Source organism: Schistocerca cancellata, chromosome 2 (genome assembly GCF_023864275.1).
Source record: "Schistocerca cancellata isolate TAMUIC-IGC-003103 chromosome 2, iqSchCanc2.1, whole genome shotgun sequence".
NCBI classification, from domain to species: Eukaryota; Metazoa; Arthropoda; class Insecta; order Orthoptera; family Acrididae; genus Schistocerca; species Schistocerca cancellata.
In genome coordinates, this window is record NC_064627.1 from 1,114,048,348 (window position 1) to 1,114,120,436 (window position 72,089).

Below are 72,089 nucleotides of genomic sequence, written 5' to 3' on the forward strand. Positions count from 1 at the left end.
TTTATTAGGTTGTGAAAGTTGCCGGATAGATCACGTTGATAGGTAAGTGCCTAACGAGCCTTCTTGAGAGGCATTATCTGAATAGCCATCGGCAGACTAGATGTACTGGGCGTGCCTCAGGATATAGACATTCCTATTCATTGAAATACATCAGTCCATTATAAGATGTTAAGTTTTATGTATTGCAATCGTTACACATACAATGCAGTTATCTGATAAAAACTGTACTTTTTATCCATGTAGTGATAAAAATGCCAAGTGTTAATATTTGCGATTAGTTAACGCTATAGAAAATTTATGGTGTGTACGTTACGAAACGTAAAAACCAAGCAGTCTTTGGTAACACAATTTAAATACCTGTCATGTTATTTAAACGTTTGAGAGTAAACATTTATAATGACGAAAAACACTACAACGGAAGGCAGGAGTTCATCGTCAAAATTTTTACGTAAAATACTTGCACCTTTAGTACTTAATTATATGGGACTTAGTCCTAAAATTGAGGTTATTTATTTGACAAACCTCTGCATTTAGTCCTAAATGTGACTTCATAACTAACCATACAGTTCCTCAGACTACCACCAAAAGCATTATACTAATGCTTGTTTCTAGAAAATTAAGGCTAGTCTAAAAAACATCGATGTTACAGAGGCCACTTTCAATGCTTCCATGCATTATGGGAGATTAATATCTTAATCTCACAGATGGTACTCACTAAGAAATGCACCTCGTGAAAAGAAGTGTACAAAATTCCAGGAACCGGTTCCGAGGACGAAACAATATTTTTTTTTACCCCTTCCGATTACCGTTCCCGTGGGGACTGAAGAGAAAATTACTCAAATGATGGCACATAAAGAGGCATAACTATTACCTTTTTGTTCTCCCCGACATGCCATCCGTGAATCGTTTGGGAAGGAATCCTAAAACCACTCTCGGCCAAGCACTTTATAGCTACTCGTAAAATATTGATATCTTTGAAAATAACTGTAAAAAAAAAACGTTTTTTGTTGGTGCTCTAAACTTGGCAAAACGCGCAATGAATCCGAACATATCCTAAAGAAACTGAAGTATTAGTGGGGCCTTCGACACCTGCCATGCGCACGTATTTTAACAGCACAAGACCAGTCATTCTATATTACAAACGTAAGGGGAAAAAAGCAAGCAGAAATTTTACTCACATTTAGATCTTCAGTTACGGAAAAAACCAGTAACCCACCCATCACTACACGCGGCGTCCCCCTCGGCTGTCTCTTGGCTGGGCTGTTTGGTCCGCTGCGGCCAGCTTCAGGCTCCTAGTTCCTTCGGCGAACGCCCGGCGGCGCCCCTACCTGCGCGGCGAGAGGCAGTGGCGACCTCTTCCCAACCCTGAGTTTAGGGAGGCGGTCTATAAGAAGTGTGGCCAGGCTGCAGTGTGTCACACTCCAGCCTTGCTTCACCAGTGGAAGAAGAGCAAAGAGTAAGTATTGTGTTTGGGTGTTCATTTGTAGTTTCAGAGGTTTTGTAGTGGGAGGTTTATGGATCTCTGCTAGTAGTTTCTATAGTATTGTGCCTGAAATGCGTGGAAAAGTATGTAATTGCACTACTTACGTAATACAAAATTTCAAGTTAATTCACGTTCAACCATAAAGAAACTTAATTTAAACAACCCAGTCAGCGTAATTTTTTTGTTTTTCTTGTTTGACACAAATAGGAAAACTATAGCCACATAATTGGAGTGTATGTGTTCAAAGAGGTGTGCATTTTACCAGTTCGTGCAATCTTCATCTTAGACGTATACGTCCAGTCTGTCGCGTTCACACTGGTCCTCAAAACTTACTTCTAAGCTTCGGGTTATTGATTTAACAAACTTCTGAGTCTTGAATTACACTTGAATTCCTAACTAACCATACAGTTGCTTAGTGTAAATTCCCGAAATAATACTGATGCTAGTTTCTAGACAACTAACTTACCCAATGCGCAACTTCACGAATTTAATTCTAATGCAAGCTAATATTGTTAATTTAACATTGAATTTTTATACCGGATGCTGGTCTTGGATAAGAAAAATATCTTACGCAGGAAGAGCAGCAAATGGGTTCTCTGGTTGTGTTGCTTCTGATCGTATCGGGCGCCTTGGCTGAGGTGACGGAGTGTACCGGCGGTTCCAACAGAGCAATGCCGGCGCCAACAGAGCACACCGCTCGGGAAGGAAAGGTAAATCTCATCACTACGTACTATACCTCCTAAGTGAGGTTACTGAGGAAACTGCCGTGACTCCAATGGACAAGTATCTTAAAACTTAGATACTAGTGCAACTGTCGACAGACCTATTTTGAAATGAATGCTCGCCACTGAACGTGTAAATAGCCCTTGTTAATTAAAACGGACTTTAAAAAAATTTAAACCTTCCTCAACCGTACAGCTTATCTATCCTTCAAGGACATGAATACAATTGTCAAACCAAATTCGGTAGTTATTACATTATTCAACTAATATTAGAAATTAGTTAGAAAATACTACACAACTTCCTTCAACTAAGAAAAATTGTTTAACTGCTGGTGGAAAAGACCACAGAAATACGTGGAAAGAATCGTAAAAAAAGCTACATAGCACACCGCTGTTGAATACGTCTTTTTGCACAGCCTCAGTGAATTGATCCAGGCATACACAAGTTACGAACACTACTGTATCTGTACCAGATCTCAAGTAGCTTCGCTATCGTCAGCGACGAACTTTCAACTGTTTGTAAACTAATGAACCAAAACTTCACGCGTGGTTGTTTACCTTACTTCGTAGACCGTGTGGCATAATTGCCTTCTTGGCGTTGACGTGAGAAACGGACTGAAACATGTAGCCACAGCTTTCTCTAATAACTCAATGTTTAGTTGCAATACTACTGCATTGTTAAGCATAACTTAATATTTTCGCTGAGATAGCGTCAGAAGTTGCTATGGGTTTGAGACAAGATGCCTTCAGCTTCCACGCCACTTCAAATACGACTGTACTATTTTGAACTTAAGCCATTTTTCACGTATAATATCGACTTTTTAATGCCATTTGTCGTTGCTCATGATCCCTCCTTATGCTCCAGCAATAAATGTTGCACACTTAGTGCAGCACGATTCATACGAGCGATTGTTGCAAACCTCCTAAAATAGCATACGCTTCATTTATAGGAACGTAAAATAGTCATCGGAGCAGACATACAAGGCATAAAAACCCATAAAATAATTGAATGACCTAAATTTGAAATACTACAGTTCTTCAAACAAAACGAACGGCATGTGAAGGCATAATTTTTTTCAAGAAAATTAACCCATACGCGATAGCTAGCTCAAATTACTGCGTGATTAATTACAAATAGTTCTCCAGCTGTCGCAACGTTTATCTAAAGATAGCTTTTCCTTTACACATGCTGTCTAGGGATTTAGGTGAACATGTTATTGCGTTTATCGACACATAGCATCTAACAAACACGTGCTAAGAATATATGTAACTGGATACGAGGAGTAGATTTGAGGTACTCCTAAGGCGTCTGCCAAATTCAAGCAACGTAAAAGCTGTTACAGTCGAACGTACATATAGGTTTTCCAACCTTCCAGACCCAAATACAACAGATTGGCTACTGTAATTACCTCACTATGTTCTGTACTCCACAGCGTCCTTGATATTAGTGTACATGCCACTTCAGCACAGTAAGGTGATTACTCTTTACAGGCTTCGTCAGATCACCCTAGAGTGATACTACTCCAGCCGATTACCACGGAAGAGTCCTCCGGAGAATATCCGCGCCCGACTCCTATAAACAGTGTCTGCATGATGAAGGTGAAATGCGCAGACGCCAGCCCTATTTACTATGCCGAGGTAGTACTGCTAAGCTAATAATAGCGTGAAATTATAGTGGTCTTGTCATAATGGCATTTTTTATTTCAGTCTGAATCGCTGTTGTGATTAACAATGGCGACCAGCTCTGTCTAAAACTTAGCGTCGTTATTAATTGAAACAGTAAGATTACGACCAAAATAGTTATGTAACTATCTGTGTACCCGTTTCAGGAGCTTCAGAGGGACGAGGAATATCAGGACGCGCCAAGCACTGCTCAGGAAACGACAGCTGCAACGTCGAGTACCGGCTCGCCAAAGCCGACACCACCTCCTGTGCCGTGCACTGTGGAAATACAAGTGGTGGGTGTCACTTCCAGATGTAATTCCAGCTGTACCGTATGTAGTGACTGTGCTAACCACTCTGAAAGCTGGTTTCGTGCCGCCTTCCACACTATTCCATACTGTGCAAGTGTCTCCATCGCTAATTGCATCTTATGCTTCGAATCTAAGTAGCGTTGCCCACAAGCCTTTTGCTCCCTTCGCTTCAGTTAACGAATTAACACCTTGATATTTCGGGATGTCTTGTCAACTAACCCCCTTCTTTTGATAAACGTAAACCACCAAACTTTCATCCTCAGTATGTTGCGTAGCTGGATACCAACCCAACGTAGCCGTCTGGTATTTGGCACATTGCAAAAACTTGAACTATTTTTGGGCTGTTCCTTGTGCTACTAATAGATGTTCAGTGTTTCCAGAATGGTGGCTCTGAGCCGTCACCCGACACACATCTACCAACACGTGAGCCTAACGCATATGCTGTGTGGTGCTTTTCAGCTGCAGAAGTTCCGCGGGCAGTGCGTGCGGCTGGGCCAGCACTTCGGCGGCTGCCGCGCGGGGCCGTTCGTGTCGCCGCTGCAGCCCCCCTGCCACCCCCCACCGGAACACTAGCGGGCGCTGCAGCGCCGCGTCGCTTCTCGTCACGTCCATCGGCTGGCTGTTGGCTCGCTTTTAAACTTACTGTTCTGAATGTAAAATTTATTGATGGTTCTAAATATATTCAAGCTGCAGGTTACGATTCTGGAATTGATTTAGTCCTGAAACCTGACATGTTTCTGTTGGGGAATTGTCCTCTCCTTGAACCTATCGTTTTGAACCTATCGTCACCTGGGTACCAGAAGTGGGAGCATCACAATTGATCATAAATGACGCTAAGGAGAGGTACCCGCATGTCCTTCCCCCCCCCCCCCCTCCCTTCCGCACGATTCGGGTACGAATTGTTGACATATTAACAATGTCTACCAAATACTGAACAGCTACGACTCTCTTGGATCGGCGGCTTGAAACAGTGCACTAAAAAAAAAAAAAAAAAAAAAAAAAAATTCACTATATCGATATTTCATTGCAATGAATAAGGGCATATTTCAAAGTATTTGAATCACACTGAAAGGTGGCTACACTGAGCCACAGCGCCAAAAATCGCGCCAGGGAGTATTGTTCCGCCGCCTCCACTGGCAGTGATTGAGACGCAGCGACAGGCAGTGTTGCCAATTTAGCGACTTTGTCGCTAGAAATGGCGACTTTTGCCTTCGTCTTAGCGACAAAAAAAACTTTTTAGCGACAAAAATTGTTTAGCGACTTTTCTGGCGACTTTTGGAGTACTGACGACTTTTGAAGTACAAATCAAAACTATTTTGGGCCAGTATTTTCATTAACAAAACTAAGATTTTAACTATAGAATGGGTACTACACTGACTTTGTTCTAGATTTACTAAGTTAAATTAAGTTCTTAGCAGATCATGTAGCATTGTTCAGCATTTAGTAAACCTGAATGTGGGAATTGCCTACAGAGTAAGCATACCTTGACTGTAGAACAATCAATTTTCATTACCCCCTAGCCTGTTATTGTTGATAGCGTATCGATCTATAATTCTTTAACTTTTGAACTACCTTTATTTTTCGAATTGACAAACATACGTAATATTAAGTATAATAAACATTTTTGTCCAGCAACCTCTAATTATTCGAAATGTTAACTAGCAGTCAAATTATTACCACATGCACGGTGGTAACGCAAGAACAATTCGGTAGGGGTATCTCAGACATTACGTTCTAAACAATGAACAATAGGACTGATATCGAGTTACTGAGTAGATTGTTTCATGACCTCTAGTTCGCCTGAGTTTTAATGTATTTTCAGTGATTATAAATTGGTGAAACTTATGTTGTGGTAGCCTACATAATGGATTTACCGCAGAAGAAGCAGTACGCTCAAAAATATCGGGATGCGTGGGAAGCAGAACCTGAATTCAATGGGTGGCTGAAACCAGTCGTTGGAGACTTATCAAAGGCAAGATGTCAAGTATGTGCAACAGTTTTTTATGCTAAATTGTGTGATATTAGAAAGCATTCGAAAACTATTAAGCATAAACAAAAAATTGATTAAAAAAAACACACAAACCATCTTACCTGTGAAAATTGTCCCGAAAACTACAGTTAGAATAGCAAGCAGAGCGGAAGGCGCCCTTTCTTTATTTATTGCTGAACATTGTCCTATTTTAGCTGTGGATGATTTAGGAATACCGTGCAAGAAGGTGTTTTCCGGTGATGAGGGCGCTAAAAACATGCAATTATATCGTACAAAGTGCACAACATTATAACTGAAGCTTTGGCTCCATATTTTACACAATCATTGGTTGAAGATATAGGTAACCAAAAATACAGTGTACTAATAGATGAATCCACAGAGGTATCAATATCTAAATTCAACAAAGACTGCCAAGCAACGTTACGATCCTGAAAAAAATGTCAATGCTGAATGTTGAAGAAACACTAAAAGTGAATAAAAATATTGCTGTAGCGGATGTAGCCAAAGAATTGGGTTTTAGTGGCGATTTGTAGACGGTATGCTGCAAGAATGGCATAATATCAACTTCATTAGGTGGAATAACACTACTAACACTGTTCGATTTTGGAGTGAGGTTTTGCAGTATAAAAATGCCGCAGGGGCGAATCCTTTTTCTTTGATTTCACAGCTAGCAATGACTGTTCTATGCCCACCGCATTCAAATGCAGAAGTGGAAAGAATATTCAATTCTATGAACATTATAAAAACCAAACTATGTAACAGATTATCGTTAAACACAATTAACGCTTTGATCATATTGAGAGACCAACTGAAGAAACAAAATAAAGATTGTGCATCTTTTGACATACCGTCAGACGTATTGGAGCTTATTGGAACGAACAAAAATTACTCTTTTGCGACAAAACCGGTCGAACTTTAGCATCATCTTTAGAGCGACGTTCAGCCCTCTACATCAACTACAGTTCTGTCAGAGCATGAAACAGAAGAGTTATTCGATCTTCTGAGTGACGACGATGAATAGCTCACATACCGGCATGTACATATTTTGTAGCCTAATTTGAGTTCTTGCTTTCTTTTGTTACAAATACAGTTGTATATTTCTAGTATATTTGACTACTGTGATTAAAACAACAATTTATGTGTTGTGTCAATGTTGATAACATGTTTAATTAAACGTTAGCGTATTTTATATGTATGTTGTTGCAAGCGATGCGTCATTTAATTAAGACAATACAGCAATTACATATGAGACAATTTTTATTAATACTTTATTAACCCCCCCCCCCCCCCCACACTGGCTTATTGCACCATTCACAGCACGAAATTTTCGTTACACCCCTAGTAAAATCAGTTTTAGCGACTTTCTAGCGACTTTTGATATTGAATCTAGCGACTCGGGTTTTTTAGAGTTGGCAACACTGGCGACAGGCAGTTCTTGCCGAGAAGTTGTGGTGGACACTGCTTGTAGCTGAAGTTAGTGAGATGTGGTAGTGGAGTGTTGTTCCATGTTTTATGCAGTGGTTTGATGGGAGAGATAGCAGATGTTGTTCTAATGGAGATATTGTAATGGTCAGAGTGCATTTCGTCAATATATATGTAGGTATTTTCTTTTATTCTTTTATTATTTGTGTCCTGAATAATGTGCCATTACAGGTTCAGTCAACAAAGCATCTGGCTTGTGTTCTTGTATTAGAGTGTAATTCTGCTTTCCTTACGCAATTATAGTATTTCTAATTTTCTTTTATCACGTCAGTATAATTGGTATTTAAAAATTCTTGTTTTGTTGAAGAAGAACCGTGCCAGATGTGCGTTGAGTCACACTACCACACACAGAACAGCTACACTTGTGCTTTGTTGGCTTCGTAGATTTTATAGTTGCTGGGGACTTAATTAACTGTGTTAACGAAAATTTTCTTACATTCTTTGTTGTCATTCTAAGCAGTCAGATTGCGTACTAATACTAGTCAGGGCCAGCCGTTTACGAGACTTGCGTAATCGGACATACAGCTACTAAAAATATTTTCATTAATATTTAAACAAGCCCCCATGCAACACTCTACGTCAGTGTCTCCTCTGTTACCACAAAACGTTGAATATGGCTTCGCCACGTCTTTCCTGGCGCCCTGGAACGGTAGGCTGAGCAGACAGAGGGTTGAACAGGTGTTCCAACTGAGCGCATAGTTCGAACAAAGGACTGATGTCAAACAGTTTTTGGACGACAATCAACTGTCGGTCACAGAATAAAATTTCATGCACTAGATTATAGTCGTAGAACATCGCTGGACTTGAGCCTTAAAATATAGAGCAACAAGATATTACCGACAGGAAGTAATGAGACTCAAATGTAGTCTCAGTTCGTGGGCACAGAGGTATGGTAAACCCAGTCAACGTAACAGCTATCTAACTGCATACCACTGAGAAATGTTTTGATTTCTCAAATATAGTGCCGTTTTCAGACTGCTAATTGTTACTTCAGCATGCAATACAAGCGATCAGTAATGTCATCCGCACTGCATGCATATGTTAAAGTTCTAAATAACTAGTACACGATCTCCTACCACAAACTCCTGCTGTAATTACACTCTACTTAACTGATTTTCTGCTGTGGTTAAATGTTTGATGCAGTAGAATGCATCTTGACACAAACAATTCCCAAACAAAACAAAAATTTATTGGCCAAACCTTTAACCGTTGGTAGAAGTCTGTACATACACGCGATTTGTGCACCTAGTTCAAGCCGTGTTCTGCGCCCTTGAATATAAGCGTAACATATGTTAAGCAAACAGTGTGGATCTTTTCCTGTTCCCTAACGCAGCGTGCTATCACATTGCTTTTGAAAACATTAATAGATTACTAAAAATCTTATGCTAGCGAAAACAATGTGTTACGTGTTAACAAGCATAACCACCACAAGGAAGATTACGTAATACAGTAGAAAGGGGCAGAAGCGGGATCGAACCTCATGAACTATAACCTATATAACGTTTAAATGACATAACACTCTCAACTTTAAATTTATTTCAAAGCAAAGACAAAGCAGTATCGCTTTTTACTAATGATCGTCTTATTTAATATTACTGACACTTTCAATATGTCAAATTGGTGGCATTTGTCGTTGTTACCGTACACGTAATACGAAATCTAATTTAGGAGGCATTCTAAGTGCTTAAGAAATAAGTTTGTCTTTTACAAACATTTCAAATTTATATACGAGGGCTATCCACAAAGTACATTACGTTTTGGAATCAAAAATAAATAAATTATTGGAATTTTTTTTTATTATATACAGATGAAAGCCACACTTCAATACTACTTTTCTACGTAGTTGCCATTTAAATTAAGGCACTTATCGTAGCGATGGAAGAGCTTGGAAATTCCTTCGTCGTAAAATTCGGCCGCCTCCGCCTTCAACCACGTGGTTACTTCTTCTCGAAGCTGTGCGTCGTCATCAAAACGCTGCATAGCCAACCACTTCTCCATTGCTGGGAATAAGTGGAAGTCGCTCGGTGTCAGGTCGAGACTGTACGGAGGATGAGGAAACAACTCCAACTTAAAAGATTCGAGAACTTCACGAGTGGCATTTGCCGTGTGGGCCCGGGCGTTGTCGTGAATCAGCAAGATCTTTGAGCCCAACTTTCCCCTGCGCTTGTTTTGTATTGCTCTTCTGAGGTTGTGCAGAGTTTGGCAATACCTTTGAGAGTTTATTGTAGTGCCTCTTTCCAGGAAATCCACAAAAATAACACCTTTTCTGTCCCAAAAGACAGTCATTACGTGGTTGAAGGCGCAGGCGGCCGAATTTTACGACGAAGGAATTTCCAAGCACGTCCATCGCTACGATAAGTGCCTTAATTTAAATGGTAACTACGTAGAAAAGTAGTATTTAAGTGTGGCTTTCATCTGTATATAATAAAAAAATTTCCAATAATTTATTTATTTTTAATTCCAAAACGTAATGTACTTTGTGGATAGCCCTCGTATTTATAGAAAAGCATAATTTTTTGTCTGTGAAAAAAGACGTTCAAAAACGGAACAATGGTGTTTGATTTGGGGGTAGCCGTTTTAAAACTGGACATTGATCATTGTAATGAGCTGGGGAACAAACAAAACAAGGACTCGGCTGACATACCACTCTCGTTGGACGCTGACGTCGCCCAGCTCACCCGGCGAGCTGAGGCGCTGCTATTACTGTGCCAGCGGAGAAGACTGCGGCCGTTGCTGGGGCGACGGCTCCTCGTCGCAGACTGACTGTGGCTACGTATTCGGCTCGACAATCTCTACGACTGCATCTCTTGTCGCCTTAGGCTGGTGACAGTGTGAGACAACGGGCAGAGAGCTATGACAACTGGGAAGTGAGTGCCTTTCGAGATACCTGCACGCCGAGCTCAACTTGTCAGCAATTTGATGCGGCTCGCCAAAGCGACATATTCTGTGTAAGTGTGTACGTGAAATGTTTGTGTGTTTTCATCTCCCAACTGCCCCAAAATCCATTTTTCTCTCGCTTCTGTTCTTCTCTTGTACCTTCCCTTTCCTTCTCTCCTGCCTCTTATGTCAACTGTGACGCATTGTGACTATAATTCCGTGGAATCAAGATGTTAGGTGGCTTTCGGTATATCCTAGTCAGGCTGAAGGAGAAACCGAGTGTGTTCATGCTTGCCAGGAGTCGGCGTTTATTACAGGATTCCTAGAAGGTTATGTATGTGTAAGAAGAAGCTGTTCACCTACTTGTCCCTAGTGGGGTTATGTAGTGTTCAACAGGCACTCGAGGAGCCAGCTTCCCCACGCCAGCTGTCAGCCCGTGTCCCTCTCAGCCCCTCCAGTGTGGGCTCGGCAGGACTCGGCAGTGCTGGCCGCCCTCTTTTCCTCGGCGGCCGACTGCGCCGCCTGTCCACTCCAGCCGGCTGCTCCTCCCGCTCGGCCAAAACTTTAATTCTCATCTACCTACATCTACATCTACATCTACATTTATACTCCGCAAGCCACCCAACGGTGTGTGGCGGAGGGCACTTTACGTACCACTGTCATTACCTCCCTTTCCTGTTCCAGTCGCGTATGGTTCGCGGGAAGAACGACTGTCTGAAAGCCTCTGTGCGCGCTCGAATCTCTCTAATTTTACATTCGTGATCTCCTCGGGAGGTATAAGTAGGGGGAAGCAATATATTCGATACCTCATCCAGAAACGCACCCTCTCGAAACCTGGCGAGCAAGCTACACCGCGATGCAGAGCGCCTCTCTTGCAGAGTCTGCCACTTGAGTTTGTTAAACATCTCCGTAACGCTATCACGGTTACCAAATAACCCTGTGACGAAACGCGCCGCTCTTCTTTGAATCTTCTCTATCTCCTCCGTCAACCCGATCTGGTACGGATCCCACACTGATGAGCAATACTCAAGTATAGGTCGAACGAGTGTTTTGTAAGCCACCTCCTTTGTTGATGGACTACATTTTCTAAGGACTCTCCCAATGAATCTCAACCTGGTACCCGCCTTACCAACAATTAATTTTATATGATCATTCCACTTCAAATCGTTCCGCACGCATACTCCCAGATATTTTACAGAAGTAACTGCTACCAGTGTTTGTTCCGCTATCATATAATCATACAATAAAGGATCCTTCTTTCTATGTATTCGCGATACATTACATTTGTCTATGTTAAGGGTCAGTTGCCACTCCCTGCACCAAGTGCCTATCCTCTGCAGATCTTCCTGCATTTCGCTACAATTTTCTAATGCTGCAACTTCTCTGTATACTACAGCATCATCCGCGAAAAGCCGCATGGAACTTCCGACACTATCTACTAGGTCATTTATATATATTGTGAAAAGCAATGGTCCCATAACACTTCCCTGTGGCACACCAGAGCTTCCTTTAACGTCTGTAGACGTCTCTCCGTTGATATCAACATGCTGTGTTCTGTTTGCTAAAAACTCTTCAATCCAGCCACACAGCTGGTCTGATATTCCGTAGGCTCTTACTTTATCAGGCTACAGTCCGGAACTGTATCGAACGCCTTCCGGAAGTCAAGAAAAATAGCATCTACCTGGAAGCCTGTATCTAATATTTTCTGGGTCTCATGAACAAATAAAGCGAGTTGGGTCTCACACGATCGCTGTTTCCGGAATCCATGTTGATTCCTACATAGTAGATTCTGAGTTTCCAAAAACGACATGATATTCGAGCAAAAAACATGTTCTAAAATTCTACAACAGATCGACGTCAGAGATATAGGTCTATAGTTTTGCGCATCTGCTCGACGACCCTTCTTGAAGACTGGGACTACCTGTGCTCTTTTCCAATCATTTGGAACCTTCCGTTCCTCTAGAGACTTGCGGTACACGGCTGTTAGAAGGGGGGCAAGTTCTTTCGCGTACTCTGTGTACTCCGCGGCGTTCGTAATTTCCCTGCACATTCTAAATGTAGTGTCTTATTTCTAATGCTTACTCTGATGTACACAAGTGGACACATGACAATACAAACCTACATGTTTGTCGAAAAGAATACACTTATCTTTTACGAATCATTCAACTCTACATATTTATAGAAAAGTATAAAATAACTTTACAAAAATATCTGATTTCTAAAAATATGATTATTAATCAACAAACAGGATTTACTGAAACATTTTTAGTCCTAATCATTAATTAAGAATGTACAGATATACACTATCAAAATCATTCATCCGTTCACTCCTGTTTGCGTCAAATGGCTCTGAGCACTATGGGACTTAACATCTGAGGTCATCAGTCCCCTAAAACTTAGAACTACTTAAACCTAACTAACCTAAGGACATCACACACATCCATGCCCGAGGCAGGATTCGAACGTGAGACCGTAGCGGTCGCGCGGCTCCAGACTGAAGCGCCTAGAACCGCTCGACCACTGCCGCCGGTTCTCCTGTTTGGGAAAAGGAGTGGGAAGTAATCAGCGCTCTTGGAAGGTCATTCAGTATTAGTGCTCTTAGCATTTGTCCAACATCCCATGCTGTTAGTGGTCTTGATAATCTGCATGTTCTTATTATTCTCCTCTACTCTTCTTAGTGTTGTTTACTGCCTGTATCGGTATCTGGTTGTACAATATCCTATGAACAAAGAATTCCACGTCTTAACTAAAACATTTCTTTAAGAAGTTGCAGTTATTGAGTCTACATATAATTAATATAATAGCGCCATTACTGCCGTAACATACCTTACTAATCTGCTGTAATATCTTCTATTGCTCTTTGCACATGTGTTACTGTTGTGCCAGTACGTATCCACTATCTATCTCTTCTCATTGTTAGTTTTCCTGTGAAGTATTAATAAATGGTTAGAAATTTTTAGTTAAAACATCAACTTTCTATATAGAAACCCGTTTCTCTTGCAGCGAACAAAATATCGTGTCACTTCTCTTCCATAACGCTCATACATCCTGCGTTAAGCACTCCGAATTTTCTATTAACACGCCCCCGCATTTCGGGTCGTCGCGTCCTGACATCAACATAACAAAATCCGCCACCACGCCTGTTATTGGCCCACCGTATCTCTACAGACGTGCTGAGAAAGATACAGTTATTAGAAACAAGTCGGACTGACTTCAACCCAAGGCGATACCAATATATTCACAGCACAGAAATTTACCTTCTTGCGTTCGTCATTACTCAGGATTCTATATGTACTCTTTTCTGTAGATCATCATCGTTGTTCGTCAGGTTTTTTTTTTTTTTTTTTTTTTTAATTTCTTTCGTATCTCGGCTTGCACGTCCTGTTCACAATATCTCATAACATATAGCTAGTACAACTCTACCTTAAATGGCTGTAGGATCTCACAGTGTTCGCCATTCCAGATAACTTCGCACTATTATTCAACTCTAGAGCACTGGAATTTTCTCAGCATTTTGTTCTGTTATGAGTAATTCCATGTTTTCATACTTCTTCCAAACCAGCTCCCCTTCCCTTAAACACATAAATTACGCAACAGATACCTAGCCTAGTATCTACAAAATGAATGAATGAATGAACATTTTTTAATTTATAAATTACTTTCTTCTTTGGCAATCCTCATAGTCTTCAATGCGACTACAACCAAGAACGTTCGAATCTATTATGGAGTTTCCTGGAGAATTTTTCATAAAGTTTCCTGAGTTGATTCGTGAATTAGTTTATCATATCTTTTAATAATTTATCCATTAGTTCCATCCGCTTAACCATCACTCTCTCTTCACCACTCTCCTTATTCCCTATAGTCATTATCATCGCGTCTGTCTTGTGGACTGATCCGACTGGACACTTCTGACGATGGTCTGCCTGTTCTCTTTCGTCTGTCATCAGGACTAATTGACCCGTAATTTCGGACTGTTACCCAGGCGTCTACATGTTCCCTTAAATTGTCTTCATCTTCTGACACATCATTTCCAAACCGCTCATAATTTATCTCATCATCGTATGCATTCACTCGGTTTGCAGCGATGATCCGATCCGTGTCTTCTGTCTTATCACAATCACCTCTGTTATGTTCAGCCATGCCTACATTAGCTACCACACTTGCTTCTTTGACAAGTTTTCGCGACGTACTACGTGTAAACACGTGTTGTACAGTCTATCATAGGACCCTCATAACATACAAAAACACTACACAAACATACTAAATTGACAGAGTGAAAGCACAATTGTTTAAGTATCTCACCTGTTCACAGATTTCACCCATAAAAAAAGAACAACCTGTTGTGACATAAACCCTTCCAAAATTTTCTCAACACTGATGCAATGCAATACCAAGCTGGATGGGAGGTGAGAAATTATGCAACTGAAAAAAAAGTGACTTTATATATAAATATGAAAAAAATTTGTCAAAATAATTTTTTTGATTCAGTTAAAGGGTTCGATTGGCAAAAATATCCCACATTGTAAGGTGTCAGAACAATTGGTCAGATTCATGCCTTACATGAGACCTTTACAAATCGCAATGAGAAGGTGAAGATGACCCCTAACGTAAATCGACAGTTATGAGAACATTTGCCTATCAATATGTAATTGCAAAAAGGGATGACAGTCAATCAACAGTAATTAATACACCATTCCTATACAATGGATGTCTTTGAGCGGAAGGTAGAACAGGGAACGCGAGTCGAGTCGTTTTTAGTTTTGAAAAGCCAGCTCCACAATGGTGTAGCAAAGCCGCGTAGTGGGAGTTACACCAGAAACCACTTAAAGGGGTGGCAGGGAGGAGGACAGCGACCCAGGGCCAGGTGATTCAAGCCAGAGGACCACCTGTAGCAGGTGGCATCTGCACAAGGGCAGAGAAGAAGCTTCAGAAAGCTGTGTTTCGGAATTCTAACAGGATACAAACAAAAGCAAGTGACGCATTTTCGTCCAGCAAGTGCGACACACATAAAGGTCGATGTACTTTAGGCATCTAGAATGAGCACAAAACGTCCGATTGGCGGAAACGCACTAGGAAGGAGGAATATATACTGAAGTTTCGACACAGTTTGATAGAAGGGACGTTGCGATTGGTAGAGGGTGTTTCTACAAAATGAGAGGAACACTCCTACTGGTCGAAAAAAGCCGTGACATTAAAAAGGACCCTAAGTGGAGGGAGGCAGTTCTGCCATGAGTAGGACAAGAAGGAAATTTTCTGGGGCTCTTCTCTGAACTGGCGTCAGATTAGATTAGATTAGATTAGATTAATACTAGTTCCATGGATCATGAATACGATATTTCGTAATGATGTGGAACGAGTCAAATTTTCCAATACATGACATAATTAAGTTAATTTAACAACATACTTAAGTTAATATATCAACTCTTTCATTTTTTGTGTTTTTTATTTTTTTTATTTTTTTAAATATTTTTTTAAATTTATATCTAAAAATTCCTCTATGGAGTAGAAGGAGTTGTCATTCAGAAATTCTTTTAATTTCTTCTTAAATACTTGTTGGTTATCTGTCAGACTTTTGATACTATTTGGTAGGTGACCAAAGACTTTAGTGCCAGTATAATTCACCCCTTTCTGTGCCAAAAGTTAGATTTAATCTTGAATAGTGAAGATCATCCTTTCTCCTAGTATTGTAGTTATGCACACTGCTATTACTTTTGAACTGGGTTTGGTTGTTAATAACAAATTTCATAAGAGAGTATATATACTGAGAAGCTACTGTGAATATTCCTAGATCCTTAAATAAATGTCTGCAGGATGATCTTGGGTGGACTCCAGCTATTATTCTGATTACACGCTTTTGTGCAATAAATACTTTATTCCTCAGTGATGAATTACCCCAAAATATGATGCCATATGAAAGCAACGAGTGAAAATAGGCGTAGTAAGCTAATTTACTAAGATGTTTATCACCAAAATTTGCAATGACCCTTATTGCATAAGTAGCTGAACTCAAACGTTTCAGCAGATCATCAATGTGTTTCTTCCAATTTAATCTCTCATCAATGGACACACCTAAAAATTTGGAATATTCTACCTTAGCTATATGCTTCTGATTAAGGTCTATATTTATTAATGGCATTGTACCATTCACTGTACGGAACTGTATGTACTGTGTCTTATCAAAATTCAGTGAGAGTCCGTTTACAAGGAACCACTTAGTAATTTTCTGAAAGACAGTATTGACAATTTCACCAGTTAATTCTTGTTTGTCAGGTGTGATTACTATACTTGTATCATCAGCAAAGAGAACTAACTTTGCCTCTTCATGAATATAGAATGGCAAGTCATTAATATATATTAAGAACAACAAAGGACCCAAGACTGACCCTTGTGGAACCCCATTCTTGATAGTTCCCCAGTTTGAGGAATGTGCTGATTTTTGCATATTATGAGAACTACTTATTTCAACTTTCTGCACTCTTCCAGTTAGGTACGAATTAAACCATTTGTGCACTGTCCCACTTATGCCACAATACTTGAGCTTGTCTAGCAGAATTTCATGATTTACACAATCAAAAGCCTTTGAGAGATCACAAAAAATCCCAATGGGTGGTGTTTGGTTATTCAGATCATTCAAAATTTGATTGGTGAAAGCATATATGGCATTTTCTGTTGAAAAATGCAGAATGGAGCACTTAACGCTCCGTACGACACAGAGGAGAAATTTGTGTGGACACTGCGTTCACAGTGGCTGCACTCCAGCTAAAAAAATTAGCTGTAGCAACGTTTAGCTCCAACTGTGGAGAAACAAACCAGCCAAATTATTTAATTGTTCTTGTGATAACTGAGAGGGCACCATAATATGCACGCTACTCCAACCATGCACGTGTATATCACCACATAATAAGACTAGGCCTGAGTACAACAAGAAACATAGGTTAAGTTTCTGCTGGGAAGTTCAGCAAAGGCCAGATTAGTTTTGTAGGAATTTCAGTGGGAGAGTAGCACGTCGCAGCTTAAGGTAAATACAGCGTGCAGAGGCGTATACTTTGTTGGTTCACCAGCTTGCATCCACTGTAAACTCGAGCGGCCTTGGGTAATCTTGCGCTCAAATTTGTCACTTGACTAACCATCCACCGTAGATTTGATTGTCATCCTAAATAGTACCGAACTTTGAATCGGAATCGGAAGATTTTCGTAGTACTGACCAACATCATAACATATGTGTAGGAGCAATTTTGTAAAGAAACGTCCATGTAAACTTTCGTATTATTGCGCTTAGCGTTAAAGTAAAGAAACTTCCAACTAAACTTTCGTAATATTGTTTTTAGGATTAACGTGCTTTCAGAGAGTTAATATTTAACATTGTTTAGTATAAACTTATTTCACTTTTTGATGTTGGCAAATGCTTTATCCATTGCGTTGTTTTTATGTTGGCGAGTTGAAAACTGTGTGAAAAGCTGTAATTTGGTGTGAAATATTGCGACATTAAACTTGTCATTTCACCTCACACAGTGTTCTCAATTCTAGAACAAGAAAAAAAAAAAAATAAAACAGCAAACCGCACCCATACAACATCCTTAACTATTTCTATAAATTTGGCCTAGTAGTAACTCGTATTGAACTTGTCACCCTCTTAGATAAATTGCGTAACGCGATCTGACTAAATATTGGCAAAAAGGATATCGTCAACTTACAGGAAGAAAGAAAACCAACTCCCAAACGAATCTGATGGCTTTTGAATACAGTACAGTGGCATGGAACTCAACGCATTTATTGAATTAAGCCCCTATATTCTGCAGAGCTGCTGTATCATCATACTCAAAACGACAGTGAGAACGACTGCTGCTGACTGCGGCTGCCGCACCGTCGTTACTCCCTCGCTGCAGCTCTGAAACCTGCTTTCTCACTTGGACTAATATTGTTCGTATGCCCGCCCGGTTACCCGTTCGGTGTAACGCACGGCTTTCCGCGTGGGAATGAGCGCCTGGTCCCTGGCACGAATCCGCCCGGCGGATTTGTGTCGAGGTCCGGTGAACCGGCCAGTCTGTGGATGGTTTTTAGGCGGTTTTCCATCTGCCTCGGCGAATGCAGGCTGGTTCCCCTTATTCCGCCTCAGTTACACTATGTCGGCGATTGCTGCGCAAACAAGTTCTCCACGTACGCGTACACCACCATTACTCTACCACGCACACATAGGGGTAACACTCGTCTGGTGTGAGACATTCCCTGGGGGGTCCACTGGGGTCCGAACCGCACAATAACCCTGGGTTCGGTGTGGGCGGCGGAGATGTGAAGTGGACTGCGGTAGTCGTCATGGGGTTGTGGACCACTGCGCCTGCGACGGGGACGGAGCCTCTCCATCGTTTCTAGGTCCCCAGTTAATATACAATACAACATTGTTCGTAATAATTCTATCTGTTAGCTGATCTGGTGTCGTACCATATGCGAGTGCGATCAGCTGCTTGCCCACTGGCGAGATAACGACAGTGTCACTACAAGCACGCGAGACTTAAGAGCGCCTCTTATGTCCAGCTGCTCTTAGAGCCTCTCAATTTCCCAAATCTGCTTACAGAGTTACAAACATACAGCTCAGAGACACCCTGGTATATCTACTCGATAATCCATCGGAGTCTAAGCACCTCTCTACTGTGCAGAAGATGGCGCACGCAGAGACACGTCCTCTCCTCTCACGGAGCAGGGCCAGACGCCGACCGCCATTTTCACAAAAACTCTGCCATTGCAAAAGAACAGCAGAAGGACCACACTTCCTTGTCCAATCACAAGGCACGTCCCTGAACGTATGCCCCCTTCCTACTTAGTCATACGGCCTTCCGCTAATCCGTAATACTCCGCGTAGCAGTTAAGTGAAAGTTTCGGGAAAAACTCCCACTGCTGCATAGTTTTTCAGAAGAAAGAGAAGAGTCTACGGCTGTTGGCTCTTTTTACTACTTTTTTCCCTCCAGGTTTAAGCTGCGGACGTTGCACTGCAGCTGGACTGGAGCCGCTTCGCTTCCCACTCCACCTGCAGACATTCACGACCTGAGCCGATATGAAGGAGTACTATTAGGTGCTGGCTTTCAGCCTGCAGGCCTGAGCCCCTGCTGTGCCACTGGACTCGGGAAGGCGGCCGTCCCCAGCGATGCCGCATTGAGTACACTGACGCAAACACTGGTCTGTGCGTGCCACACACCGTGGAGCGGCCCAGTCGTTCACAACGCCTGTCATCGTTCCCTGTCGTCTCTCAGCGAAAACATTGTGCTGTAAATTGGTGTTCTCCATAATAGAATCGAACGTTCTTGGTTGTAGTCGCATTGAAGACTATGAGGATTGCCAAAGAAGAAAGTAATTTATAAATTAAAAAATGCTCATTCATTCATTCATTTTGTAGATACTAGGCTAGGTATATGTTGCGTAATTTATGTGTTTAAGGGAAGGGGAGCTGGTTTGGAAGAAGTATGAAAGCATGGAATTACTCACAACAGAACAAAATGCTGAGGAAATTCCTGTGCTCTAGAGTTGAATAATAGAGCGAAGTTATCTGGAATGGCGAACACTGTGAAATCCTACAGCCATTTAAGGTAGAGTTGTACTAGCTATACGTCATGAGATATTGTGAACAGGACGTGCAAGTCGAGATACGAAAGAAATGACTTACTAATCAAATAGAGAAAAGACTAGCGCCAAGTCAACGATACGTCCTGCGTAAAAAAAAAAAAAAAAAAAAAAAAAAAAAAAAAAAAAAAACTGACGAACAACGATGATGATCTACAGAAAACAGTACATATAGAATCCTGAGTAATGACGAACGCAAGAAGGTAAATTTCTGTGCTGTGAATATATTGGTTTCGTCTTGGGTTGAAGTCAGTCCGGCCGGCCGGTGTGGCCGTGCGGTTCTAAGCGCGTCAGTTTGGAACCGCGTGACCGCTACGGTCGCAGGTTCGAATCCTGCCTCGGGCATGGATGTGTGTGATGTCCTTAGGTTAGTTAGGTTTAAGTAGTTCTAAGTTCTATGGGGCTGATGACCACAGTAGTTAAGTCCCATAGTGCTCAGAGCCATTTGAACCATTTTTTGAAGTCAGTCCGACTTGTTTCTAATAACTGTATCTTTCTCCCTGTAGAGGTCGACAAAGAAAACACATCTGTGGAGATACGGTAGACCAATAACAGGCGTGGTGGCGGATTTTGTGATGTTGATGTCAGGACGAGACGACCCGAAATGCGGGGGCGTGTTAATAGAGAATTTTGGAGGGCTCAACGCAGGATGTGTGAGCGTTATGGAAGAGAAGTGACGCGATACTTTGTTGGCTGCAAGAGAAACGGGTTTCTACATATAAAGTTGATGTTTTTAACTAAACGTTTCTAATCATTTCTTAATACTTCACAGTAAAACTAACAATGAGGAGAGAGTATTATTACAACAAGGTAGTGGATACATGAAACTTCCTGGCAGATTAAAACTGTGTGCCCGACCGAGACTCGAACTCGGGACCAGTTTTAGTCTGCCAGGAAGTTTCATATCAGCGCACACTCCGCTGCAGAGTGAAAATCTCATTCTGGAAACATCCCCCAGGCTGTGGCTAAGCCATGTCTCCGCAATATCCTTTCTTTCAGGAGTGCTAGTTCTGCAAGGTAAGCAGGAGAGCTTCTGTAAAGTTTGGAAGGTAGGAGACGAGGTCCTGGCAGAAGTAAAGCTGTGAGTACCGGCCATGAGTCGTGCTTCGGTAGCTCAGTTGGTAGAGCACTTGCCCGCGAAAGGCAAAGGTCCCGAGTTCGAGTCTCGGTCGGGCACACAGTTTTAATCTGCCAGGAAGTTTCATATCAGCGCACACTCCGCTGCAGAGTGAAAATCTCATTCTAGTGGATACATATTGGTAAAACACTAAGGCGTGTGTGAAGAGCAGCAGAAGATATCGCAGGGAATTAATAAGGTATGGTATGGCAGTAATGGCGCTAGTATAAGTCAGAAATAAGTTTGTAAAGTAATTATATGTAGACTCAATAACCGCAACATCTTTAAAAAGATTGATTTTATTAGGACTTGTAATTCTGTGTTCATAGGATATTGTACAACCAGATAACGATACAGGCAGGAGCCAGCACGAAAAAGGGTAGAGGAGAATAATAACAACATGCAGATTACCAAGACCACTAACAGCACGGGACTTTGGATAAATGCTATGGGCACAAATCCTGAATGACCTTCCAATAGCGGTGATTACTATCGCTCCTTTTCCCAAACAGGAGTGAACGGATGAGTGATTTTGATGGTATATATCTGTACATTCTTAAATAATGATTAGGACTAAAAATGTTTCCGTAAATCCTGTTTGTTGATTAATAATCATCTTTTTAGAAATCAGATATTTTTGTAAAGTTCTTTTATACTTTTCTATAAATATGTAGAGTTGAATGATTCGTAAAAGATAAGTGTATTCTTTTCGACAAACATGTAGGTTTGATTGTCATGTGAGCACTTGTCTACATCAGTGTAAGCATTAGAAATAAGGCAATAGATTTAGAATGTGCAGGGAAATGACGGAACGCCGCGCAGGTAGATGAGAATGAAAGTTTTGGCCGAGCGGGAGGAGCAGCCGGCTGGAGTGGACAGGCGGCGGAGTCGGCCGCCGAGGAAAGCGGGGGCCAGCACTGCCGAGTCCTGCCGAGCCCACACTGGAGGGGCTGAGAGGGACACGGGCTGACAGCTGGCGTGGGGAAGCTGGCTCCTCGAGTGCCTGTTGAACACTACATAACCTCACTAGGGACAAGTAGGTGAACAGCTTCTTCTTACACATACATAACCTCCTAGGAATCCTCTAATAAACGCCGACTCCTGGCAAGCATGAACACACTCGGTTTCTCCTTCAGCCTGGCTAGGATATACCGAAAGCCACCTAACATCTCGATTCCGTGGAATTGTAGTCACAATGCGTCACAGTTGACATAAGAGGCAGGAGAGAAGGAAAGGGAAGCTACAAGAGAAGAACAGAAGCGAGAGAAAAATGGATTTTGGGGCAGTTGGGAGATGAAAACACACAAACATTTCACGTAGACACTTACACAGAATATGTCACTTTGGTGAGCCGCATCAAATTGCTGACAGGTTCAGGTCGGCGTGCAGGTATCTCGAAAGGCACTCACTTCCCAGTTGTCATAGCTCTCTGCCCATTGTCTCACATTTTCACCAGTCTAAGGCGACAAGAGATGCAGCCGTAGAGATTGTCGAGGCGAATGCGTAGCCACAGTCAATCGGGTCTGAGCGGCTGGCACAACCAGTCTGCGACGAGGAGCCGTCGCCCCAGCAACGGTCGCAGCCTTCTCCGCTGGCACAGTAACAGCGCCTCAGCTCGCCGGGTGAGCTGCGCAACGTCAGCATCGAAAGAGAGTGGTATGTGAACCGAGTCCTTGTTTTGTTTGTTCCCCAGCTCATTACAATGATCAATGTCCAGTTTTAAAACGGCTACCCCAAATCAAACGCCATTGTTCAGTTTTTGAATGCCTCTTTGCACAGAAACATTTTCTTATGCTTTTCTATAAATATATAAATTTGAAATGTTTGTAAAAGACAAATTTATTTCTTAAGCACTTAGAACGCCTTCTAATTTAGATTTCGTGTTTACGTGTACAGTAAGAACGACAAATGCCACCAATTTGACATATTTAAAGTATTAGTGATGTTAAATAAGACGATTAGTAAAAAGTTATACTGCTTTGTCTTGAAATAAAGAAATTTGAAGTTGAGATAGAGTTTTGTCATTTAAACATTAAATAGGTTATAGATCATGAGGTTCGATACCGCTTCTGCCCCTTTCTGCTGTATTTCGTAATCTTCCTTGTGGTGGTTATGCTTGTTAACACGTAACACATTGTTTTGGATAGCATAAGATTTCTAGTAATGCTTTCAAAAGCAATGGGATAGCAGGCTGCATTAGGGAACAGTAAAAGATCCACACTGCTTAACAGATGCTACATTGATATTAAAGACCGCAGAACAGCAGTTGAACATCTAGGTGCATAAATCGCGTGTATGTATAGACTTCTACCAATGACTAAGTGTTTGGTCGGCAAAATATTTGATGAGGAATTGTTTTTGTCAAGAGGCCTTCTGCTGCGTGAAACCTTATTTAACGAAAGCAGAAAATCAGTTAAGTAGAGGGTAATTGCAGCAGCACTTTCTTGTGGGAGATCGTGTACTAATTATTTATAACTTCCACACATGCTTAAGTAATTGGCAGTCTGAATACAGCACTATTTTATTTGAGAAATTAATGAACTTCTCAGCGGTATGCTGAGAGATAGCTCTAACGTTGACTGGGTTTACCACAGCTCTGTGCCCACGAACTGAGACTACATTGGAGTCGATAATTACTTCCTGGCGGTAATTTACTACTCTACACTTTACGGCTCAAGTACAGCCATGTTCTGCTACGACTATAATCTAGCGCATAAAACTTTTTGTTCTGTGACCGATAGTGGATTTTTGTCCAGAAACTGTCGTCACTCCTTTCTGCGAACTATGCGCTCAGTTGGAACACCTCGTTAACCACTCCGTCTTCTTAACCTACCATTCCAGAGCAGCAGGAAAGACGCGACATTCAACGTTTTGTGGTAACGGAGGGGGGGGGGGGGGGGGGGACACTCACTCCTTGACTTACCTTATCATTCAAATACTTTGAAACATGCCCCTATCCTTTGCAATGAAATATCAAAATACTAAATATTTTGTTTTTTAGTGCGCTGTTTCAAGCTGCCAAGCCAAGGGAATCGTAGCTGTTCAGTATTTAATAGACGTTGTTAAACTCTCAACAGTTGGTACCCGACTCGTGCGGAACGTGAAGGGTAACAGGGTGCATCTGCTTAGCGTCATTTATGATCACTTGTGAGCCTCGCAGTTCTTCTGGTATCCAGCTTCAAGGAGAGGGCAATTCTCCAACAGAAACATGTCAGGTTTCAGGACTAAATCAATTGCACAATTTTAACTTGCAGCTTGAATATATTTAGAACCATCAATAAATTTTACATTCAGAACAGTAAGTTTAAAAGCGAGCCAACAGCCAGCCGATGGACGTGACGAGAAGCGACGCGGCGCTGCAGCGCCCGCTAGTGTTGCGGCGGGGGGTGGCAGGGGGGCTGCAGCGGCGACACGAACGGCCCCGCGCGGCAGCCGCCGAAGTGCTGGCCCAGCCGGACGCACTGCCCGCGGTACTTCTGCAGCTGAAAAGCACCACACAGCATATGCGTTAGGCTCACATGTGGGCAGGTGTGTGTCGGGTGACGGCTCAGAGCCACCATTCTGGAAACACTAAACATCTATTAGTAGCACGAGGAACAGCCCAAAAACAGTTCAAGTTTTTGCAACTGTGCCAAATACTAGATGGCTACGTCGGGTAGTTATCCAGCTACGCAATATACTCAGTATGAAAGTTTGAGTGGTTTACGTTTATCAAAAGAAGGGGGTTAGTTGACAAGACATCCCGAAATATCAAGGTGTTAATTCGTTAACTGAAGCGAAGGGAGCAAAAGGCTCGTGGGCGAAGCTACTTGGATTCGAAGCATAACATGCTATTAGCGATGGAGACATTTGCAAATGTATGGAACAGTGTGGAAGGCGGCACGAAACCAGCTTTCAGAGTGGTTAGTACAGTGACTACATACGGTACAGCTGGAATTACATCTGGAAGTGACACCCACCACTTGTATTTCCACAGTGCACGGCACAGGAGGTGGTGTCGGCTTTGGCGAGCCGGTACTCGACGTTGCAGCTGTCGTTTCCTGAGCAGTGCTTGGCGCGTCCTGATATTCCTCGTCCCTCTGAAGCTCCTGAAACGCGTACACACATAGTTACATAACTATTTTGGTGTTTTAATCTTACTGTTGCAATTAAGAACGACGCCAAGTTTTAGACAGAGCTGGTCGCCATTGTTAATCACAACAGCGATTCAGACTGAAGAAAAATCCCATCATGACAAAACCAATTTAACGCTACTATTAGATTACCAGTACCACCTCGTCGTAGTTAATAGGGCTAGTGTCTGCACAGTCCACCTTCATCATGCAAACACTGCCTGCAGGAGTCGGGCGTGGAGGTTCTGCCGAGGACTCGTCCGTGGTAATCGGATGGAGCACCATCACTTTAGGTGAATCTGACCAACCCTGTAAACAATAATCGTCTTACTATACGAATGTGGCACGTACGTGAATATCAAGGACACTGTGAAGTACAGAACATAGTCGTGAGGTAATTACAGTACCCAATCTGTTGCATTTGGGTCTGGAAGGTTGGAAAACCTTTATGTACGTTGGACTGTAATAGCTTTTTTTACGTTGCTTAAATTTGGCAGACGCCTTAGGAGTACCTCAAATCTACTCGTTATATCCAGTTACATATATTCTCGGCACCTATTTGTTAGATGCTATGTGTCGATAAACGCAATAACATGTTCACCTAAATCCCTAGACATGTGGAAAGGACATGACATATAAACATTCTAGGAACTAGAGAGCTAGTTATCAAGCAGGCAGTAATTTGAGCTACCTATCGCGTAGTTGTAAGTTTTCATGGACGTATCTCATGATACCTTCATTTGCTGTTCGTTTTGTTTGAAGTACTGCACAATATCGGATTTAGGCCATTCAAGTATTTTATGGGTCTTCATGCCCTGTATGTCGTTGCAACTACGACTCCATCTTACGTTCAAATGAATGACGCATTTTACGCTATTATAGGAGCTTTGCAACAATCGGTCGAAACGTGCTCCATTAAGTAGCGTGTGACGTCTATTACGCGAGTGTAAGGTGGGCTTCAAGAGCAACGACAAATGGCAGTAAAAATCGATACTATACTTGAAAATGGACCAAGTCCGAATTTGTACCTGAAGTGGCACGGAATCTTAAAGCATAACTAAAATCAGTAGCAACTACTGACCCTATCTCAGTGAGAAATATTAAGTTACGCTTAACAAGGCAGTATTTTAATTGTAAAGATTGAGCTATCAAGGAAAGCAGGGGCTGCATCTTTCAGTCCGTTTCTCAGGCGAATACCATGAAGAAAATTATGCCACACGGCATAAGTAGGGTGAACAACAATGCGTTAACTTTTGTATCAGTTTACAGACGGCTGTAAGGTCGACGTTGGCCATAGTGAAGCTACTTGAGATGCAGTACAGCTACTGTAGTGCAGATAACTGGTACTATACACCTGTATTACTTTACTGAGAGGCTGTGCAGAAAGACATGTTAACAGCCGCGTGCTATTTAGCATTTTTTTACGATTTTTTCTACGTGTTTCTGCTGCCCGTTTACTACCCGCAGTTCAATTGAAAATTTCAATAGTTCTACAGCAATTGTGTAGTATTTAACGAAATTCAAAAATTTGATGGAACATTAGCAACTACAGAATTTAGTTTAACAGTTGTACTTATATGCTTGGAGCATAGACAAGCTGTACGGTTCAGGAAGGTTTAAATTTTTCAAAGTCCGCTTTAATTAACATTGGGTATGTATCTGTTTAGTGGCCAGCACAATCATTTCAGAACTGGTCTGTCGACAGTTCCACTAGTATCTACATTTTAAGATATTTGTCCATTGGAGTCATCGCAGTTTCTTAGTACCTAGTGATCAGATTTACCTCTCCTTCCCGAGCGGTGTGCTCCGGGGGCGCCTGCATTGCGCCGTTGGAACCGCCGGTATACTCCGCCACCTGACCTGAGGCGGCCCATGCGACGAGGAGCAACAGAACCAGAGAACCCATTTGCTGCTCTTCCTGCGAGAGAGATTTTTCCTATTTAAAATAGCATCTAGTAGAAAATCTAGTTCAATGTCAAATTAACAACGTTAGCTTGCATTAGAGCTTACTTCGTGAAGTTGTGCATTGAGCATGTTAATTTTCTAGAGACTAGCGTCAGTATAATTTTGGAGTCTAGTCTGAGGAACTGTATGGTTAGTTGTAAAGTCACGTGTAAGACTAAATTCAGCGGTTTGTCACATCAATAACCTGAAGTTTAGAAGCTTTAAGACTCCGTGTGAACTCAGAAAACTGGACGTTGAAGAAAAAGTTCGCAAAAAGGAGAGGTAAAATGCGCACCTCTTTGGACACACGCTCACAAAACCTGTGTTTAATTTTCCTACTTTCATCAAACAAAAAAAAAAAAAATCTGTGCTGACAGGGTTTTGATTGATTTACGAGTTTCTTTATGGTAAAACTTGAATAAACTTGAAAAGTCGTGTTACGTAAATAGTACAATTAGCTAATCTTTTCACGCATTTCAGGCACAGAATACTATAGAAACTATTAGCAGAGATCCATAGACCTCCCACTACAAACCCCCTGAAACTACAAACGGGCACCCAAACACAATACTTACTATTTGCTCTTCTTCCACTGGTGAAGCAAGGCTGGGGTGTGACACTTAGCAGCCCGGCCACACTTCTTATAGACCGCCTCCCTAAACTCAGAGTTGGGAAGAGGTCGCCACTGCCTCTCGCCGCGCAGGTAGGGGCGCCGCCGGGCGTTCGCCGAAGGAACTAGGAGCCTGAAGCTGGCCGCAGCGGACCAAACAGCCCAGCCAAGAGACAGCCGAGGGGGACGCCGCGTGTGGAAACCGCGGAGTGTGTTTCTGTGTGGGTTACTGGTTTTTTCCGTAACTGAAGATCTAAATGTGAGTAAAATTTCTGCTTGCTTTTTCCCCTTACGTTTGTAATATAGAATGACTGGTCTTGTGCTGTTAAAATACGTGCGCATGGAAGGTGTCGAAGGCCCCACTAATACTTCAGTTTCTCCCAGGTATGTTCGGACTCATTGCGCGTTTCTCGAAGTTTAGAGCACCAATAAAAACGGGTTTTTCACAGTTATTTTCAAAGTTATCAATAGTTTACGAATCGCTATAAAGTGCCTTGCCGAGGGTGGTTTTAAGATTTCTTCGCAAACGATTCACGGATGGTATGTCCGGGAGAACAAAGGTTATCGTTGTGCCTCTTTGTGTGCCATCATTTGACTACTTTTATGTTCAGTCTCCACGGGGACGATAATCGGAAGGGGTGGAAAATAGTTTCGCTTTGAAAACCGGTTCCTGGGATTTTCTAAGCTGGCTTTTACGAGCTCAGTTTCATAGCGTCTCACATCTCTGATAACTCTGCTACTACACAAGGAACCGCGGGTGCTGGCCTTCCTATAATAACCATGTTCGTTAGATTAGGTTTGTACCGGCCCCATGCAGCTGATTAGTACTAAGGGCACAAGTGTTACTTAGAAGTTTTGTAGACAAACTCCAGTTTCTCGACAGAATGCTGACATTCACATTACAGAGATTTTCGTCGTTCTAAATCTTTGGCAAATGTTTCACTAACATACCTATTATTTCACTCGACGGTTCTGGCCGTGTCTCTCCAGTAGTGGATAAACAGAGCTACTCAAATATGTCGCAGCTGGTCTATGATCATGCATTTCTTAGGTAGGTAATACGAAACCTGTTCAAGTTCCGCGGTCTTTCCACTGAAACGTGCCTTTGAAATTATAGTCCCTCACGTGTTGGATGACATGCTTTCACCACGAACTTCTGTAGCACATGTTTCTCAGTACTGAGGTTGAACAGAGTGGTATAGATTGTAATATGTTAGCTTGTGCGATTCATAAGCTGTAGTAGATTCGTACTGTACGGTCTGTATGTGTAGCGTGCATGCCAGTTAACTTCCATTGGACATATGAGGGACGTAAAAGTCAGTAAAGCTAGGCAATGTTACAACATGGAGGTCGATCCAGAGCGATTCTGCTGGTTTAAGCGAGTATAGCCACTGACGATTGTAGTTTACTTATGTATTGTGTAGAAGTCAAAATTCATTACTGTTGGAAATGTGTGAACCATGTCTGGTTGTAAGAGAGTGAAACGTAGTATAATGCAAGCAATGCTAAATAAAGTGAGGTTGAAGAATTGGCATAATCGCTCTGCTGATCCATCAGGACGTGTCTGGTAGTAAAGTCTGTACAGTGTTTATGTATAGCGCATGGGGCTATAGGTGGTAGCTTTTCAGACACTGATATCCATCTCAGTAGAGGCGAAGTATTCCTGAACTGTAATGTAGGACAAGATTCGAGTAGCCAGCGGAATCTACCAGTTGTGGATGTAACGTATGATGGCACTCATTTACGATGTAACTTTAGGTTAGTGAACGAGACCTTGTAAAAGAAAAGTTTATATGTCTGTCATAAGGGCTTTTCATGTGTATGTTGACCAGACTGAAACGTCCTCTTCATCGTGCACCATGTTAAAGCGAGTGTGTTTACGTATAAAAGTGGGAGGCGTAGATGGCTAGGAATTCTAGTGCAAAGCAGCCAAGAAAGATTGGCGACGCCCGGGATAGCGCTCCATATCAGTCAATCGGTGTTTAAGGTGACAACATAGCGGATCATCACATGTATAGGAAATGGAGCATTTAATGTTATCAAAATATCAAAATAATGAAACATCAATACACAATATAAAGGACTTTAAAATTAAACACAATATAGGACAATCAGCGCATCCGCTAGCTAATATTCATATAGTCTAAGGCAGCCATATACCATTCTATCATCATTACAAGTGCTTTGGAGAGAGTGGGAGTAGAGGCCCATTCAGGTTAATGGTCAGCTGACTGCTCCCAGCGCATCTTGGAAAGGAATCCCAGCGGAACAGAATAATTCGACGACTATTGGTAGTAAGGGTATAAAAGTAATGCAAACAGGAGTGAGCTAGCAGTGGATTAGTTATCTTAGCTGTGGGTGGGCGTACCCAGTCAGTCTATATCAGATTACTCTACAGTTCATTTGCCTGGCATGGGTTCATAGAACCACCTTAAAGCTATATCTCTACAGTTTCATTCTGGAGTAAAGCGCGGGCAAAACGGAAACTTCGGTCTTTCTGCGCGAGTTTTGAGTTCTCTTATCAGGATCGTTCCACCCTACGTAGGTCGTCGCCAACAAAGTATTTCCACACTGCGAGGAGAAAGCTGGCGTTTGAAATATCGTAAGGTCCTGCCGCAATGAAAAAGCCTTTGTTTTAATTATTGTCTAATTAGCTTATCAATGGCACGATCTCCCCTATTTAACGATAGTGCAAAACGAGATGAGCTTCTTTGTACTTTTTCAACGTCGTCGTCCTATCGCACCTGATGCGGATCCCACATCGCACAGTACTACTCCAGAAGAGGGCGGAAATGCGTAGCATAGGCAGTCTCTTTAGTAGGCCTGTTGTATTTCAGAGATGTTCTGCCAGTAAATCGAAGCCTTTGGTTTGCTTTCAAGAAATTATTATCCATGTGATCGTTCCAGTTTGTTATTGGTAATTGTAATCCCTAAGTATTTAGCTTAATTTGAAACCTTCAGATTTGTGATTTATTGCGTAACCGAAATTTAGCGGATACATTTTAATATTCGGTGGATGACTTCACAATTTTCATTATTCAGTCAGTTGCCACTTCTCGCACCGTCCAGATATCTCGTCTAAGTAATTTTGCTTAGATCTGACGACTTTATAGGACTGTAAATGACAGTATCATGCCCGATCATAGAGGGCTCCTGAGATTGCCTCCTAAAACGTTTATTAGATCAGCAACAGAAGAGCGCATATAACACTTCCTTGGAAAACCTCAGATGCTGCCTGTTTTACTCGATGAGTCACTACTAACAGTGATCTTTCTGATAGGAAATCACGAATCCCATAGCACAACTTTGACGATAGTCTGTAGGCACGCAGTCTGATTAGAAGTCCCTTGGGAGATACAGAGTAAAAGCCTTCTGGAAATCTAAAAACATGAAATCAGTTTGAGATTCATTACTTCGTGAGAATAAAGAGCTAGTTGTTTCACTAGAATGATATTTTCTGAATCCATGTTGGCTGTTTGTCAATAAATCGTTTTCTTCGAGATCATTCATAACATTCGAACACAGTGTACGTTCCAAAATCCTACTGCAAATCGACATTAGCGATATGGATCTGTAATTCAGCGGGTTACCCCTATTTCCTGTCTTGAGTATTGCTGTGACTTGCGTAGCTTTCCAGTTTTTGTGTATGGGTCTTTCGCCCCATTAATACTTCAGTTTCTCTCGGATATGTTCGGATTCATTGCGCCCTTTGCGAAGTTTAGAGCACCAATAACAACGGGTTTTTGTTATTTTCAAAGATATCAATAAATTACGAATCGCCATATAGTGCCTGACCGAGGGTGGTTTTAGGATTCCTTCCCGAACGATTCGCGGATGGCGTGTGGGGGAGAACAAAGGTTATCGTTACGCCTCTTTGCGTGCCATCATTTGAGTAATTTTATGTTCAGTCTCCACGGGAACGGTAATCGGAAGTGGTGGAAAATAGTTTCGTCCTAAGAACCGGTTCCTGGAATTTTGTACACTTTTCACGAGGTGCATTTCTTAGTGAGTACCATCTGTGAGATTCAGATATTAATTTCCCATAATGCATGGAAGCATTGGAAGTGGCCTCTCTGTAACATCGATGTTTTTTAGACTAGCCTTAATTTTCTAGAAACAAGCATTAGTATAATGCTTTTGGTAGTAGTCTGAGGAACTGTATGGTTAGTTATGAAGTCACATTTAGGACTAAATGCAGAGGTTTGTCAAATCAATAACCTCAATTTTAGGAGTAAGCCCCCATATAGTTAAGTACTAGAGCTGCAAGTATTTTACGTAAAAATGTTGAAGACGTACTCCTGCCTTCCGTTGTAGTGTTTCTCGTCATTATAAATGTTTACTCTCAAATGTTTAAATAACAAGCCAGGTATTTAAATTGTTACGAAAGACTGCTTGGTTTTTACGTTTCGTAACGTACACACCATAAATTTTCTGTAGCGTTAACTAATCGCAAATATTCACACTTGGCGTTTTTATCACTATATGGATGAAAATTAGTTTTTATCAGATAACTGCATTGTATGTGGAACGACTGCAATACATAGTACCTATTATCTTCTAAGGTACTGATGTATTTCAATGAATAGGAATGTCTATATCTTGAGGCACGCCCAGTACAGCTAGCCTGCCGATGGCTATTCAGATAATGCCTCTCAAGAAGGTTCGAGTCCGACAATACATTTCGTGTGAGGGTGTCCAGAATCTGATACTCCGCAACGGTGTGTACACTGTACATTTACTAAGGATAAGACTGTATTAAACGGACTGGAACGCGGCGGCTGTTTTCCTTAGGCAGTTGCCTATCAATGTGAGCTGTCCGACAACTTTCGCTATCTAATAAAAGAATTATACAAAATGACACTCGAAATTATCAAATTGGAGTATGTGGTAGTGCCAAAAAGTACTTTAGAGTTGTCCTGATCGTATTTGGTGCAATTCTTATTTTACTGATTTAGATTCTAGAGTCATTTGAATATCTTGTAACGAAAGCAACACGTTAGTGGCATAGCGCCCATCTTGAGCAATTTAAAACAATTTAAGTCATTGCAATGGTCATTAAAACTTTCACGTTACTTTCGTGACAAGATACTGGTTCTGATTGACAGGAGTCGAAATCAGTGAACACTCATCACATCAAATGCTGTTAAATAATTGTGAACAAAAAATATGCTAAATTACAAAGATTTTTAACCTTAGCCTCCTAATGTTAATACCATTCTCAGAGTTTATCAGATCTCGTAATTTTTGAGTTGACTGATATGGTTGATAGTGCATTAAACTGTTCACTGGATCATCAAAGTGTTATCTTACAAAATGTTGCGAAACTGTAGAATGCAAGTAGTCGTGTTCGAAATTCTCCAAGTAATGCGCTAATTTGAAAACTCCATAACAAAGAAGTATGCCAGCGTGGAAGGTGTGACTACCGAAGGCGAAATTTCACACGTTCTGTATTTAATGACACCATCGAAGGGGCTTTAAACCTTAATCCTCAATTAAATTCTGCAGTGTCTACCTGAGTTTACACCGATTTGAAAACTAGTATGCTTGTGAGTACCGAAATGAGCTAGACCATAACTGCAGGTTAAGCGCATCTTTCTCATTCGACAGCCCTCATGGGGAAAACTTTTTTCGTGAGTAATGCACAGTTTACAAAAAATGTGAGAGAAGAAATGAGCGATAGGCTTAAATTCCGTTACGTAGGAAAAACTTATCTCCAGAAGTTCAGCAGATGAAACGTGAACTGAGGCACTGAGCACCATAAGGACACACAGCACAGACACAAAGTAATGACAAAAATAAATTTATTTGAAAATCAGATTTGTGGGCAAACCACGAGTCTCATAGGTTTGACTGGTTTTTAACCAAGTCTCAACATCTTATATTTCATATAAAAACGTACCTACTTTAAATAATTTATTAATGTTTGGCATTACTATAAATTCACAAGTTTTTCGCAAATGTTCAAATGTACCAGTATACAGGTAAAGCACATATAAAGCTGGTTCACAGTAAGATTAACACATGTCAAGAGCGTGCATGCTACAGTCTCAAAGTCGACAACGATGTGCTTTAGGCCCATTCGGTTTTAAGCTCATCAGTTATTGATACTGACGTAATAGCTCGTGGTTTCGAGAGAATACGTTTCAACTTTGCACGGCACTCAGAAATTTCGCAGCTGCGTTGAGATATGAGCAATAAGGATGACTAGTGGAACCAGAATTTCTTGAAATTATAGAAGTAAATTAGAGCAGTTGTCGAAGTACAGGACATAAAATATTGATACTCGGCTGCGGACTCGAAAAAGCCTGTTTCAAAACGTGTAATAATTGAGAGAAATTTTAGTTTGGAATATTAATAAGTGATACGGCAAGTTTGTTAGGTAAGAAAACTGTAAACAGCAGAGCCATTGCAGTGTTTTAGATGTGAAGACATTACATATGAATGTCACGTGCTAGAATCCTCTGCAGCTCTTAACTGTAGTTTGAAGAGTTAGCTTTCCTTAAATACAGATAAATAAATGACACAGAAATATAAGAATCCGGGGGAGACATTGTTTATATAGCGGCAATACTAGGAAACGACAGGAAAGATAGTGAAGACGTGAAACAGGTAGCAGGGAAGAGTTGACGCAGATTCTGCACCTGTTAAAAAAACCGCATAGAAAACTGGTGCGGTCTGAGCTCTAATCGTGCCGCAATGTTCAGTGTGTTTATCAAGTGGGCCTGGCGGAGCTGTCCGGTGTTTTTATTCGCAATTAGGATCGTACTGAAAAATAAGAGGATATAGCTTCTCGTCAACTGATAGTCTGCCTGAACAAACCGTCTTTTGTTGGAACCAGATATTACGAAATTAAATAGGAGATAACGAAGCATAACCTTGAGAAGTCATTTCACAAATCCTTCGAAAAGTAACTGACAAGCACTGGTTTGCATATTGACTGACTGGTTCAATAGCCCTCACCTGAATGCCATTTGTGGGAGGTTAGCCATTTCGCCATCCCGTTTATTCTTGTTACGGAAAGCTATTAGGCTGTTCTTGTTATGGTCTTCAGTCCTGAGACTGGTTTGATGCAGCTCTCCATGCTACTCTATCCTGTGCAAGCTTCTTCATCTCCCAGTACCTACTGCAACCTACATCCTTCTGAATCTGCTTAGTGTATTCATCTCTTGGTCTCCCCCTACGATTTTTACCCTCCACGCTGCCCTCCAATACTAAATTGGTGATCCCTTGATGCCTCAGAACATGTCCTACCAACCGATCCCTTCTTCTGGTCAAGTTGTGCCACAAACTTCTCTTCTCCCCAATCCTATTCAATACTTCCTCATTAGTTATGTGATCTACCCATCTAATCTTCATCATTCTTCTGTAGTATCACATTTCGAAAGCTTCTATTCTCTTCTTGTCCAAACTATTTACCGTCCATGTTTCACTTCCATACATGGCTACACTCCATACAAATACTTTCAGAAATGACTTCCTGACACTTAAATCTATACTCGATGTTAACAAATTTCTCTTCTTCAGAAACGCTTTCCTTGCCATTGCCAGTCTACATTTTATATCCTCTCTACTTCGACCATCATCAGTTATTTTGCTCCCCAAATAGCAAAACTCCTTTACTACTTTAAGTGTCTCATTTCCTAATCTAATACCCTCAACATCACCCGACTTAATTCGACTACATTCCATTATCCTCGTTTTGCTTTTGTTGATGTTCATCTTATATCCTTCCTTCAAGACACCATCCATTCCATTCAACTGCTCTTCCAAGTCCTTTGCTGTCTCTGACAGAATTACAATGTCATCGGCGAACCTCAACGTTTTTATTTCTTCTCCATGGATTTTAATACCTAGTCCGAATTTTTCTTTTGTTTCCTTTACTGCTTGCTCAATATACAGATTGAATAACATCGGGGAGAGGCTACAACCCTGTCTTACTCCCTTCCCAACCACTGCTTCCCTTTCATGTCCCTCGACTCTTATAACTGCCATCTGGTTTCTGTACAAATTGTAAACAGCCTTTCGCTCCCTGTATTTTACCCCTGCCACCTTTAGAATTTGAAAGAGACTATTACAGTCAACATTGTCAAAAGCTTTCTCTAAGTCTACAAATGCTAGAAACGTAGGTTTGCCTTTCCTTAATCTTTCTTCTAAGATAAGTCGTAAGGTCAGTATTGCCTCACGTGTTCCAACATTTCTACGGAATCCAAACTGATCTTCCCCGAGATCGGCTTCTACCAGTTTTTCCATTCGCCTGTAAAGAATTCGTGTTAGTATTTTGCAGCTGTGGCTTATTAAACTGATTGTTCGGTAATTTTCACATCTGTCAACACCTGCTTTCTTTGGGATTGGAATTATTATATTCTTCTTGAAGTCTGAGGGTATTTCGCCTGTTTCATACATCTTGCTCACCAGATGGTAGAGTTTTGTCAGGACTGGCTCTCCCAAGGCCGTCAGTAGTTCCAGTGGAATGTTGTCTACTCCGGGGGCCTTGTTTCGACTCAGGTCTTTCAGTGCTCTGTCAAACTCTTCACGCAGTATCGTATCTCCATTTCGTCTTCATCTACATCCTCTTCCATTTCCATAATATTGTCCTCAAGTTCATCGCCCTTGTATAGACCCTCTATATACTCCTTCCACCTTTCTGCTTTCCCTTCTTTGCTTAGAACTGGGTTTCCATCTGATGTTCATGCAAGTGGTTCTCTTATCTCCAAAGGTCTCTTTAATTTTCCTGTAGGCAGTATCTATCTTACCCCTAATGAGATAAGCCTCTACATCCTTACATTTGTCCTCTAGCCATCCCTGCTTAGCCATTTTGCACTTCCTGTCGATCTCATTTTTGAGACGTTTGTATTCCTTTTTGCCTGCTTCACTTACTGCATTTTTATATTTTCTCCTTTCATCAATTAAATTCAATATTTCTTCTGTTACCCAAGGATTTCTACTAGCCCTCGTCTTTTTACCTACTTGATCCTCTGCTGCCTTCACTACTTCATCCCTCAAAGCTACCCATTCTTCTTCTACTGTATTTCTTTCCCCCATTCCTGTCAATTGTTCCCTTATGCTCTCCCTGAAACTCTGTACAACCTCTGGTTCTTTCAGTTTATCCAGGTCCCATCTCCTTAAATTCCCACCTTTTTGCAGTTTCTTCAGTTTTAATCTACAGGTCATAACCAACAGATTGTGGTCAGAGTCCACATCTGCCCCTGGAAATGTCTTACAATTTAAAACCTGGTTCCTAAATCTCTGTCTTACCATTATATAATAGTATATATAGTATCTCCAGGGTTCTTCCATGTATACAACCTTCTATCATGATTCTTAAACCAAGTGTTAGCTATGATTAAGTTGTGCTCTGTGCAAAATTCTACCAGGCGGCTCCCTCTTTCATTTCTTAGCCCCAATCCATATTCACCTACTACGTTTCCTTCTCTCCCTTTTCCTAGACTCGAATTCCAGTCACCCATGACTATTAAATTTTCGTCTCCCTTCACTATCTGAATAATTTCTTTTATTTCATCATACATTTCTTCAATTTCTTCGTCATCTGCAGAGCTAGTTGGCATATAAACTTGTACTACTGTAGTAGGTGTGGGCTTCGTATCTATCTTGGCCACAATAATGCGTTCACTATGCTGTTTGTAGTAGCTTACCCGCGTTCCTATTTTCCTATTCATTATTAAACCTACTCCTGCATTACCCCTATTTGACTTGGTGTTTATAACCCTGTAGTCACCTGACCAGAAGTCTTGTTCCTCCTGCCACCGAACTTCACTAATTCCCACTATATCTAACTTTAACCTATCCATTTCCCTTTTTAAATTTTCTAACCTACCTGCCCGATTAAGGGATCTGACATTCCACGCTCCGATCCGTAGAACGCCAGTTTTCTTTCTCCTGATAACGACATCCTCTTGAGTAGTCCCCGCCCGGAGATCCGAATGGGGGACTATTTTACCTCCGGAATATTTTACCCAAGAGGACGCCATCATCTTTTAATCATACAGTAAAGCTGTATGCCCTCGGGAAAAATTACAGCTGTAGTTTCCCCTTGCTTTCAGCCGTTCGCAGTACCAGCACAGCAAGGCCGTTTTGGTTATTGTTACAAGGCCAGATCAATCATCCAGACTGTTGCCCTTGCAACTACTGAAAAGGCTGCTGCCCCCCTTCAGGAACCACACGTTTGTCTGGCCTCTCAACAGATACCCCTCCGTTGTGGTTGTACCTACGGTACGGCTATCTGTATCGCTGAGGCACGCAAGCCTCCCCACCAACGGCAAGGTCCATGGTTCATGGGGGGGGAAGATATTAGGGAACTCCATTAATGCTCCCCGCCGCGGTCATACTCTAGAAAATCTGTAAACTGCAGCAGTCATTTGTGGTGGGCCGAGACAGCTCTGCAGACAACGTCGTTAGACCGTCATTGGTTTACTGCTGGCAGCTTTTTATCCTGCTGATGAACGATATGTCTGAAGTTAAAGCTTTGGTCGTTTAGCTTCGGTAAAACCTCCGTTTCAAAAACTGGTCGGAGGTGAAATTGAGTCGTAAGTTGAGTTGCATCGGAGCCGGAGGCGAAGCTCCACGATGTCGCTAATCGATGTAGCCGGTACGGAAGTCCAGTGATCTCACAGCAGTGATCGCCTCACCGACAGCGCTTTTGACAGACGGATTTGGACCCGAACTCCGCCTGTACCGGCTTCTTTCTTTTCACTTTCTTTGCTTTCTAATGTTCTCTCGTTGCTAATCTTTACTACAAAACTGCGCCCAATTCACCAATGAGGTTCGTGCATATATACATTAGATACCTGTAAACTTTACAAAATATTACGCTTTTCCTAACTGAAATTGTAATGTCTTTCCGTTAATTGATTACAGATTATAAAATATTGCAACTTTTAATGTTCCGCTAGAAAAGTTATCGTGCAAGATGTGATTTGGTATGCACAACCAAAACTATTTCTGTCAACGTTTTACGATCGATATTCGAAGATATGCGCAAAGTAGTAACTCCTACCCGGTAGCTTAAGTGGATGGTTAACTTCTGGTGTTTATGGTCAAAAATATTTTGAAGATGTCTTACTTTTCAATACACTATTGCAGTTTCGACGCTTAGGCCATTGTCAGGTGCTTAAAAAGGAGTCTTAGCTTGAGTCGAAGAGTGTGTGTGTGTGTGTGTGTGTGTGTGTGTGTGTGTGTGTGTGTGTGTGTGTGTGTTTGTAACGTGGTGGTATTACACCACCCACAAACACGTATTAGGATTCTTATTTAAAAGTCAAACGGATGCGACCCAGGCTTTGATGACAAATCCCTGGCCTGGAATATATCGATTAAAGCAACGTTTTAAGCCTTGACAATGGCCAAAGAGCCGAAATTGCGATCGTGCATTGAGAAATCAAACATTAACAAACGGCAGAAAGATGTCCTTCAAACAGTGTGTGGGTGGTGTCTGATACTGCCGGCTCTGACGTAACTGATTTTGTAAGGTAGAATGGTGATTTTCTTGATTCTACGTGAATACTCATCAAAATAACTATGGACGCTGTTAAGTGAGAAATTGGCTTGAATGATGCAACTTTTCTGCTAAATACAAATGAATTCCGATATGTGTACGAAGTAATATCCAGGTGGTACTAACATACTGACAAAAAATTCACTCGGATGATTCCTTCGTAGTGTCTTCTTTTGTCGTGGAATGTATTTTCCGTATAGTCACATTCGCCTGTTTTAAATCATATGACCACAGAGACCGACTTGTAAGTGTAAAGCAGTCATTAAATGGGAGACCCATCAATAAAATCTTTGCTTTATACCCCCACAAAATTATTTAGCAATTAATCACTCCTCACCATAATCCAGCAAATATTTTTGTTACTGAGTCAATATCTACATCGATACTCCGCAAGCCACTGTACGGAGCTTGGCGGAGGGTACCCTGTGCTACTACTACTACTACTACTACTACTACTAATTTCCTTTCCTGTTCCACTCGCAAATACAGCGACGGAAAAACTATCTGTACGCCTCCGTATGGGCTCTGTTGTCTCGCATCATATCTTCGTTGTCCTTACGCGCAGCGCATGTTGGCGGCAGTAGAATCGTTTGGAAGTCAGGTTCAGATACCGGTTCTCTAAATTTTCCCAATAGCATTTCTCGAAAAGAACGTCTTTTCCCTCCAGGGATACCCGTTTGAGTTCCTGAAGAATTTCCGTAACACTCAGTTGTTCGAAGATGCGGGTAACAAATCTAGTAGCCAGCCTCTGAATTGCTTCGAGGTCTTCCTCCAATCCCACCTGATACGGAGCCCAAACACTCGAGCGGTACTCAAGAATCGGTTGCACTGGCGTCCTACGTGCTCTCTCCTTTACAGGTGAACCAGTTTCCTATAATTCTCCCAATAAACCGAAGTCGACCATTCACCTTCCCCACCACTGTTGACATGCTCATTCCATTTCATATCGCTTTGCAATATTATACCCAGATTTTTAAACGAGTTGACTGCATCAAGCAAGATACAATTAATACCGTAACAGAACTTCACAGGTTTGTTCTTCCTTGTCTAAGTTATGTTATACGTATCTACAGCCTCTCAACTTCGACACCTTACCATACACTACAGTATGACCAGTAAATAACCGCAGATTGCTGTCCACCCTGTGCGCCAAATCATTTACGTATATAAAGAACAATAGCGGTCCTACCACACTTGTCTGGAGCACTCCTGACGATACCCTTTTGTCTGGCGAACACTCGCCGTCGAGGACAACACACTGGGTTCTATTACTTAAGAAGTCTTTGAGCCACTCACGTATCTGATAACTTGTTCCGTAAGCTCGTACCTTTAACACCTGCAGTGGGTCACCGTATTAGTCAGTTGGTTGCGTGTTCCATTGATCGATCGCACGGCACGGTAGTCGTTTTGATAGGGAACGTGTCAAGTGCACAAGCAATAGACATATGCAACAAGATTATATATTACAATACAGAGTTAAAGATTAATATTTCTATTTTTACCCCATTCCCTTAAATGGCACAAAATGCATATACTATATTTATAAATTTATTTATTCCTATTCAGGAATTCATCTATGGTGTAAGAGTTGTCAGGGAGATATGTCAGTTTGTTTTTGAAGCTATTACTGCTGTCCGTCACACATTTTATTTCACCTGGTAATTTGTCGAAAAATTTTATAGCAGCGTATTTTACCCCTTTCTGTACCAGATAGGTTGAGTAAAGGATAGTGTAAGACTTCCTCTTTTCCAGTATTATAATCATGAATATCACTGTTTTTAAACTGGTCCATGTTGTTGAGAACAAATTTCATTAGTGAGTAAATGTACTGTGAGGCTGTTGTAAAAATTCCCAATCTTTTAAAAAGATGCCTACAAGATGTGCGACTATGAACCCCACACATTATTCTAACCACTTTCTTTTGAGCAGTGAATACTTTTTGTCTAAATGTTTAGTTACCCCAAAATATTATTCTGTATGACATCAGTGTGTGAAAGTGTGCAAAGTATGTTAGCTTATTAATTTCTATGTCCTCAAAATTGGCAATTATTCTGATTGCAAAAGTTGCTAAACCTGTTCGCTTTAGAGGATCCAAAATATGAATTTTCCAATTTTCACATGTATATGTACACCCAAAAACTTAGTATGCTCTACCCTGTCACTGACTTCTGTTTGTGTTACATTTACTGAAGGAACTGTACTTTTTGCAGCAGAAAATTGGATGTACTGTGTTTTTTCAAAGTTTGGAGCATGCCCATTTGCAGAAAACCAGTTCATGATTTTTCCAAAGACCTTATTTGTATCATTTTCAATTGCAGTTTTTTACTGGATTAATAATGATTGTATCATCAGCAAACAGGGTCAGTTCAGCTTCTTGTTTCAGATAGGCAGGGAGGTTGTTCACATATATCAAGAACAGAAGCGGACCTGTGATTGAGCCGTATTAGATGAAGTGGCAAACTTATTTAAATCACTCGACCCATATAAGGAAACTTTTTGCTTCCTGTTCTGTAGGTATGACTTAAACCACTCATATGCTATTCCATTTATAGCATAGAACTGTAACTTCTGTAACATAGTGTCATGGTTCACACAATCAAATGCTTTGGACAAGTCACAGAAATTCCTATTTGTGCCATTTTCCTTTTAAAGGCTGTGGACAGTGAAATTGTTTATTGCTGTCTCAGTGGAACAGCAGTTTTGAAATCCGAACTGTGATTTCCTAAGTATCCCATTACTGTTGAGATGGCTAACCACTCTTGAGTACGTTGCTTTCTCGAAGATTTTTGAAAATTCTGTAAGCGAGGATACTGGCCGACGATTATCGACATCTGTGGTGTCTCCCTTTTTATAGAGAGGACTGACAATGGCATATTTTAACCTGTCTGGGAAAAACCCTAAGTTAGTGATGCATTACATATGTGACTCAGAACATCAGCTGTAATTGCTCCACATTGCTTTAACATCTTATTAGAGATGTCATCTACTCTAACAGGACATTTATTTTTCAAAGATTTAATAATTTTACTTATTTCACAAGATGTTGTTAGGTGACAGTTAATCTGACTTTTTTCAAAACACTCCATGTACTGCCTGGCTTTTTTCTTTTGAACTGTTCTCACCATTTTCTTGTCCTACACTTAAGAAATGGTTGTTAAATACATTAGGTACTTGTGTACTGTTGGTTAGGATGGTCTTGTTCTCTTTAATAGTAATACTACCTACCCCCGTGGTTACTTTTCCTGTATCCCTTCTAACATCGGTCAATATTGATTTGATTTTATTGCCAGAGTCGTTAATTTCATCTCTAACATACATATTTCCTGATTTCCTTAACTTTTCTCAGTACGTTACAATAATTTTTATAGTGCAAAACTACTTCTGGATCTTCACTAGTTGTTGCTGTCTCATACAGTTTTCTTTTCTTTTCCTTTCCTTTCTGAAGACACTTTAATACCTATAGTAATCCAAGGTTTCTTTGAAAAGTGTGTGGTGTTACATTTAGTAATTGTCTTTGGGAAACAATGTTCAAAAAGGGATATAAATTTATCAAGAAATATTTTGCATTTATCAGCATTTGGCTGAAAGTATACATCTCCCCAATTAACATTTCTTAAGCTTTCTCTTAAGTGCTCTATAGACACCGGGTTGAGAGACCTCACACTTTTACTTAATGGTTTCCGAACTGTACACCCTGTTAGGTTTTGTAAGTTAATCAGTTGTGCATCATGATCTGACAATGCTTTCCGGAAATCTAGAAATATGGAATCAGCGTGTTTCCCTTCACCCACTGGTCGCAGTATATCATACGAGAAAAGGCAAGCTGAGTTACGCACGAGCGATGCTTGCTTAAACATGCTGATTCGTGGACATAAGCGTCTGTCTCAAAGTTTATTATATTCGAAGTGAGAATATGTTCAAGGATTCTGCAGCAAAACGAAGTTAGGGAAGTTCGTCTGTAACTTTTCTGGTCAGTTCTGTTATGCTTCTTACATACTGGAGTCACCTGTGCTTTCTCTCCAGTCGCTCAGCAGTTAGTGCTGGACTGGAGGTTCACGATAATTGCACGCTAGGTATGGGGCCAATGCCGTAGAGTACTCTTTGTAAAATCGAATTCTGATTCTATCTGGGCCTGGTGATTTGCTTTCAAATCTTCCAGTTTTTTTAAGCCAAGGATGTTTACTACTATGTCGTCCATACGGGAGTCCGTCCAGTCATCAAATGTCGGTATGTCTGTAAGATTCTCCTGCGTGAGCGATTTGTTGAACGTGAATTTTAAAACTTCGTCTTTTGTTTTGCTATCTTCAAGTGCCACGTCGGACTGGTCAACAAGGGACTGAATGGAAGCCTGAGACTAGGTGAGCTGTTTCACATAGGGACCAGAATTTTCTCTGGTTCTCTGCCAGATATTTTACTAAGGTGTGATGGTAGTTGTTGTATGCTTCATGCATAGACCTTTTCACAGACGCACGAATCCCTCCTAACCTTTGCTTGTCGTCTGTGTGTTCCCTTTTGAACCGAGAGTGCAACAGCCTCTCTACTTCAACATCCTCCGAATTTCGTTATTAAACCACGGAGGGCCTTTTCCATTCTTTATGCGCTTACTAGGCACCTACGTTCTCCAGGCCCGATTTACAAAATCTGGCGATGGCCGGACAGATTGCGTCACACCTTCCTTATTAAAACCGCTAGTATAACTAAGATAACAAACACGAAGTATTACACAATACTGGCATTACCTTATAGCACTTAGTTTCTAGTTTGTGGCCTCAATGTGATGGTATCATGTTCACCAGTCTACGACTCCACTTCCAGAAAATTCAATTACGGAATATAGTGGCTGTTGCTTGTTCACAGGCATCAGTCTGCTTGCTTCTGAACGTCCACTGTGGTAATCGTCGAATATTCTGTGGCAGGTGGTTGAACATCTTCAGGAATGCTGCGAAAAAACTCCAGTGTGTTATTTAAATGACACTTGCAATATCAATGTCGACGTTAGCCATTTTCTTTCTTCCTTTGTAGCTTAAACAACAGCTTACTTGCACGATCTCAACTGTAATCTATTGGAATCTCACATTCTTTACTCACTGTTTCTCAATTCTTGCATCATTCAAATCTTTAAATTCATACATTCGCTAGTAAGAGAGAAGAGGGCAGTGAGTACACACGAGCTCTCTGCGTTGTTGCCAGATATCCTTAGGTAAATATACGACACGTCACTTTCAGGGTTCCCCTTCCCTTTCCTGCTCCTGCTCCTGTTCATGTATCGTGTGTAGTTGCTTAATATTCCAGATTTTTCTCTCAGTAAAAACACCACAAATGAATTACCGTAGCTGTAGTGGCGGAACTAAGCTCAACTAGTCTCCTATTTCGTCACACTCTCTTGATACGAGCAATTTTATTTTTTCAGTCGCTATTTTTTTAAACCAAACTCTGCCTACAGTCAGAATTTCCCCATATTTTGAGATTTGCTCTCAGTGTACATATGGTTCCTCACTGCAGTGATGCCAATAGTTTTCGGCTGTTTAAATTCCTCTACTGTACTGTACTAACTGTTATGGATAGAACTATCGCCAACATCGTTAATTCGAGTGAAACTGCTCCCATAATTCTCTACACACATAAGCGTGTAGCCATTCTGACCACCTCCACTATTGTCGAGCTGCATACAACAGCTAACTGTAGCTGACGTGTCAGTGCTGTTATCAGTACTGGGAGCTTGCACTTACTCTTACTTGCATACTGCAGTCTTCCAATAATTGTGATGTCATCTTGAGTACCGAAGCCTTATGGTACTTTCCTCTATCTATGACGACCCATACAGGGTGTGGTGATGTTACAGACTTTAAAGGATTATGGAGAAGCGTAAATGTATCAGCCCCCCTGCGGGTTCGGGGGTTAGAATAGGCCCGCGGTATTCCTGCCTGTCGTAAGAGGCGACTAAAAGGAGTCTCACATGTTTTGGCCTTATGTGATGGTCCCCTCTCGGGTTTGACCTCCATCTTTCTAAATTATTCCGAAGAGCGAGCCAATTGGGGAAGGGCGCCTTACATGGTGCACTGTATCCGTCGTGCAATTAGACCTTTAGCCGGCTTTCACGTCGTTGCAATGGTGTCCCGCTCGTTTTCGATCTTTAGGGCGGGGATACGTTCCTGGGTGCGATTACCATGCTGCCCTCTGCAGTGTTTCTTTTAACTGCGACGACGACCTTGGACAGTTTTGCACCTAAGATCCAGCACGGTAGCCAGTCCGTTGTGGTGGGGCCGCCATGTACCCTCTTGGTTGTAGCCCCCTGACAACACAGGGACCGCTCTACTGATGCCTGCGCCGTTAACTCCCCACGTATGCCAAGGAGTAGATGCCTATCCTCCTGGGGTATCAGGACTCCCGGCAACGGCCATCCTGCCAGGTGGCCTTTGCTGTGGCTGGGTGGCGCCCGTGGGGAGGGCCCTTGGTCGGAGTAGGTGGCATCAAGGCGGATGACCCGCAATGAAGCGTGGTACATCATCTCTCGCTGGCAGCCAGCCGCCAGCAGTCTCTAAGCGTTCTCGGGCTCAATTTAATGCTCAGAAGTACGATCCGAAAACGTTCCCCTCCCTGGCCACGCCGTGGGAAGAGCGTAAGTCCCAGGATGGAGGTAACAGTTATTCGCCCCGATTCTTAGTTTGCACGAGAGCTGATGGGGAGTCTTTTCTCTCCACAAAGCCTCAGTTCTTCGTCGAGCATTTAGAGGACAAGTTTGGGGAGGTGGAGGGCTTGTCTAAAATGCGCTCTGGCTCAGTACTGATACAAACGGCATCCTCCGCCCAGTCACGCAGGTTACTTGCTTGTGACAAGTTGGGGGATGTTAACGTTACTATTACTCCACATAAGAGTTTAAATATGGTCCAGGGTGTTATTTTCCATAGGGACCGCCTTTTGCAGTCTGATGACGAGCTGCGCGCCAACTTAGAACGTAGAGGTGTTCATTTCGTCTGGCGCGTTCATCGGGGTCCGAGGGACAATCAGGTTGCTACCGGTGCCTTCATCTTGGCCTTCGAGGGTGATACGTTACTGGAAAAGGTCAAGGTGATGGTCTACCGATGTGACGTCAAGCCCTATATCCCTCCCCCCGATGCGGTGCTTCAAGTGCTGGGAGTTCGGCCATATGTCTTCCCGCTGCACTTCCAGCCTCACATGTCGAGATTGCGGACGCCCATCTCATCCCGATACTCCATGTGCCCCGCCTCCCATCTGCGTCAACTGCGGGGAGCACCATTCACCTTGCTCGCCAGACTGCAGAATATTCCAGAAAGAGCGCAAAATCATGGAATATAAGACCCTGGACCGACTGACTTATACTGAGGCCAAACGGAAATACGACCGATTACATCCAGTGCGAATGACAACTTCCTACGCCGCTGCTACAACACCTGTGCTAGCCCCATCAGTTTCCGGCCTTCCGGCCGGATCGACGAGTGGTACAACTCCTCCTGCCCCCTTGCCAGTGGGGGGCTCTACCCACCGGGTTGCTCCTGTGCCACCTACCTCAGGAGCAACACCATCCCCCCCATCGGGGACGTCGGTCCCCGCTTCTAAGCCGGAGAAGTGTCCAACTTCTTCGGCTTCTCACGCTCGCAAAGGGTCCCTTGGGTCCCTCCCTTCCCAGGTTTCCACCGGCGGGAAGGCTGACGATCGACAGTGGCGTAAGTGCCCACAATCTGCAGGTCGAAGGGCTTCCCGATCCTCCTCAGTCCCGGAGACTGAATCGGTGAAGCCCTCCCAGCCAGTTAAACCCAAGGAGCAGCGTGAGAAATCAAAGAAGAGCAGCTCTAAGCCCAAGGAACGCGCGGTGGTAGCCACCCCATCGCTACCTTCTAGCTTTGCGTCTGAGGACGAGGTGGAGATTCTGGCGTCCGCTGAGGACCTCGATCTCGCCGGTCCCTCAGACACCGTGAATAGCAATAGCACTAGCACGGGTGCTCAATCGGAGGCAGCAGGTGACCCAGCGGCGTAATCTGCCGTCCCAGTCCCGGCACGCCTTTCTCAGCCATGGACAAAACCATCCTCCAGTGGAACTGCAGCGGTTTCTTCCACCATCTAGCTGAGCTCCGCCAACTTATCAGCCTTCACCCTTTCCTCTGCATTGCTCTGCAGGAAACTTGGTTTCCAGCAATGCGCACCCCCGCCCTCCGTGGCTATCGGGGTTATTATAAGAACCGAGCAGCTTATGAAAGGGTGTCTGGTGGCGTCTGCATCTATGTCCTTAACTCTCTTCACAGCGAGTCTGTCCCTCTACAAACAGCTTTAGAGGCTGTCGCTGTTAGGGTGTGGACGCCGCAGGCTCTTACCGGCTGCAGTCTTTACCTTCCACCGGAGGGTGATGTCGCGCAGCATGTCCTGGCTGCGCTGATAGCCCAATTGCCGCCACCTTTCTTATTACTGGGCGACTTTAACGCCCATAACCCTCTGTGGGGTGGGTCAGTGGCAACAGGTCGAGGCGCCACCGTTGAGCATTTATTGTCGCAGCTCGATCTCTCGATTTTGAATGATGGTGCCTCCACACACTTCAGTGTGGCGCATGGCACCTACTCCGCCATTGACCTTTCAATCTGTAGCCCTAGCCTCTTACCATCTGTCCACTGGAGTGTGCATGACGACCTGTGTGGTAGTGACCACTTTCCGATTTTTCTGTCACTACCACAGCGTCACTCTTCTGGGCGCCCTAGCAGATGGGCTATGAATAAGGCTGACTGGGACTTGTTCTCCTCCACTGCCGCTATTGAGCCTCTCTCAACTGATGCCATTGATGCGGTGGTTACATCGGTCACCGCCGGCATCGTCACTGCCGCCAAGTCTGCCATTCCCCGTTCTTCTGGGTCCCCTCGGCGGAGGGCTGTGCCTTGGTGGTCGCCTGAGATCGCTGAAGCGATTAAAGATCGCCGGCGGGCGCTCCAGCGTCACAAGCGACATCCCTCCATGGACCACCTAATCGCCTTCAAACGGCTGCGTGCGCGGGCCCGCCTCCTTATCCGCCAAGGCAAGAAGGAGTGCTGGGAGCGGTATGTGTCCACCATTGGACTCCATGTCACTCCATCGCAGGTCTGGACCAAGATTCGACGGGTCTTCGGCTATCGGACCCCTGCCAGCGTCCCTGCGCTCTCACTGAATGGAGCAGTTTGTACTGACTCCGACGTCATTGCAAACCACTTAGCAGAGCATTTTGCTATGAGTTCCGCTTCTGCGAATTACCCCCAGGCCTTCCGCTCCATTAAAGAGCGGATGGAACGTCGGAGTCTTTCTTTTCGCACCAACGCTTCTGAACCCTACAACGCTCCATTCAGTGAGTGGGAATTTCAGAGTGCCCTTGCCGCTTGCCCTGATACCGCTCCCGGGCCAGATCGCATCCACTGTCAGATGCTGAAACACCTTTCAGTGGACTGCAAGCGACGCCTCCTCGACCTTTACAACCGTCTCTGGGTCGAGGGTGAGTTTCCGTCGCAATGGCGGGAAAGTATTGTCATCCCCATTTTGAAACCTGGAAAGAACCCTCTGGAGGTGGACAGCTACCGTCCCATTAGTCTCACCAACGTTCTTTGCAAGTTGCTTGAACGGATGGTGAGCCGGCGCTTAAATTGGGTGCTGGAGTCTCGGGGCCTTCTGGCTCCGTCTCAGGGTGGGTTCCGTAAAGGCCGCTCCGCCACCGACAATCTGGTGAGCCTTGAGTCGGCCATCCGTACAGCCTTTGCCCGCCGTCAGCACCTGGTCGCTGTCTTTTTCGACATGCGGAAGGCGTACGATACGACATGGCGTCATCACATCCTTTCTACACTTCATGGATGGGGTCTTCGGGACCCTCTGCCGATCTTTATCAGAAATTTTCTGTCGTATCGTACCTTCCGCGTGCAAGTCGCGGCCTCGTATAGTTCCTCCCTCGTCCAGGAGAACGGGGTACCGCAGGGCTCTGTCCTCAGTGTCTGCCTGTTTTTAATTGCAATAAACGGTCTCGCTGCGGCAGTAGGAAATTCTGTCACCGCTTCCCTGTATGCTGACGACTTCTGTCTTTACTATAGTTCTATTAGCATTGCAGCAGCTGAACGTCAGCTACAGGGCGCAATCCGCAAGGCGCAGTCTTGGGCTGTAGCGCGTGGTTTTCAGTTTTCGGCTGGCAAGACCCGCGTTATGCATTTCTGCCGGCGCCGAACGGTCCATCCTGAGCCGCGGCTTTATCTTGCCGACGAACTTCTTGCTGTGGTGGAGACCCACAGGTTTTTGGGTGTCCTTTTTGATGCCCGGTTGACTTGGCTGCCTCATATCCGGCAGCTTAAACAAGCGTGTTGGCGGCATCTCAACGCCCTGCGTTGTTTGAGCCACACCCGCTGGGGCGCCGACCAATCTACCCTGTTGCGGCTCTACCAGGCGTTAATCCAGTCTCGCCTGGATTATGGGTGCCTAGCTTATGGCTCAGCATCCCCATCTGCGTTGCGGGTGCTGGACCCAATTCTCCACAGCGGGATACGCCTTGCCACTGGTGCTTTCCGCACCAGCCCTGTGGACAGCGTCCTAGTGGAGGCAGGTGTACCTCCACTGCGGTTCCGACGCCAACGTTTGCTGGCCGCTTATGCTGCCCATGTTTTTAGCTTGCCCGGGCATCCAAATTATCGTGTCCTGTTCCCGCAGTCAGTCGTCCATCTGCCAGACCGTCGGCCCCGGTCGGGTTGTCTGATCGCCGTACGCATCAAGGAGCTTCTCTGCGGGCTTGGGTTTTTCCCAGTTCCACCTCCTTTCCGGGCGCCTCTGCGTACACCCCCGTGGTGTGTTCCTCGCCCTTGCCTTCGGCTCGACTTGGCACAGGGCTCGAAGGACTCGATCCCTCCAGAGGCCTTCCGCCGCCGCTTTTATTCCATCCTGGCCACGTATCAGGGCTCTGGAATTGTTTACACCGACGGTTCGATGGTTGCTGGTCGTGTCGGGTATGCGCTAACTCTAGGGGACCATTCCGAACAACGGTCCTAGGCGGCTGGCTGCAGCGTTTACACTGCTGAGCTAGTCGCCATCTTTCGTGCCCTAGAGTATATCCGCTCCTGCTCAGGTGAGTCCTTCGTTATCTGTAGCGATTCCCTGAGCGGTTTACGAGCTCTCGACCAGTGTTTTCCTCGTTCTCGTCTGGTGATGGCTATCCATGAGTCCCTGCATACTCTTGCGCGTTGCGGCCGCTCTGTGGTGTTTGTGTGGACCCCCGGTCATGTCGGTATCCCGGGCAATGAACATGTTGACCGCCTGGCGAAAGAGGCCACGAGTAAACAGTCTCTGGACGTTGGCCTCCCAGAGACTGATTTGCGGGCAGTCCTCCGCCGAAAAGTTTTTGCGCTTTGGGACGCTGAATGGCGCAATCGGATCATGCCCAATAAACTCCGTGCCATCAAGGAGACGACGACTGTGTGGCGGTCATCCCTGCGAGCCAACCGCAGGGACTCTGTCGTCCTTTGTCGGCTCCGCATTGGCCACTCCCACCTGACACACAGTTATTTACTGCGCCGGGAGGACCCTCCTGCATGTCGCTGCGGGGCGGCTTTGACAGTGGCCCACATTTTGTTGGCCTGCCCCCTTTTAGCTGTGGTCAGGCAGACATTTGCGCTGCCTGATACGTTCCCTGCCCTCTTATGTGATGACCCTGGTATGGCTGACTTAGTTTTCCGTTTTATTCGGGCAGGGGGTTTTTATTATTTACTCTGAGTGTTTGTTCTGTTCTTTTGTGTTGATTCTGGCCATTGGCCTACGATTTTACGCTGAGTTTTTAATGTGTTCTCGGTGGTTGGCTTTTCCTTTTTATCTCTATGGTCGGCCAACCACTGTCACACTCTGTGTGATTTTAATTTGTTTCGTCTGATCTCTGTAGGAGTATTTCTTGTCCTGTGTCGTCTGATGTCTTTCCTGTTGTTCGTTTTTTATTCTCTTTGGGTGGTTTCCCTTTTTTTGGAAAAAGGGACCGATGACCGTCGCAGTCTGGTCCCTTTAATCCCCCCCAAACCAACCAACCATAAATGTATCAGTTTTACATAAGGGTCCCTAGTCTGGAAACGGCAGAGTCGAAAGCTATAGGCGAAAATCATTGATACTTCTGACAATGGAATACATGTTCCAGTAGTGTTGTTTCTAAGATTATAAAGTAGACAATTTTCATGGACGAAAACAAGGAAATTTCAACTAGACTTGGGCTCTTAACGTATATATTTTAGAGCCCGTGGTTCACACACATTTCCCTCCTGCAGGTTCAGGGGTAAGAATAGGCCCGCAGTATTCCTGCCTGTCGTAACATGCGACTAAAAGGAGTCTCAAACGTTTCGGCTCTTATGTGATGATCCCCTCTTGGGTTTGACCACCATATTTCAGAATTATTCCGAAGAGCGAGCCAACTGGGGAAGGACATCCTAGTTGGTGCATTGTGTCCATTGTGCATTCAGACCTTTCGCCAGCTTATTCATCGTTGCATTGCAGTCCTGCTCGCTATCCATCTCTTGGGCGAGGATACATTCCTGGGTGCGATTTCCGCCATGCACCCTGCAGTGTCACTTTCTGCGCCGACGCCGACCATGGACCACTTGCCATCTGATATCCAGCATGGTAGCCAGTCCGTTGTGGTGGGGCCGCCATGTACACTGTTGGATGTAGCCCCTTGACAACACAGGGATCGCTCTACTTATGGCTGCACTATTAACTCCCCACGTATGCCAAGGAGTAGATGCCTATCTCCCTGGGGCATCAGGACTCCCAGCAATGGCCATCCTGCCAGGTGGCCCTCGCTGTGGCTGGGTGGTGCCCGTGGGGAGGGCCCTTGGTCAGAGTAGGTGGCATCAGGGTGGATGAAACGCAATGAAGCACGGTACATCTTCTCTTGCTGGTGGCCAACCACCAGCAGTCTCTAAGCGTTCGAGGGCTCACTTTAATGCAAACGTGTGACCCCAAATCATTCCCCTTCCTGACCACACTATGGGAGGAACGAAAGGGTATGAATGACAGCGAAATGTATTCGCCCCAGTATCTAGTCTGTATGAGAGCTGATGGGGAATCCTTTGTGTCCATGAAGCCTCAGTTCTTCATAGAGCATTTAGAGGACAAGTCTGGGGACGTGGAGGGCTTGTCATAAATGCGGTCCAGGTCAGTCTTGATAAAAACAGCATGCTCTGCCCAGTCATGGGCATTACTCGCTTGTAAGAAGTTGGGGATGTTTCTGCTACTATCACGCCCCATAGAAGCTTAAATATGGTCTGGGGCATTATTTTCCACAGGGACCTTCTTTTACAGTCGATGACTAGCTGCATGCCAACTAAGAGCGACAAGGTGCCCATTTCATCCAGGGCGTCCACCCGGTCCCACCGTGCTTTGCATCACTTCAACCCCATGACTGTTCCGGTCGCAGTTACAACACAGTCGGTGGCATCAGGTGACCCAGCAGTGTAATCTGCCTCCTCGGTCCCTTCATGTCTTTCTCGACCATTGACAATGTCATACTCCAGTGGAACTGCAGCGGTTTTTTCCACCATCTTGCTGAGTTCCGACAACTTCTCAGCCTTCACCCTTTCCTCTGCATTGCTCTTCAAGAAACTTGGTTTCCGGTGATGCGAACCCCCGCCTTCCATGGCTATGGGGGTTATTATAGGAACCAGGCAGCTTATGAGAGGGTATCTGGTGGCATCTGCGTCTACATCCTTCACTCTCTTTATAGCGAGTCTGTCCGTATACAATCACCTTTAGAGGCTGTCGCTGTTCGGGTGTGGATGCCTCAGGCTGTTACTGTCTGCACTCTCTATCTTCCACCAGATAGTGATGTCCAGCAGCATGTCCTGGCTGTGCTGATAGCCCAATTGCAGCTAACTTTTGTTACTGGGCGACTTCAATGCCCATAATCCTCTGTGGGGTGGATCAATGGCAAGAGGCCGAGGCAGCATCATTGAGCAAGTATTGGCACAGCTCGACCTTTCTCTTTTAAATACTGGTGCCTTCACACATTTCAGTGTGATACATGGCAAGTACTTAGCCATCGACCTTTTAATCTGTAGCCCTAGCCTACTACCATCTGTCCAATGGAGTTTGCATGAGGACTTGTGCAGTAGTGACCACTTTCCAATCTTTCTGTCACTGCCACAGCTTCACTTTTGTGAGCACCCCTGCAGACAGGCTATGAATAAGGCTGACTGGGACTTGTTCACTACCATTTCCACTATTGAGCCTCTTTCCAATGACACCATTGATCCGGTGGTTCACTCGGTCACCACCAGCATCGTTACTGCCACAGAATCTGCCATTCCCTGTTCTTCTGGGTCCCCTTGGCGAAGGACTGTGTCTTGGTGGTCGCCCGAGATTGCTGGTGCGATTAAAGATCGCAGGCGGGCACTCCAGTGTCACAAGCGGTATCCCTCATTGGCACACCTCATCGCCTTTAAATGGCTCTGTTTGTGAGCCTGCCGCCTCATTCACCAACACAAGCAGGAATGCTGGGAAAGGTAGGTTTCCACCATTGGCCTCCGTACCTCTCCATCTCAGGTTTGGGCCAAGATTAGGCAACTCTATGGCTATTGGACCCCCGTCAGTGTACCTGTGCTTTCACTGAATTGAGCAGTCTGTACTAACTGACACAATTGCAAACCACTTAGCGGAGAATTTTGCTCAGAGTTCACTTCTGCGAATTACCCGCTGGCCTTCCACTCCCTGAAAGAGTGGTCAGAATGTCGGAGACTTTCATTTCACACATGCCACCCTGATTTTTACAATTCTGCGTTCCATGAGTGGGAATTCCAAAGTACCCTAGCCTCTTGTCCTGATACAGCTCCCGGGCCAGATCGCATCCACTGCCAGATGCTCAAACACCTCTCGGTGAACTGCCAGGGACACCTCCTAGATCTTTACAACCGTATCTGGGTTGAGGGTGAGTTCCTGTCACAATTGTGGGAAAGCATTGTAACCCCGTGTTTAAACATCGCAAGAACCCACTGGAGGTGGACAGTTACCGCCCCATTAGCCTCACCAATGTTCTTTGCAAGTAGCTCGAAGACATGGTGTGCCAGAGGTTGAGTTGGCAACTTGAGCCTCAGGGCCTTATGGCTCCGTCTCAGGGTGGCTCCTGTAAGGGCCGCGCTACTGCCAATAATCTGGTGTGCCTGAAGTCTGCCATCCGTATGGTCTTTGCCCACCATCAGCATCTGGTTGCAGTCTTTTTTGACATGAGGAAGACATACGATACGACATGGCGACATCACATCATCTCTACGCTTCACGGCTGGGGTCTTCGGGCTCCACTCCCGATTTTCATACAAAATTATGTCGCTTCATTCCTTCCGCATGCAAGTTGTGACCTCCCATAGTTCTTCCCGAGTTCAGGAGAATGGGGTACCTCAAGGATCTATATTGTCTGCCTCTTTTTAATTGCAATTAATGGGCTCGCTGCAGCGGTGGGAATGTCTGTCTCAGCTTCCTTGTATACTGACGACTTCTGTGTATACTTTATTTCCACTGGCATTGCAGCTGCTGAATGGCAGCTTCAGGGTGCTATCCACAAGGCATAGTCTTGGGATGTTGCGCATGGCTTCCAGTTTTTGGCTGCCAAGACCTGTGTTATGTATTTCTGCCGGCGACACACTGTTCACCCTGCGCCATGGCTGTATCTTGACGGCAAACCTCTTGCTGTGGTGGAGACGCATCGCCTTTTGGGATTGGTTTTCGATGCCCGGTTGACTTGACTGCTTCATATTCAGCAGCTTAAACGTGCTGGCGGCATCTTAACGCTCTTCGTTGCTTGAGCACACCAGCTGGGTCTACCCTTCTATGACTGTACCAGGCCTTAATTCAGTCCCATCTGGATTATGGGAGCCTTGCTTATTGTTTGGCATCACGTTCCGCATTGCAGTTGCTTGACCCCATCCTTCACTGCTGGATCCGACACGCTACTGGAGCTTTCCAGACAAGGCCTGTCAACAGAATACTTGTGGAGGTAGGTGTCCCACCATTGTGGTTCCGGCGCCAACGATTATGCTACACACTTTTGTAACTTGCCCGGGCATCCCAATTATCGTCTCCTGTTCCCTCAGTCGGTCGTCCATCTTCCAGAATGGCGGCTCTGGTCAGGGTGTACAATGGCGGTTCGTGTCAGAGCTCTTCTCTCTGGGATTGAGGTTTTCCCTTTTCCACCTCTTTTCCAGGCCCCTCTGCGTATACCCCTGTGGTGTGTGCCCCGCCCCCTCCGCCGCTACTTTCAATCCTTGCAGCTTTCAAGGCTCTGACATTGTCTATACTGACGGTTTGATGGTTGCTGATCGTGTCGGTTATGCTCCTACTCTAGGGGATCATTATGAACAACACTCATTGCCGGCTGGCTGCAGTGTTTTCACTACCGAGCTGGTCGCCATCTCTCGCGCCATAGAGTATATCAGCTTCTGCTCACGTGAGTTGTTCATCTGTAGTGACTCCCTGAGCAGTTTATGAGCTATCGACCAGTGTTTCCCTCTCAATCATATGGTGATAACTATCCAGGTGTACCTCCATACTCTTGACCGTTGCGGCCTATGTGTGGTCTTTGTGTGGATCCCGGGTCATGGCGGCATCCCGGGAAATGAATGTGTTGCATGCTAGCCAAAGAGGCTCTCAGTGCACCAGCCTTGGAGATTGGCCTTTCGGAGAGTGACCTCAGGTCAGTTTTGCGGCAGAAGGTTCTTCGCACCTGGGGTGAAGAGTGACGCACCCTTCCTTCACTGAACAAACTTCAGGCCATAAAGGAGGCCACCAGTGCGTGGCGCTCCTCCTTGCGGGTCTCTCGCAAGGACTCTGTTGTCCTCTGCCAGCTACACATTGGCCACATCTGGATAACACACAGCTATTTATTGCATCGTGAGGACCCACCTTTATGTCGCTGTGGGTCAGCTTTGACGGTGGTCCACATCTTTTTGGACTGCCCGCTTTTAACTCCGCTCAGGCATATGTTTGCACTGCCTGATGCGCTTCCTGCACTTTTATCAGATGACGTTGCGATGGCAGATTTAGTTTTGCGTTTTATTCGTTCAGGAGGCTTTTATCGCTTGATCTAAGTGTTTGTCCTTTTTTTGTGTTGTATGACCTTTGGCCTACGATATTAGACTGGGGTTTTAGTGCGTTTTTTGGTGGTTGGCTTTTCCTTTTTTGTTTCTATGGTCAGTCAACCACTGTGACACTCAGTGTGATTTTAATTCTTTTTTCTGGTCTCTGTCTGTGTCTTTCTTGTCCTGTGTCGTCTCTAGTCATCACCATTGTTTCTTATTCTTTGTGGATGTTTAAAGTTCGTGGAAAAAGGGACTGATGGCCTGATGGTCCATTCAATCCCACAAATCAACCAACCCTAGCTACTGGCCTGCAAGCAGTTGCTAATTAAATTGGTGTGTTAGAGGATCAGTGTTTTTTCACTGTACCTACCCCCACAAGATGCATTAGGCTCTGAGGCTCTCACAGATCTGTGCAACAGCTCCTGTAACCATATCGCCTACCTGAGGATTTCAATGCCCACCATGTCTTGTGGGGCTCGACCTCCTCTTACCCTCAGGGTCGGGTTATGAAGAACCTCCTGACGTCTCACCAGCTGTGCATCCTCAACACAGGTACTCTCTCATTTCTGTGGTGCTACTTGATCATTCTCAACCATCGACATATCTTTCTGCTCTCCAGCCCTCACAGACTCTGTTCAGTGGGAGGTCATTGACGACCTACATTCCAGTGACCACTTCCCACTCTGCATTCACCTACACATGGAGCATGTCTTAAAGAACAGTCACCAAAAGGTAAGGTCATCTGGGCTAACTGGACGCTGTTCATCCAGCTAGCTGTGTTTGGACGGCATGACAGTGTCCAGGAATGGGTGCACCGCATTACATGAGTGACCCATCATATTGTGGGGGGATTGCTGAGTGCCGCTCAACGCATAATTAAGGAGAGCAAGAAAAGGTCATGGCAAGCGTTTCTGCACTCCATCACCCATTCCACCTGTTCTACAAAAGTATGGGACGCCATCCAGAGCTCCCCAGGGGCTCACGGTTCATTCATGAATTTGTGCGTGGCCCTCATGGGGATTTGAACTATTGCAGCCCAGTCTTCCTTTTCTGGTTGCATTTCGTTCACTCTGCCCTTCCCTCGCTATCCTCGCTCCTTCCCCGTTGCCCCTTCTTTCCCCTCTCGGTGTTCTGATTTATATCTACCTGGCTATACACCTGATTACCTGCCATGCTTGCAATTTTGTTCCTCCAAGAGCACTTGCCCGCGAAAGGCAAAGGCCCCGAGTTCGAGGCTCGGTCCGGCACGCAGTTTTAATCTGCCAGGAAGTTTGTGATTGTGTGGCTCAACACAACTGAGTTTGAAATGACTGTGCAACAAGTTTTCCGATTTTTCCATATTCGTTTTTTTTTCTCAGTGTTAGGGCGCTGATAAGATCATCGTTGAGCACCCATAAGAGACACGCACTCAGAAGGACGCGAACGCACCACCAAGAAACACAAGAAACGAGGTTCGGCGGAGCGCTGTGGGGTCACTGTCGGCGGCAAACCGCGCCGCTCTGGGCATTGTCGGGCAACAACTAGCAAGTTGCATGCAGTGTCAGTTCATCAGGGCAAACGGTTCTTTCGTGTCGGCTCTATTTGGACAGAAATTCTCTCTGTCGAGACAGAACGAGACGACAGTCTACAAACAGGTGGAGTACGAATTAATTTACATTCCCAAAACCGGTTTCGTGTGGAATCATCTGAAAATAAATATCTAGTGAGAATAACCGTAATTTGTGAATGGTAAATAAGGTTACCACATAAAGTGATGCTCCTTTCATTCCTCAAACGAACATATTGAATAAAATTCTGAACCGCCAGATTGCCGATCATCTCTGGCCGCATCACACCTAATTTCTCCACATCAGGTAGACTAGTTACCTGCCCAAGGAGTTCAGTTTGTACTGGTAATAAACGAAACTTAGAGTATATATATCTTCTGCAGTGTATCATTGAGATGCTTTCCTTGGATACTTCAAAGAGATACATCAAACTTGGAAACGAAGCCAAAACAGGAAGCGTTACTGCCAGTCTCTTATTACATACATACTGCATTTCTACAAGCAGGGTATTGTTTCTTTATGACTGGTTGAATCAAACTAACAAAGTGTTCGAAAAATATTCAGACTTTTCATTACTATTGTTGGTGTCGCTCAACTTCTGATTTGACGCGGCCTACCACGAATTCACCTCCTGTGACCACCTGTTCATCTCAGCGTATGTCCACAATTATTTGTTGGACCAATTCAAATCCACCTTCCTCTACGGTTTTTATTACCCTCCTTCTTCAGCTCCATGGTGTTCGATGGAAGCAATTCCCTCATGTCTTAACCCATATGCCAGACGACTGACGCAGTTAAGGCAACCGCTCATGCTAAGCAGAGATCTGGGTTTCAGTCCCAGTCTGGGACTAACTTTCAATTTTCAGTATCGAATTAATTCAATGCCCAGTTGCAGCTGGTGTCCGTCTTTCTCTCGAAAAAAGGAATATGCTGCTGTACTGCTGTATTTCTAGTCGCTGAAGGTGAGTCATTGCTCTGATATGAAAGCTGTAGTGTCACAGATGACGTGTGAACTGGCATGATATCGAAAAATGTGCCACCTACCGCATCCATTCTGCAATGCACTCAAGAATATTTTCTTCTGAATAGCTCCCACAAAATATCTACAAAGCAGAACAGAATTTTCCGGTCAAATTCCGATATGATTACATCTGCAAGAGATAGATTTTTAAATGCTGTTGCCATATATTCTTATTCTCTTTACTATCGTTTTGTAGATATGGAATGAGCGAGAGAGAAACGATTGTCTACATGCCTCCTAATTTGTCTGACCTCCCTGGTTCTTAAGCGAAATGTACGCCGGATTCCTGCTTCATCTAAGAAAACTTCAAATACTATGAAACCATTCGTCAGTTTTCCTCGCTAGTTTGCACGAATAATAAATACAGGAATAGTCACAAGTACCGAGCATTATACACCTGTCAAGAATTCAACTAGATTTAAACAAGGCCGTTAATACGATGCCACGTTAAGGTTCCAGTTTCTTTAAACTATGTCTAACCATTACACAGTTTCTGCTGAGACACTTTGTTAGTACGCTTTTTATAGAACGTTGGACACCTCAGCTTTGGAATTATATTCCATTAAATCGATTCCACGTTGTAACACGACATTATTTCCCCATTTCAACTTTATATACACTTACCCATTTGGAAAATATATTAACGCGAATGACACGCGTCATACATGATAATCGTTCATCGTGTTTGTCTTGTAGCTCAATACTTGGCTTTTGCACCTTTATAATATCAACACAGAGAGAGAGAGAGAGAGAGAGAGAGAGAGAGAGAGAGAGAGAGAGAGAGAGAGACTTTAACCGAAAATAGTCAAGCAAATTTTGATTACTCTTCAGCGAACTAATGAACGTGAAGCGACAGTGAACTGTCGTCAGTTTGCCGTTACATCTGTCTCCTGCAGTAAGAGAACAGTATACGACTTGGCTGGTGGTGTGAAAATGAATTCCTCTGCCACTAGAGCTTATCCCCAGATAAAGATTTACGTCCACGTCCATCAGCTCAGTGAGGGGCGTAAAATTAACTTCGTGCAGAGCTCAGGCGAGCCAATGTCTCACTGCTGCCACAAGATTGCTTTCTACCGAGGGTATTTCTGCTGTGCTGCTTGCTAAGAATAATCCGAGCAAAGATACTGTGAAGCTCTTTGAAAGTCCTATATTGTCAGCTGTAGATCCGTGTAATATTAGTTTCACCACTCAGTCAGCTTCCTTCCTTGAGTGTATGGTAACGAAAACTTTGAATTCTCGTCAGTGATGGCGTCACCCGAGCGGTAGTATATTTCTTGAATGGCTACAGTGGTCTTACTTTTGCCCTGCTTATCTTTTCCTCTGTCACTATTGTGTAAATCAGTTATTGGTCAGTCGTGATGTTTGTTTCTAAACTGCCTTCAGCCGCTACTTCAGACTGAGTAATCATTGGGATTATGTGTAACCTACATTCTAATCCACGTAGTTGAAATTCCTCGCCTAGCTTTTACAAGTTTTTCAAGCTTGGAATCTGTAAATGTTGAATGATCCACAGTTTGAGGCCTTTGTAAAAAGTGCTATGGAAAACGACGACGATAGCAGTGAACACGACTTATTTTCAAGCGAGAAACATAATTTAGAAACACAGTCTGAACATAATTCTGAGACTGAAGCTGCAACTTCAGACACGAGGCCGTCATCAATGAATGCAAGCATAGGGGAGAATGGGTTTTCACGGTGTAAAGTACCGTCTACGAGAGCATTAATTCGCAGCCAGACGTTATCAAAATATTGTTAGGTACAAGTACACTGATAAGCCAAAACATTGTGACCACTGCGCACCGCGACGTTGGATGCCTCTTAGTGACGTTGCGCCCACGTGACACTGTACCAAAAGAATGTAACTGGAGCAGATACGGACGCGGGATCATCCTAGCGAAGATGTGGCTGCAAATACGGAAATCCACTGAGATAAGTGACTTTGACAAAGGGAAGTTTCTGAACGAGTACCTCGAAAACGCAAAAGGTGGTCGAATGTTCACGTGCTACTGTCGTGAGCATAGAGGGACAGTGAAACTACCGATAGGCGCTAAATGATATTCTTTTTTAGGTACTTTTTTACTCAGATACATGGATATTATTCAATTCTAATACAGTCAGATTTATGAGCTATAATCCTTGTGGAGATATTCATCGATGGAGTAGGAGTTGACCAACAGGAAGTTCTTTAATTCACTCTGAAACCGATCTTTATCATTTAAAATAACTTTGATATGCTCTGGTAAGTTATTGAATATATGAATATTCATGTATTTGACTCCTTTTTGTACTAATGTTAAGCTTTTATAGTCCTTATACAGATTGTTTTTGGTTCTCGTATTATAATGTTTTGCACTATTTTGTGTAAAAAGACACGTTGGAAATGAAAGGACATCAGTGAGTATATGTGCTGAGAAGTAGTAGCTAGAATACCAAGTTTCTTAAACAGGTCTCTGCATGATGGTCTAGGACTGACACCAGATACAATTCTAATGACTAGTTTCTGAATTTTGAAAGTGTTCCCTTTGTGAGAGGAGTTTCAAATGGTTCAAATGGCTCTGAGCACTATGGGACTCAACTGCTGAGGTCATTAGTCCCCTAGAACTTAGAACTAGTTAAACCTAACTAACCTAAGGACATCACAAACATCCATGCCCGAGGCAGGATTCGAACCTGCGACCGTAGCGGTCTTGCGGTTCCAGACTGCAGCGCCTTTAACCGCACGGCCACTTCGGCCGGCAGAGGAGTTTCCCCAAGATGATTCCATAACTCATTAGTGAATGGAAGTAGGCCGAATAAATTACACTCACGCTCATAAATTGAGAATAATGCTGATACATGGTGAAACAACGCTCTGATGGGCGGTTAACGGGCTTCAATCACCTCGTGGTATGACCATGCGGTACATTTGACCTGCGGTCGTCGCCCGGTGGTGCTGGCAGCAGTCCACATACGCAGAGGTGTGTTGGTGCAGCGAGTAAGTGTGCAGACGTTTTCAGACGTGCTAATGGTGACTGTGCGTTGAAAATGGCTCGAAGAACACACATTGATGACGTTATGAGGAGTAGAATACTAAGGCGACTGGAGGCTGGTCAAACACAGCAGGTCGTAGCATGGGCCCTCCGTGTGCCACAGTGTGATCTCAAGATTTTGGCAACGATTCCAGCAGACAGGAAACGTGTCCAGGCGCTACAGTACGAGACGTCCACAGTGTACAACACCACAAGAAGACCAATATCTCACCATCGGTGCCCGCAGACGGCCACGGAGTGCTGCAGATAGCCTTGCTCAGGACCTCACCGCAGCCACTGGAACAGTTGTCTCCAGACACACAGTCTACAGACGACTGAACAGACACGGTTTATTCGCCCAGAGACCTGCAAGGTGCATTCCACAGACCCCTGGTCACAGGAGAGCCCATAAAGCATGGCGTCAAGAACACAATACATGGTCATTGGAACAGTGGTCCCAGGTTACGTTCACAGACGAGTCCGAGTATGGTCTGCAGAGTTATCCTTGCCAGGTTTTCATCTGGCGTGAACCAAGAACCAGATACCAACCCCTTAATGTACTTGAAAGAGATCTGTATGGCGGTCGTGGTTTGGTGGTGTGGGGTGGGATTATGATTGGTGCACGTACAGCCCTGCATGTTCTTGACAGAGGAATTGTTACAGGTCAGGTGTATCGGGACGTCATTTTTCACCAGTATGTCCGCTTTTCAGGGGTGCAGTAGGTCCCACTTTCCTCCTGATAGATAACGCACGGCTCCACCGAGCTGCTATCGTGGAGGAGTACCTTAAAACAGAAGATATCAGGCGAATGGAGTGGCCTGCCTGTTCTCCAGAGCTAAACCACATCGAGCACGTCTGGGATGCTCTCTGTCGACGTATCGCTGCACGTCTTCAAGTCCCTAGGGCACTTCAGGAGCTCCGACAGGCACTGGTGCAAGAATGGGAGGCATATCCTAGCAGCTGCTCGACCACCTGATCCAGAGTATGCCAACCCGTTGTGTCGCCTGTGTCCGTGTGCCTGTGTTGATCATATCTCATATTGATGTCGGGGTACATGCGCAGGAAACAGTGGCGTTTTGTAGCATGTGTTTCGGGACAGTTTTCTTGACTTACAGATCTGTCGCGTGTGTTCCCTATATACCTACGCTATTAGCGACAGTTTTGTGTAGTGCCAAGATGTGTGGCACCACATTCTGCAATTATCCTTAATTTATGAGCATGAGTGTAGCTTCATTTTTACATCACCTATTTCTGCTATCGTACGTACTGCAAATGTAGCTGAACTAAGACGTTTAATAGGATTTCCTTATACGTCAGCCAGCAGAAAAGATAGTCACCTTAACCATGAATAAATGTGGTTTGGCTAATCATTGTGCAGATTTACTGTCCAAATGAGGTTCAGATTTCGTATAAAGTGTCTGACATTTGATAAGACCAAGAGACATAGGGAAGATATGTTTTTGCCTATTCGTGGGCTGTGGACACCTTTTGCAAACAACTGCCGCCTAAATTATTCTTTCTTATGTATGTAACAATTGATGAGCAACTTTGACGATCTCGTGGCAAATGTCCTTTCAGTGTTAACATTGCCTCGAAACCTGATAAATATGGATTCAAAATACTGTAATCACAATGTGTGATGCCAAACCATTTTATATGATGGATGTTAGTCCATATGTAGGGGAGGATAGCAACACAAACGAAAGTCTGGCAATATACTATGTGAAAGCTCTGTCCACAACTGTTCATGGGGCAGGTCCAAACACCACTTGTGACAATTAGTTCCCATCTATACCTGTCGCAAATATGATGCTGAAAGACAATTTTCCAATTGTTGATATGATGATGAAGAATAAGGCGAAAGTTCCACCACGTTTCTTACCCAACAAGAGGAAGAAAGTACCGTCGGAATTTTTCATCAGAAAAATAGCACTTGTGTCCTTCAATCCTGAAAAGGGAAAATCTGTAGTACTTAGGTCTTCAATGTGTAGTACCCTTGATGTTCATCTGACAAGTACCGCCAAATCTCTCTGCTGACGGCCTTATCCAAAATTCTTGAAAAAGTAATGTATTGTACAGTAGGTTCACACATTTGTAAAAATAAAGTTTTAACAAAATGTCAGTTTGGTTTCCAGGAAGCTTTTTCAAAGGAAAATGCTGTATATACTTTCAATAATGAAATATTAAATGCTCTGAATTACTGGAAGTCACCTGTTGGGATTTTTTGTGATCTCTCAAAGGCTTTTGATTGTGTAAATGTGATGAAATTGTAAACAATGTTTCTCAGAAAATCGTTAAGCTGTTCTCTGCAAATGGGCTTTCATTAAACTTTGACAAAACACAGTATATACAGTTCCACACAGTAAATGGAATGACACCATTAATACATATAGACTTCGATCAGAAATCTGTAACTAAGGTAGAATATTCAAAATTTCTAGGTGTATGCACTGATGAGGGGTTGAACTGGAAAAAACACACTGAAGATCTGCTGAAACGTTTGAGTTCAGCTACTTATGCTATTAGGGTCATTGCACATTTTGGCGATATACATCTCAGTAAATTAGCTTCCACACCATGCCCATTGTCTGCTTTCGTATGGAATCATATTCTGGGGTAACTCATCATTGAGTAAAAGAGTGTTCATTGCACAAAAGCGTGTAATCAGAATAATTGCTGGAGCTCATCCAAGATTATCCTGCAGACACTTATTTAAAGAGCTAGGGATCTTCACTATAGCATATATATATATATATATATATATATATATATATATATATATATATATTCACTTATGAAATTTGTTGTTAACCATCCGAATGAATTCAAAACTAATAGCAGTGTACATGGCTACAACACTAGGAGAAATGATGATCTATACTACTCAAGTTAAATCTTTGTCTCAGACAGGGGTAAATTATGCTGCCACAAAAGTCTTTGGTCACTTACCTAATAGCATCAAAAGTCTGACAGATAGCCATATAGCATTAAAAAGGAAATTGAAAGAATTTCTGAATGGCAACTTCTTCTACTCATTAGATGAATTTTTGGATATAGTAAGTGGGTAATTTGCCCACCCCCACCTCAAAAAAAATATTACGCGTCATGTAATATTTTGTGTAATGTAATATCTTGTATATCTTTTATTAACCTGACACATTCCACATCATTACAAAGTGCCGTATTCATGATCTATGGAACAAGTACTAATCTAATCTAATCAACAAAGAAATCAGAGATCACACAATTTTATAACAGTCCCAAAAGAGGAGTGGATGAACTCGTCAAAATGACACTGCATACTCTGTTTCAAGGGGATGCACAGTGATAACTACTTAACATGTTTTATGGAATTTTCTTAGTAGAAACACAGCAACAGATAAAAAGGAAAGCTTTTCTAAAGACTCATGGACTCAAAATTACTTCATCACACATGCAACAGTGTTACAGAAAAATTTGCCATGGGAGCTGTTGGGAAATACATCACTCCCAGGAAGCAAGAGAACAAAGGACCCCCCAAGAACAAGAACTCACAAAATTGCAGAAGCAAGCAAGATATCAATTGTGCTCTTGAGTTAAAGACAGAAACGTTAAAATAGCTTTTGAAGAATGTAGTGGGCATGTATGCGGTGACCATAGAAACCAAATCTGCATATCTTGTTTCTCTTAAAGCACAATGTTTTAATGATTGTTATTAAATTTCTCTAACTATTTATAAGTTATAATAATGTTAAAATCTAGCAATGGAACGATTTTCACTCAAAATAATGTTGCAATTAATTGTAAAATAAAACATGGGGGTGATGAGTCATCCCTATTACCATTGAATACTGTATATTGTTCATGTTACCAATGGAGGGTTAAGTTTCTTTCATTTTTAATTTAGTAACTCCCAACACATTGATTAGATTCTGAAATTTTTAGGAGGTGCTTAATATAGTCCATATGCCTGTAGCAGCTCCCAGAGATTAATTCCTGATACAAATGATGACCTTGTCTTGTGTAACATACTGAAAGGTTCTTGTACTTCGTATTTGCTCAGTCTCTAACAATGCACAACTTTCAGATTCCACTTGATCAGTGATCCTTTGTAAAATATTTCATGGTCTGCTAATGGTCAGGACAATGAACTGCTGAGTTTGTTTTCTTATTCATTACAGTTGTTGTGTTATGCTATTTGCCTAGCAATTTTAATTGTTAAGCTCAACAAAAACAATTTTCATTTAATGTAAACATACAGCACAGTCTCTCAACAGATTGACTGCCATGTAATAGCCATCATCCACAGCAGAGAATCATGCATAGCTGTGTGTCTGGCCTAGCACTGAAACATTCATCTCTAAGGCCATCCGTACACAGTCCACATGCCAGATGCAGTGTCCATTGTGGTTGCTGCATCCTCTGAAACGACCTGCTATATCTCTATGGAATGGGCTGCTCAACTTGATTTGCAACAGTAGTGCTCTTCAGTGGCAATTTCAGCAGCATTTGGCGTACGAAGTTAGTTTATGAAGATAGATGTATGTAAAACAGTTGTGTTAGTGATAGTAGTGTGACAAGGTATGTTCTACCCATGTCACACTATTTGTCAAAATTTATTCAAGATGGTGGCCAAGATGTCACAGTGATATCATGGCGGGAAGCTCAAATTTTGGCAGGCAATTAGGTCACTTGGTGTACCTCCACTAACATAACCCCTTCCCTCCCCTCCCCTCCCCTCCACCACCTCCTCACCTGGAAATTTCTGGGACAAGGACTCAGCCTGTGGTGGGCTACCAGGTAGGAAGGACTTAAGTATGCATTGTTTGTTTAAACAATTTGAGTTGTCATCGGCAGTAGCTCCATCCAGTGGGTGACCACAAGGTCCAGTGTCCAACTGACCTAGTTCACAGCACCACCAGAGGGCGCCTTCACCCCACCCCCTCTCCCCTCCAATGACGTAATCCAATATGGCAGTCTGGGGAAAATGGTGGGAAAAAGGACTCAGTCTTTGTCTAGCTGCTGGACTGGCTGGATGGATGTAACTGTGCACTGTATTCAACGGATGAGTTGTCTGTGCTGGAGGAGGAGGAGGAGGAGGAGGAGGAGGAGGAGGAGGAGGAGGAGTGTATTAGCATCTGAGGACTGGGTCGGTAGTAATGATATTTGGTGAAGACAAATACATTTCACGAAATAATGAATATGGGCTAAGTTACACTTCGCAACTTACACTGATAAATGCATGTGCTGTTACTGTAGAACAATCGATAAAAATCTAATCTGTCTTCCAAAGTGCAAGAGGCAAGGTGTTCACCCATTTGCGCACTTGACATTTTCCAAAAGGCCCAGAGACTTGGGCAGGCAATGCTTCCTGGCTTACTGCTTGACCAGGGAACGTGCTGGCTTGCGGCACTATCGCACTGTAGTCATTAAGCATTTCCTGTAGCACTGCAAATACCTGCAACCTTCCTCCTTCCCATCCCTGGCACAAGGATACCATTTGTTGTTGAACACGAACAGGAGCTATTGCATCTGGTGTTGTGGAATATTGTCACATACATAACTTGAAGATATCACAGGAACTAAGTGTACCTCCGTACAAAGAGAGAGATAGCCTTGCAGATAAAGCGAAAATATTTAAACAATTACATGTTTTATTCTGAGGAATACCACCACTGCCACACTTGAACATGGACTCTAGAAGAAAAGATCGCGACACACTTGTCTAACCACCCCTGAGACGCTTCGCGCTTTTTGTCACAAATACCATTGTCCTTGAGCATGAGCCGCTTCAGGAATTACTAAATGCAACTGAATATGTCTCAAAATGCACTTCCAAAAGGATCGCTGCGCAGTAGTTTTCTTCAGTTTTGCGATGTATACCGCCACACTCGAACATGGACTCTTTAGATTGCTGCACACTTGTGAAGCCTCCCTGAGACACTTCATACGCTTTCGTTGGGAATAGATCCCGAAACCGATAATAACTGCAATATCAGATTCTACGCACCAAAACGACAATATCGGGAAGTTGAAATAAATATCTCTCTAACTCTAAAAACAGGATGCTTAAAACTTCTCGAGTTTAAGCTGCTTGTTTGAAGGCACTGCCAGAGAGAGAGAGAGAGAGAGAGAGAGAGAGAGAGAGATATGAGTCCTACAGCTGCTGTGGTGTTCATCACTTTGCTGAAACGGTGAATGGGTTTAGTTTATTTTTGGTTCTGTTGGAGTCTGGGACGTTATTTTTCCTCACTTCTCGAAGCACATACTGGTGTCGAAGCACAGACGGGGAAATGGCTGGAATTTTCAGTGTCTTACAGCTGCTGGTCTGGAGATGCTCTAAAACCACAATGGCAGATTTTGAACAGTATCCTATGTGGCGAAATAAATAAAAAAACATTTTGAATTTATTGTGTTTTTAACTTTAGAATTTTTGAAAGGCTTTTTTACGGATTGTATTGACCGGCTTGAATGCGGACAAATACAGTGCTGCGTGAAATGTGCCTGTAATATAATTTACCATTCCGATTAATTACATTTTGAATTCTACGTCATTGTTGATTTAATCAGAGTTCTCACCTTAGACGTAGAATTAGTCCTTCTGCCACAATATTAATTCATCAGTCGCCATCGAAGTTCTTCTCTTTGTTGACCGTGTGTATCTTCCTAAGTCGGCATCGGTTCACTTCACGAAGACGGTGGAAACCAAGGAATACAATGCTACGTTGCTTTAAATAATTTTCGTAACACTTCGATACTTCTCACTATTTTTTATTCACAAGACAATAAGACTTGCTCTGCTCGTCGCACAAACTACCAATATGGCTGCCTTTCCGCAGACACCAAAAATTACGTCCATCCTCCACGAGACAACAATCAAGTGTCCCTTAGCTGCTCCTTGGAGTATGAAACAAAAGAGAATCCAATGTGAACATTACAAAGATTATAACCTACATGCCTCTCAATTTAATCTTTGGCGCAGCCTTTAAGGTATTGTATGTCTCTGCGTCGGAATGTGTCATTACACCTACTAGAGATGAATAGGTTGCTTGAACTTGTCTTTGAATACTTGAACAAAGAAGACATCACATGAGTCTCAGACCTTTCCATAGATACCTTGTCACTGTCCTGTTTGAACCAGTCTGTAGAGGCTCCTATGCCCTGCCCAAAGGATGGAATGGAGCATTCTGATTGGCTGTTACTGAATTCGCCTCCAAGGTGGTGGTGGTGTGGGAGTACCGCCCGCCGTTTCTTTCTGCACACAGTCAAATTATAAGACTTTCAATGGCAAAGCTATTTTGTACAGATTGAGAAAAACATACAGCAACCATATTGCACTGACAGTTAAGCCCTGCAAAAAGTGGTTTACAGATCATGAAATACGGAAAGACACTTCAACTACACTGCTCTTCTGTTGGGGAAAACTCGAATATTTCAGCGTTAAACTGATCTCCAACCAGGCTACATCACCACATAGCATATCGATGTGGTAAACGCACAATTCATATCCATACAAAATCATCACTCCTGTGTCTTGCATATAGCTATCGACACTCGAACATGTACCGCGAATACAGACAGATCCCAAAAACAATAAGCATGTGCACCGTATATAGTCCTTGCAGCACTAGATATTTCCCACGAGGTCAGTCTGTCATCCACGGCAGCCAACAGTCACGAGTTAACTGCCCCTGGGTGTGCTTGCCTGATATGCAATCAGAGTGCCCTACAAGGACAGCGGTCACTCTCCAAACCGTTGTACAAAGGCTGGGCTGGTTTCCCTCGACATAAAGGCATTACTGCCCCCAACCTGCTTGCTCGCTTGCTTTCTACACCCATCTTCAGACTCTGTATTACACAAATATGTGTATTTTCACATGGTTTGCCAGAATATCATGCCATTTATTCGATAGTTCTAGCTATCAAGCACATAGCAATATGCTACCGATCGCTAGCACAGTATAATTCCGAAAATAAAGACCGGAAATTATATCTCTAAAAATCCGAAACTTTAGCGAAGTGCAGCGAGGTGGAACGCGCTGCAAACCACTGAGTAACTAGAAACGTATCTAGTCTGTGGAGTTCTTTACGTGAAAGCTCGATAAAATTGAGGAAACTGATAGTTCTACTAGCGAATAACAATGTCAATGATATAACAGATTGCAAATCATGCTTCTACTTTACAGCCAAATAAGGTGTTTCTCATGGCAGGAGACCCAGCAAACATGTCTTCCATCTGTCTTTCACTATCAAGATGCACACAACACAATCGATGTTTTCTCAACCAAATAAAGATGGGAAATGTCTAGAAGCAGTTGAGTGGACAATTTACAAGGGAGGGAATAATGGCCAAACGCACACACGCGTCCATATTGAATTTTCTCAAATTTCCAAGGAGAACACACGCAATCACGAAGGTTGCCAAACACACACTGGGCATTAGTTCGCTATTAAGCCATCTAGAAAGCGGCACGGTTAGGTCAGCTACATTCCTCTACACCAGCCAGCCTCCCCATTTGGGTGGCTGCTGCCATAAGCCGGAAACGTCAATCGTTCCCGTCATAGGCCACCGCCGCCATGTACTACCCGAACACCAAGCAGAATCGTCCTAGAAAACAGGCCACATATATTTTATCACTGTTCTTACCACTAAATATTAAGACTGCAGCCCCTCAATCGGACAACATTCGACAATGAGCGAAGTATCAGAAATATCTCCACCCGACGACTCTGGCTGTGGAAACAGAAATATCTGTAATATTCTTATGACTGGATATAATTTTCCAAGTACAAAGATCGTGCATTCCCCTTGCAGCTACTGCAATTTTACCGCGTCAAATCCATCCCTCCTTAAGACAGGACACAGCCATTTTCTTTGCACATGTTGGAACACACACACACAATTTATAAGCCTGCTGCTGACGGCGGATCTATCACGCATCCCCCTCGCCAATAAATGAATGCTGGCGATACGAAACAATAATGAGCGAAAATCCGCGATGGAGGGACATGTTTCATAAGCTTTTCTCGCGAGAGGTACCAGTATGTCTTAGGAGGAGAGACATAATCGTCTTACAAGCCACCAGATGTTAAAAACACGATCGCAAAGGCTATGTTACTGTCACAGGCAGTCTTGTTTCTACAGGCGTACTGAAGTATCCATGTTAAAAACTATACAAGCCTTATAAATTGAGGTATGGTGTTGCTTCAGAATGAAGCGGTTTTCCACACATACCATGATACTGAGTATAAATGGTAATCGCTGGGGTGTGCATCAACAGTCTGAATTGTGAAGGTGGTTCGATAAACCCTCTGCCAGGCACTTAAATGTGATTTGCTAAGTATCGATGTAGATGTAAAAAAAATGTCTGTGAAATCTTATGGGACTTAACTGCTAAGGTCATCAATCCCTAAGCTTACATACTACTTAACCTAAATTATACTAAGGACAAACACATACACCCATGCCCGAAGGAGGACTCGAACCTCCGCCGGGACCAGCCGCACCGTCCATGACTGCAGCGCCGAAGACCGCTCGGCTAATCCCGCGCGGCGATGTAGATGCATACGTGAGGTGCAGGTGCCGGTGTGTAAGCTCACAATAAAATCACCTAATTTAGAAAGTGATTCAGCTAAGAAACTTGGTATGAAGCCAGTATTTACAGCTCCCTCATGTTACCGCTAGATATTTCTCCAGTGTTTGTAATGCATTCTATCCCGAGTTCATGTCACAGGTTCTGTGATATATCCATTGCGTTATAGGCAATGGTTGACTGAGAATGATCATATACAGTAGATGGTGTTCTATGCGACGAATCACTTAAAAAAAATGCACTGCTAGATTGTGGTCGTAAGACATGTACAAAATCCCATGACCAATACACTGGTTTTTTTTCATATCTATAGTGTTACGCACTCCAGTAGATATGCAGTCTGCGATTTGGAATCAAAACTTCGCACACAGCCACATACCTACGTTGCATCCTATGGAGAAGTCTTTCAATGGTTACAGCCACTGGTGAATCATATTCACGACACTCTCATATCTCGATATG

At 43.4% G+C, this 72,089-nt stretch overlaps 2 protein-coding genes across 2 annotated transcripts; one reads left to right on the forward strand and one right to left on the reverse strand.

Moving 5' to 3' along the window:
* Positions 1–1,365: 1,365 nt before the first annotated feature.
* Positions 1,366–4,818, forward strand: LOC126150027 (uncharacterized). The gene is made up of 5 exons (XM_049915847.1): positions 1,366–1,456; positions 2,059–2,193; positions 3,697–3,843; positions 4,035–4,163; positions 4,638–4,818. The coding sequence occupies exons 2-5, from the start codon at positions 2,071–2,073 to the stop codon at positions 4,749–4,751; spliced, it is 513 nt and encodes a 170-aa protein (XP_049771804.1). The 5' UTR covers positions 1,366–1,456; positions 2,059–2,070; the 3' UTR covers positions 4,752–4,818.
* A 19,806-nt stretch (positions 4,819–24,624) lies between these two features.
* LOC126161263 (uncharacterized) lies at positions 24,625–45,202 on the reverse strand. The gene is made up of 5 exons (XM_049917003.1): positions 45,161–45,202; positions 27,152–27,286; positions 25,522–25,677; positions 25,216–25,344; positions 24,625–24,738 (listed from the first exon to the last, which is right to left on the reverse strand). The coding sequence occupies exons 1-5, from the start codon at positions 45,200–45,202 to the stop codon at positions 24,625–24,627; spliced, it is 576 nt and encodes a 191-aa protein (XP_049772960.1).
* Positions 45,203–72,089: the final 26,887 nt, after the last annotated feature.

What these genes read in the sequence shown, in the direction of transcription:
- LOC126161263 (XM_049917003.1), bottom strand. Translation starts at nt 45,202, where the DNA reads ATGACATCACAATTATTGGAAGACTGCAGTATGCAAGTAAGA. An exon ending in ACTGCAGTATGCAAGTAAGA is followed by an intron (nt 27,287 to 45,160) that starts GTAAGTGCAAGC and finishes TCTCTCTCGCAG; the next exon opens with GAAGAGCAGCAAATGGGTTC. An exon ending in GCACTGTGGAAATACAAGTG is followed by an intron (nt 24,739 to 25,215) that starts GTGGGTGTCACT and finishes GGTGCTTTTCAG; the next exon opens with CTGCAGAAGTACCGCGGGCA.
- LOC126150027 (XM_049915847.1), top strand. Translation starts at nt 2,071, where the DNA reads ATGGGTTCTCTGGTTGTGTTGCTTCTGATCGTATCGGGCGCCTTGGCT. An exon ending in ACACCGCTCGGGAAGGAAAG is followed by an intron (nt 2,194 to 3,696) that starts GTAAATCTCATC and finishes TACTCTTTACAG; the next exon opens with GCTTCGTCAGATCACCCTAG. An exon ending in GCCCTATTTACTATGCCGAG is followed by an intron (nt 3,844 to 4,034) that starts GTAGTACTGCTA and finishes TACCCGTTTCAG; the next exon opens with GAGCTTCAGAGGGACGAGGA.